The sequence below is a fragment of the Peromyscus eremicus genome, chromosome 14, assembly GCF_949786415.1.
Source record: "Peromyscus eremicus chromosome 14, PerEre_H2_v1, whole genome shotgun sequence".
NCBI classification, from domain to species: Eukaryota; Metazoa; Chordata; class Mammalia; order Rodentia; family Cricetidae; genus Peromyscus; species Peromyscus eremicus.
This window is the reverse complement of record NC_081430.1, coordinates 21372863-21444951: the sequence shown is the minus strand read 5'-3', so window position 1 is coordinate 21444951 and position 72089 is coordinate 21372863. Positions and strand designations below refer to the sequence as shown.

Here is a 72089-nt window from a genome sequence, read left to right as displayed (position 1 = left end):
GTAGGCCAACCACAGGTGTGGCTGTGGGACTGGGTGGTAGTTGAGCTGGTCAGTCTGGGCCATTGGGGTAGCCCTCCTCAGGTGAGGGGTGGAGTCAGCTCCCCTCCCTGCCCATGCCCTCAGGCTTGGTTCTCCCTCACCTGTGGTGAGCAGTGGGGCCGTCTCTCCCATGAGGGCTGGGGCCAGCTCTCCTGCTGCAGTGTCCAGTGAGGGGCAGGGCCGGGGAAGGGTGGGGCAGTCCCAGCATGGCCCTTTGATTTCATCATGCATGCTTTTTGTAAAACACAGAGGCCTTGGCAGGTGGAGCCGAGGGGCACGGTGGGTGAGGGAGACAGAGGCACCCCACGCACGAGGGCAGTGGTTCAGTGGAAAGTTACAGCATGCAGACACATATCCATATGGAGAGTTTTGTTATTAAGAGGAATGGGAGGAGAAAGAGAGAGAGAGAGAGAGAGAGAGAGAGAGAGAGAGAGAGAGAGAGAGAGAAAGCGGAGGTGTGCACTACCTCATGGCAAGTGAGAGGAAGGAAGAAGGGGGAGGGTTTTTCTTAAATGGGCCTTTACATAAGATGATGTTAGGACACTGGGCAGGTCCCCAAGGGGCGGGCCTGAATGCCAACAATGATTCCTTTGGACCCCTGAGGTGACACGGGCCACAGACATCAACACAGACCCCAGCTGGTGCAGGACCACAGACACAGACATGTCTCTTGGCGGCGCTTGGGCCTGGATGACACCATGGCTCCAGGTGGAAGCCCAGGCCACTCAGATCAGGATGGCCCTGGTAGCAGTGTGGCCCTCGGACCCCGGGCTTCTGTGGCCTTTGGTGGTAACATGGGCCATGGATGTCCACACAGAGCCTGGTTGTAGTAGGACCACGGACCCAGACGTGGACCCCAGCTGTAGCCCTGGCCTGGATGTCACTATGGCCCTGGGTGATAAGCAGACCTCCGGACACCAGCCTGCTCCTCACCCGCTTCATGTCTTCCATTCCACCTCTTTCCACAGCACAAGGACCACTCTGCTTCTTTCTGTCCTCTTTCTCCACCTCATACTTGCTCATCATAATGGGACCCACCTACCCAAGGCTGTGGATGTCTTTCCACCAGCTCTGGCCTTGAGGGCCCAGGCTGGCCTGTGGGTGGCTAGCACCCACCTGAGTCCAATTGCATCAATTTGTTCCATTCTTAGAAGACCCGTTCTTGTTCTGAGGATCTTGGTGCTACCATGCAGGCGTCAATCCATCATCTGAAACAATCTACCTGAATATTTTGTTCAATTCTATATATTTATTTGTACCCAAAACACTATTCAGACACCAGTTCCTCAGTCATGATTGGACAGGAAAGTCTTACAGATTTATACCTTTTCTGTTTCTTGACTTCACGTTTTAAATCTGACTCCATTTCCCCAGATTTGCTTTGAGCATTCCAAATCATACTGAAGCATGTGCTCAATGCATGAGGATCAGGATACTTTGTTTATTTGATTGTTTTGAGATGATGTCTTTCTATGGTGCCCCAGCCGGCCTCAAACTTGCCATCTTCCGGCTTCAGCTTCCTGTGTGCTGGGACCACAAGTGTGTACCACCACACATAGTGATGTTAGTGCTTTTAAATGGTCAGTGCAACGTTTAGTGTCTGTTCATATAACATGAATATATAATAATTAGTGATGGAATTACATTTCTAGATCTTATAAACTAAAATATAAATCACAAAAGCAACATATTTAATATATCTCACATAAAAGGCCTATCAGGTAAATTATGGATTTATAAAATGTAAACAATAAACATAATACAAATTGTTATCAGATACTAATAAAATCGATTATTCTCAAAATAATTTAAGTGTATTAAAATTTTAAATGAAATGACTGACAAATTTAAAATAAAATATTTGATTTTGAAGTCTACTTTGTGAATCTGTTAACTTAAAATTTAGGCTGGGCAGGTTGATACACATCTCTCATCCCAGCACTTGGGAGGCTGAGGCAGGAGGATTACAAGTTCAAAGCCAGTTTGGACTTCATAGTGAAATGACATCTCAAAAAAAAAAAAAATGAATAAAAAGAAAGTAGAGCTGTGATTTCATTCTTTGTGAGGTCTTCTAATTTACTCATTGGGGAGTGCTGGGAAAAGAGGCTTCATGAGGTGTTGCCACATCTGGTAGATTTCCATGCATGTATTATGATATGAACTACCGCTGTTCATCAACTTATTCCACCACCCCCACATTTCCTCAGAATGCTCTTGAGTGAGAGCAGCATGAAATATTAGATAGAAGGATTTAGAGTGTGGAGATAAACAGAAAATACAGGATAGCCTCGAGAGAGCCTGGAATCTATTCCAACGGGCCCCGACTGTCTCTGCCCCAGGGTTTTTATAGAGACATCAAGGGGTGGAGCAAAAGACCTCCTCCCAGCACAGCCAAGTGCAGACCATCTCAGACACCTGCACTCAGGCCCGTGATCCAATCATCCTCTTTATGTGGACCTGCTGGGTAAAGCCACTAGGAAACCTGAAAATGGTCTCCCACAAGACACCCACCGACTGTCCCTTACCGTTGATAGCCAAAGAGGCACCTGCCTTAGATGGCTGTTGGTAGAAACCAACTTCTTGCAGTCTTCTCAAGGATCAGGTAGCCATTTCTTTTTGAAATTACAAGCTGCCAGTTTCAAGGAAAGGGGGTCTTTTCTTTATCTTTTGTTTTTCACAGTAAATGCAGATGCGTAAGGGTCACGGAGCACACACCAAAGAGCAAGTTCAGGAGGTACTGTTGCAACAGAAAGAATACAATCATTTTAATTAAAATAGTTTTATGGTTCTGGGGAGCCGGGTGCTGGGGCCGGCTAAAGTTTGCCTGTTTGGTCCCGAGGCTAGCCTTAGACAGCTGCACCATCTCTCCACCCAACGCCGGGAGTTTGAAGCCGCTCTGGGCAAAACGGTGCCGCTGTGTCGAGGAAAAAGGCCTCTGGGAATAGAAGAATCGTGTCAGTATTTCAACGGAACATTGTGCCCCGTCGCTTCTTTGAACCACTGTCTTCTGATCGATTTTAGTAGCAATGGCTACAGTTTTAAGCGAAACTGTGTGGGTAGAGCTTACGCCCAGGGTTCATGTATTTTGATTCATCTTACAACTTCTTGGATTAGGAAATGTTCTATCAAATAAAGAGTTTGGGAGGCTGGAGCGATGGCTTAGCAGTTGAGAGCACGTGCTGCTATTGTAGAGGACTGAGGTTTGGTTCTTAGCACCTACACGGCGGCTCACAACCACCTATAACTCTAGTTCTGGAGGATGTGATGTCCTCTTCTGACCTCTGACGGCACCAGGCACACATGTGGGGCACACACATACATGCAGAAAACATCATTTATACACTCAAAATCACTAGTAATCCTAATTTTTTTTTTTTTTCGGTTTTTCGAGACAGGGTTTCTTTGTGTAGCTTTGCGCCTTTCCTGGAACTCACTTGGTAGCCCAGGCTGGCCTCGAACTCACGATCCTAATTTTAAAAAGGTTGTTGTTTGCTTGAGATGGCCTCCCTCTGTAGCTTATAGACTGGTGTCAGACTCCCTGTGTACCTAAGGATGACCTTGCACTCCTGATCTTCCTACTCCAAGGCCCAAGTACTAGGATTACAGCATGCACCACTATATCCAGTTTATGGTGTGCTGGGATTTGAACCCAGGGATTTGTGCACACTAGGTAAGCACCTTCCCAACTGAGCTACAATCCCAACCCTGATTAACTACAAATATTTGAACATGTGCTAGCAGAGTGGCTCAGAGTGGCTCAGGATTGTAATCCAAGTGCATGAGACCCTGCCTTAGGGGAAAAAATACTAGAGAATCAGAAAAGTCACTAGATGGGTGAGTTTCAATTTAGAATGTGGCATAATCCTGCAGCTGGGAGAGACATTTCCTTTGGTCTGAGTGATGGAGTGGCATGCTATGTGCCTCCTGAATCTATGACTCACTTATTGTTTTTACTTTCTCAAGATGATACAGTGGTCCTTATCATGATGTGCCCTTTGCCCTCTTGGGATGGATGCCAAGGTCTACACAGTGTGTGCTCTCATTCTACTTGGCTACCTGCCTCTCTCTGGCCCCCTCCCTCAGCAATACCATTTCTTAGGCACTACAGCTGGTTCCATTTGGTCCTTTGGTCCCTCTCTCAGGAGCACTTTGACCCTGAGTTTCATACGCCTTGCTTTCATCCATTTTAGGACTTTACTCTCTTATCTTTTCAGTAAAACCTTACCTGACAGTCCTATGCAAAAACTTGACCTTCCGTTTACGTTTGTGGGAATGATATTGAGATTATTGTGATACAAACAACACAGACAGATTCCATGGACCTTCCACCGATTCCCTATGGGAACGTTTTACAAAACCATAGCAAAACATCACGGGGCGGGGGGTGGGGTGGGTGGTGGGGTGGGGGATGTTGGCGTAACCCTCCCATCTTGTTAAGATTTTCCAATTTAGTCTTTTTTGTTTGTTTGTTTTGGTTTTTTTTTTTTAATTGGTTTTTCGAGACAGAGTTTCTCTTTATAGCTTTGGAGCCTGTCCTGGAACTCACATTATAGACCAGGCTGGCCTTGAACTCACAGAGATCTGTCTGCCTCTGCCTCCCGAGTACTAGGATTAAAGGCGTGCACCACCACCGCCCTGCTTCCAATTTAGTCTTTAGGTTACAATTTTTTCTTACAGTCCTCTATGTGCATATTTGGGGTATGGCATGCACCTGGGATGCAGGCTTCCGGAGGACAGCACTTGGTTTTGCTCACAGCCTTGTTTTGCCCTTGAGTTGGCACCGCAAGTAACACTTGATCCTCAATGTTTACCAGCTGAGGAGCGAGCACCCGCCTCACACTGGATTGAGTGAGGGATGGATGCAATGCTACAGAAATCTGGCCTGCCCATCATTCTGTGCAGTGACGTTGGTCATTTAAAAAGAAAGAAGTGAGACTTTGGACATGGAATACTGGTTTGGTTTGTAGGTTCTGTTGGCATTGAGTGTCACCTCTAACGCACTGTGGAATCTCAGCTCTGGCAGGAAGAGCCCAGCAAGCCTTTGCTTCTCTGCCTCTTTCTGGGCCTTAGGCAATTAGAGAATGGATAAGCTGATAAACAAAAGAAACCTTGAAAAAGAATCTTCATTTTCACTTTTATAACATGCGAGCATTATATCTGAGAGGAACAAATCAGAACAAGCGAACTTGTCATCAGAAAAATGAACTGGTGGTCCCAGGAAGCCAGGGCAGCTCTCACTTAAAGCCCCAGGACTTCCTGTCCTCGCTTGCACAGCTAAACCCTGGAAGTCGGTTCTAAGGGGATGTTGGTGACAGAGCCTCTGATGGAAACACGCGTTTTGAACAACTTGTGAGAGTCAACGAGGAGCTGTTCCTTGACACACTCGCAGGATGCAGAGCAAGCGAACACCAGAGCTGATGCTCTATCAAACTGTGATTGCCAGATAAAATTTGCTGACCCTGGACAGCATGAGGAGATTGCAGAAGACACATTCCATGAGCATGTGTCGCCTCTGGGGGACAGTGTGACACGTTCAATTGACACATGCATGCTCTAAGCAGCAGCTAACTTTCCAGGGACTTTACAGACACTCTTGCATGTTTCCTGACAAAGACGCCGACCTCCAGTTTCCTCCCTTGACAGCTCCAGATACAACACTGGAGCATCCAGACAGAAGGGTTTGCTAGTATCTTTTCTCTTGTTTCTTGTTTTCTTGTTTCATTGGTTCTATAGAATTCTGAAACCTGCTGGGAGCTTTGTCTACACAGCTCTAATGCATTTTGTGCACACAATGGCTAGAATCACAATTAATCAAAAGGATACTTCCCAATGACACATGTGTTTCTAAGGGCATCTATTGTGGTTTATCTATTATAGCAAAACTAAAGTGAGTTTCTAAAGCTTCCAAAATATATGGTAGTGGAAAAAAGAGAACACAAATTATTTATGCATCTGGAGGTACATATGCCATTAAATATAATATATATGGAGAGCTAAGGATAGCAATTACAGCATGTTTATAATAACGTAAGGACAAAATAATCCTTTAAAGATTTATTTCATTTTACATTATGTGCATGTGTGTGTAGTGGTATGTGCACATGTATGTAGGTGCCTGTGGAGGCCAGAGAAGTGTGTTAGATCCCCAGGATCTGGATCTGGAGTTACATGCATCGTGAAGCACTCAGTGTGAGTGCTGAGAACCAAATAGGGCCTTCTGCAAGAGTGGTATGTGCTCTTAACCTCTGAGCCCTCTCTCTAGCCCAAAACATAAAAATCTTACATGAATGTGTATATGGAACTAGGAAGAAAAGCTAGGCCTTCTCAACATCATGGGAAATTATATAGCTATGAACTAAAATTACAGCACTGTTTGTGTTGATGTGAACCAATCTTTAAGGTGCATGGATAAGCAACTTATAGTGTAGTGTATCTGATGTGTTCCAACTCAGATTAAAATCTGATACACATGTCCATAAATAGAGCTCTACTTGAAAATGCATGGAGTACTTCCAAAGATACATTTAAACATACAATAACATATGCCTCTGGGAGTGGAGAGGAATTAATCTTAAAATTTTTAGAATCGAAACATTAAGGTTAGATATAATCATGGGGTGCCACGTGGCATCTCAACCCATGCACACATTTTGCATGATGTTGAAATCAGGTTAGACACACCTGTTTTGCAGGCATTTCGTCACTTCTTTGTTGTGAAAACTCCTTCCTCCCCGTGTTGTGAATTATACAGTAGATTGTCGCTACCTAGATCATTGCACACCAGACAGTCTTCCTCCTGACTGTAACCTGGCACCCACTCATGGGCCTCTCTCCAATCTCTCCCCACCCAGTGCTCGCCCCAGCCTCTGACAGCCACCATTCTATTCTCACCTTCTATGAGGTCAACTCTTGTAGAGTCTATGTGTAGTGAGATCACGCAACAGTCGAGTTTCTAGGTCTGGGTTATTTCATTTGTCGTAGTGATCTGCAAAGTGCAGAATCTCATTCTTTTTATAGCTAACTCGTATTGTGAGACATAGATACACCACATTTTCTTTAGCCAATCAGTACTTGATGGGCATTTAGATTGATTCTCTATCTTGGCGATTGTGGAGAGAGCTACAATAAACGTGGAGGAGAGGGGTCTTGTTGATGTACTATCTTTATTTCTTTTGGGTCTGCACCCTGAAGTGGGAATGCTGGGTCATGTTGTATACTTCTATTGTTTTGTTGTTTGTTTGTTTTAAAGAAAATATGTGCTGTTCTCCACTGTGCTGTTCTAGTTTCTACTCCCTCTGTAGTCTCCGAGGATCCTGTTAGTTCCAGATCCTCACCAATGCTTGCTGCTTATTTATTTAATTATTTTGGTTTTTTAAGATAGTGCTTCACTGTGTTGTCCTGGATGTCCTGGAACTCACTCTGTAGCCCAGGCTGGCCTCAAACTCACAGATCCACCTGCCTCTGCTTCCATGTGCTGGGATTAAAGGTGTGTGCCACCACCACCTGGTCTGTTATTTTTTTTAACAGCCATTTTTATTGGGGTGAAGTGATATTTCATCATGGTTTTGACTTGGGTTTCCCTAATGACTAGAGACACTGAGAACTTTGCATGAACTGCTTGACTATCTTATGTCTTTTGAGGAATGTTTGTTTAGGTCTATTGCTCACTTATTAATAGGTTATTATTATTATTTTGCTATTGAGGTTTTGGAATTTCATGTTTTCTGGATATGAACCCCTTGGGGGCAGTGTCATTTGAAATGAATTTCCTGCAACTGTAGGTGGTCTCTTCCCTTTCTTGATTGTTTCCTTTGCTGTTCAGAACCTTTTCAGTGTAATGTAATTCCAGTTGTCTGTTTTTCCTTGTTTCCTGTGCTTTGGGTATCTTCTTAAAACAAAACCGAACAAAAACGTTCTGCACATTCTTATGTCCTGAAAACTTCCTCCTGTGTTCTTCTGGTGGTTTCATAGTTTCAGGTCTTACATTTAAGTATTTAATCCATTTTGAGATAAGTTTTTATGATTGGCAAAAGATGAGGCTAGTGCCTGAAAAACTGTTATTTTTGTGCTCTTGTTTATCAGGTGTGTCTGTTCTTCTTAAATCTAAAAGGAAACTTACAATTTGACTTCGACTACATATAACCAAAGAGAAAGAGAGCTGGAATCATTTCATGTAGATAAAGAAATAGAAGTTTGGGAAAGTTCGTATGGAGGATGGGGGTGGTTATATAACGTGAAACTTTAAAGGTAGTGTAGTTCAAGCAAGACAAGACTCTACACATTGTAATTTTACTTTTAGCCACAACTATCTGGTTGAAAAAGGAGTATCTTTTCTGGAGAGCTGCTTGATTTAAAAGATGTGAATAAAAGATGACAGGAAACTCATTTGTTAAGAGTGAATGCTAGAGTCCGGAGAGGTGGCTCAGAAGTTAGGAGCATTTGCTGCTCTTGCAGAGGACCCAGGTTCTTAGTACTTAAATCAGACAGCTCACAACTGCCTGTAACTTCAGTTCTAGGGAGTCTGATCCCTCTTCTAGTCTCTGTGGGCACTGCACACACATGACGCACCCACAGACAAGCAGACACACACACATACACATGAATAAAACCTAAAAAATTATCAGTTTATTAACTTAAAAAAGAATAAATGTTATAGCCACAAAACTACATAAAGGGTGTTAGAAAGAGTCACATCACCTAGAAGTCATGTGTGAAAGTGTATGGGTGAGAAACAGTGGGCAATGACTGGGTACATACCCTAGGCCAAGCTCTGTGGGTTGTCTCCTTAGACCTTTAGGACACTACATGAAATACTGTCATCTGTCGCCAGTGAGAGAACGGAGTCCAGAGAGCCCAAGTAACTTGTCTGAGGTATTGGAACCAAAAAGAAGATGTGTCCCATAGCATCATTCTTCTTGTCAATATGTCAATGTACAGAACCAGTGCCCAAGAATAGTAAAAAAATTTTTAAAAAGTCTTAAAGCTTGTAGATTGCTTCTTTTTAAATTATAAAATGTAAAATATGGGGGTTTTAATATTAGACACTAGCTCAGTGAGAGTAGCACATAACCCTTGAGGTTAGGGGCTGCTTTCAGTTACATAGACTGTGAAGTATAGACAGTGATTCTGATAGAGCAACTAGTTAGATCACACCCAGAGCATTCTTTAAAAAAGCTGCAAAACAAAAGATTAAAAAAAAATTATTAGAAGCATTTTAAAAAATTGAGTATTCCTGTACTTTAATTACTCCTTAAAACTTTACATGTTATTTCAAGTAACATTCTACAAGTATTTGTATTTTTCTGTAAGCATAATATATTCATTATTTTGTGTTTCATTTTTCCATGTGCCATACATAGTCACCTTAATGGTCTCCTTAGGGCTGAATAATCTTCTGTCATGTTAATGCACTATAATTTACTAACTAAATTGTTGGGTATTTGCCTGTTTGCATTTTCCATCATATAAAAATGTCATTTTGATTGATTTGGATCCTAATATTTTAAGTGTAAGATTTATTGTGATTGTCCCCAAATAGCTCATGGTTAGTTTTAAATTTTTTCATTAATGGAAAATTAAATGAATGGAAAGAAAAAAGAATAAAACATTTCTATATATTTTTTCTTCACTAGTCATAATTTTGGGGCAGGGCTATTGTTCGAATCTAGATGGTCTTTTAATTAAAAAAAAAAAAGGAATCAGATATCAGGGTGAAAGCTGAAAGATCAGAGAAGTAGAACAGCCAGCCACTAACTAGTTCTTACCTCTACGAAATCTTCAGTCTAAAGAGAATGAGTTCCTGTTTCCTCACATCTTATATACCTTTCTCTGCCCTGCCATATTACTTGCTGGAATTAAAGGCATGTGTGCTTCCCAAGCAAAGGCATGAGATCTCAAGTTCTGGGATTAAAGGTGTGTGCCACCACTGCCTGATCTCTATGTCTAATCTAGTGGCTGGCTTTGTCTTCTAATCCTCAGGCAAGTTTATTAGGGTACAAAATACATCACCACATTTCCCCTTTTTTGTTTAAAATAGTAAAAGAAGTTTATAACTAATATAAGAAAAACTATATACAATAAGTACAATAAGTATATACAATATATGCAGTCAAGAATTACATTAATAATGTCCAATTCACTAACATTTGACAGATTCAGAGAAAATACTCCATTATTTATGCTATTTTGGTGAGTCCAAACTGTTGTACCTAATTCACTTTCTATCCTAACTTGCGTTACCAACTGAATACTGTCTTTTGATGTCTTTCAAACTTAAACACTTTACACCTCTTTAGTGAGTTTCTTTTCTGAATTTGTTAACTAGAAAATCTATAACTATTTAATCTTCAACTCCCTCAGAGATCTGAGAAGAAAATAATATTACCTAAGTAAGCAGGTAGTGCAAACAAGTGACTTCCAAAAAATGTGAGAAATGACAGAAACAGCTGACTGGACAGTCACCCAAGATTTCTCTGCAATGTTGGGGCATCCATCTTCGGCCTACAGGCCTAGCATATCCAATAGACTCATCTGTGAAGCAGGATTTTCTAAAGGGCCTTCCTTTGCCTTGTCTTGGCAAGGTTTGGCAGTCCTTTGTGTCCTACTTGTCCATTTTGGACAGCATACTGTCAGCAGTTAAGGCAAGGGCATTTTCTTGCCCAGTGGCTGACTTTTGCTACAAGGAAAGTAAACTCCATAAGGAGTTTTTTCAATGCCCAACATCTTCTCTGAAGTAGATTGGTGCTGCCAGGAGCAGATATGTTTCATTGTCATTAAAAAAAAGAACCTTATGTTATTAAAACATCTTAAATGCCATATTCTGTAGATCTATGAAGTGTTTGAAGATGACCTGTCTATCTAAAATATATCTGTTTGACCGTGAAAACATATCTAATCTGACTATATGTTTGGTTGTAATAAGTAACTACTAACTTTCATTTCTTTACATACTAATTAGTTGGTAATAATAACTTTCAAGGACTAGCAATTTGCATGACATTGTTAAATGAACTGTATAGGTACAATACCTTGAACAAGATTAGAATCATATGTACAGTGTTTTCTAACAAAATTATCTCAAATTTGTATCAATATATAAAATTTGTATACAATATACAAAAATCCAGTTCAATGTAAAATATTTAAAACTAGTAGCTGCTTTTTAAAAGTAGATTCAATAATCTACCACTTTATCTTATCATATGCATACCCACTTTATTTTCAGAGTAGATTCAATAATCTACCCTTTTATCTTATTATTTCTATATCTCCTTTTTTTCCAGAGTAGATTCAATAATTTACCCCTTTATCCTACCATTTGTGTATCTCTTTTTTCTTTCTTTTTTTAAACAAGAACCTCGAATTTAATTTCATTTGTTTAGCTTTTTTCCTGACCATTAATAATTAACAACTTGTATCCAACCATCCTAAATAAAGATAATTATCCATAACCCATTGAATGACCAAAAGCCACCCATTCCACCTCTTGGGAATGTGGATGTTGTGTTCTTCAAATTACTTTCTGCTGTCTGGGGGCAAAGGCATCTTTAGGAAATCCCGAAAAGAAAACTTTTGGGTTAATTTGTCAAGTCCTGGGAGAGTTAGCTGTATCATTTGTCCAGTCTCTGTATAATGGGCAAGTATAGGGCTTGTCTCAAGTCCTGGCTAGAGTAGTCTGTGAGGCTGGATCATCTCAGCTGGCCATCTCAATACTGTCATGAGCAATTTGTAGTACAAAACCGATCTTTGGATGGTGTTTGTCAGCTTAATGGCATTTTCATAGTCCATGTGGAATCATCACTGTGGGATCCCATCATCTTTTTGGAGACTTCAGAGATCACATTAGGTCAGATTATTCCTTTTCTTGGTAATTTTTTCCAGGTAGTTCTCCAATCTTCTTTGGATGCTTATTTGTTCAACGATCTTTAAATTCATCAAGATGGTTGTTTTCATTATCCTGAAATGACAAAAACAAAACCCTTCCTCAACCCTAACTTTGATGAGTTTCCAAATCTAATCTTTATCAATTTTGATTTATGGTTTTTCTTGAATTTTTTTGTTCTCTTTAGCTGTTCTATCACCCCAGCAGTATGTTTGTTTTTACAGAAGGTATTAGTTTCTTTAATTGCTCTGAGAAGAGGTCACTTCTGTGATGGCCAGAAAGGACTAAATGGAATTTGACATGGGGGACCTGCAAGAGGCCCCTTGGGGAGTTTCCCGATGGCAAAGGCAAGGGATTACCTTGTCTGTCCCTTGTTGATCTACATTCATTAGTCCAATGTCTGCCTTTGCCACACCTTCTGCATAATCCAGAAGGGAGGGGCATTTTGTTACCATTGTTCCTTGAAAAAATGTTGTAGGAATGCCCTGTTTATGGTGCCCCTTTTAGGTGACCTCGTTACCGCAATTGAAACTTCTGACATTACCATTTTTCTTCAAACCTCTGGAAATCACCTCTCCTCTCCAAGTATCATCATGGTCATGAGATTCAATATTCATTGTATCTTGGATCCATTCTTCCAAGGGTGCTGATCTTGCATTTAATGGCTTAATTACCCTTTTGCATTGTGCATTAGCATTTTCAAAGCTGGAGATTCAATTATTATCTGTCTAGCTTCTGAATTTGATATCATTCTATTTACTGCTGAAGACAGTCTTTGTAAGAAATCTGTGGATGTTTCTTTTGGGCCCTGTATAACTTTTGTAAATGACTCAATTTTCTTTCCTATTTCTTCAATTCTGTCCCAAGCATTCAAGGCTGCCATGTGCCACAAAGCCAGGGTGTGGTCATCATAGAGAGATTGCCTTTGTACATTAGCATAATCTTCCTCTCCAAGTAGTTGATCTTGGGAGATATCCATACCTCTAGCCCTACTTTGTTGTTCAATGGTCTTAGCCTCATCCTTCCACTGGGTCCTCCATTGTAATTGGGGACCAGCTTCTAAGACAGCTGTAACCAAATCTTGTCAGTCTTGAGGGATAATTCTATTACAAGTTGACCACAAGTTTAATAGCTGCTTCTCAAATGGGGAATACATACTGTATGACACTATAACTTCTTTGAATATCCTCAAATCTAACATTTGCATGGGAGTCCAGTCAGCTCTTACACAGCCTTGAGAATTTGGCAGTTCCTGTAAGGTTACTGGATAGATTAAGGTTGGCTGTTTGGAAGCCTTAGGTTGTTTCTCTGTAACCGTATAGTGCAGTGCTGAGATTGGTTTACCTTTAAATTCCTCTGTCTTGAACTGAATTTCTCTATGATCTGTTTTAACAAGCTTTTCTAAAATTTTTATTTTGGCACTCACATTAACCAACTTTTTTTAATGATTAAACATAAATGATCAAACAAATAATATTTATAATTGACATTACATAAATCCCATCTACATTAATATCCTCTCATTTAATTGTTCCATTTTCAGACCGTCAATTGTGTTATCAAACAGAGACCAAATTTCCTCCATTGTAAAAATGTTTCCCGTTTTTTGATGTGGGAAAAAATTCTTTTTAAACTAATTTCTCTCTTTTTAAACTAATCTCTTCCTTTAAGAAATCTCAATTGTCTCACCAAATCTGCTGACAATGATGATTCAGATGTAAGACTGACTGCTTCTGTGTAGACCAGTAGAAGCTGTGAGTTTCAAGGCAGCTACCTAGCGTGGTAGCAGCCCAAAATGGGGATCCAGGGAAAGCCCACAACCCACCAGGAGAGAAGAAGCCAAAGAGCCAGCTGTCTGCATGACAGAGCTTGAGAAAGCGGCTACCTCCTCTGGTTTTGGAGCCCCCAAAAACCTATGGAGTTTGCTGCAGAGAGGCTGCAACAAAAACTAAGCCAGCGGATTAGGGACTCCAGTCCATGTAGGGTGGAGACTCAAGCCGAATGTAGCTTGGGCCTGAGCCAGGGCCTGCAAGGGCACAGATAAGTGGCTTTTTTGTGTGTGTGAATTTGTGCCCCACAAGTTGGATGCCAGATGTTGTTTGAATCTTAGGTGGTCTTTAATTAAAAAAAAAAAAAACAACCCCCAAACCCAGAGCCAGATATTAGGATGAAAGCTGAAAGATCAGAGAAGCAGAACAGCCAACCACTAGTTCTTACCTCTATGAAATCCTCAGCCTAAAGAGAGTGAGTTCCTGTTTCCTCATGCTTTACATACCTTTCTCTGCCATATTACTTCCTGGGATTAAAGGCATGTGTGCTTCCCAAGCAAAGGCATGAGGTCTTAAATTCTGGGATTAAAGGTGTGTGCCAGCACCGCCTGATCTCTATGTCTAGTCTAGTGGCTGGCTCTGTCCTATGATTCTCAGATGAACTTTATTAGGGCATACAACATATCACCACACAGGGCAATGATTCAGTGACTTAAGCGAAGGAGCCAGAGGTCAATGCAAAGATCCCCAAGATTGACAAAGCCGAAGAAGAGTGTTTTCTTTGGTGGAAAATACAAATGTAAGTTCTTTGATAGAAATACTTCATCATTAATGCAGGATGTAAGCATTTTGGGGGCTAGGGCATTGCCTTGCCTGTCATCCCAGATCCATCTACTGTTTTTTCTTGCATCTAGTGTTCTTGTGTATTTAATGACTGTTGAATACGTTACAGAGTGAACAATATGAGCTGATTTATCTGTGATACTTTCCTCAACCATGTAAATGTCAAGAAAAGTCTCCAAGGGAAGCTGAGAGAGATCACTCAGCCTACATAATCTATGGCAGGGGTCTCCAGGTAGGAGTGTACTGGGAGTGGACATGGATAAGCCATCCTAAGATGTCTGCTGGCCACCTTCTTGTAAAGATGCAGAACAGCATCCAGAATTACAGGACACCCCTCTTACAGCACATTATTTTATATGCATGAGACTTTCTCCATCTTTAAAGTGGTGAATCATTTCCCAGAGACTCTCTACCTTTGTTAAGCAGGAAAACATGTTTATTCATCACACCCCTCACAGAGCCAAACTATTTGAAGTAGTTTATCTTTAGAAGTAATAAGAGACGTAAGGGAGAGGATGCAGGGTCTGTGTATTGATCGAAGGAAGTCCCAGGCACCCAGAGAAATTCCTGGACTTACTGCTAGCTTTAAACAAAACAAAACAAAACAAAACAAAACAAAACAAAACAAAACAAAACAAACCTCTCCCCATTCACATTCCATTTAAATGTCTAAATCTGTCATCTTGTCCAGACATCTATTCTGACACCAAAAAACAGACTTGCCTTGTTTCTGCCATTCCAGGTTTTATTTCAATCTTAGTCACTCCCCTTTCCTTACCGACTTCACATTTAAATGTCGCCTCTGCTGGTGTGCAAACAAACTCTGGGTTCCTGTTGCTTTAGTTCTCAACTTCTCTGATCTTAAACAAAATCCACTGATTGACTGTAATGGTCAGCATAACTCTTGGCAAGGCCAAGCTACTAACTGGTGTCTGAGGAGCAGAAGCTTAGGTGCTTCCCGGGGAAACCATTCTTAGCATAATACCTTATTCACTAGAATCAAGACTTAGAAGGCTAAGGAGCAACCAATGATATGAAGGAATTAATACTTTCAAGGGACAAACTTAAATCACATACCTCTACATGTTGCTAATACAATGCACAGGAGTGCCCAGAGTCACCAAAGAAGTCCAAAGTGTCTGTCAATTATCACCTAAACCCGGATGGATTTTAAAATAAAATAATAATAATAATCATTATCATTATTATAATACTCTACATACGTGGATGTTTTGCCTGCATGTATGTCTGTGCACCACATGTGTGCCTGGTGTTTGTGGAGGTCAGAATAGGATCAGGTCTCCGTCTCCTGGAAGTGGAGTTACAGACTGTTGTGAGTCACCATGTGGGCATTGGCAATTGACCTGATTCCTCTGAAAGAGCAGCCGGTGCTCTTAACCCCTGGGCCATCTCTGGATTTGAGTGAGCCCCCTTGCTCTCAGACAGAAATGAGAACAGTCTCCAATTAACCACAGCGAATATGCTCCAACACTCCCCAGTGGGTACCAATAAAAACATAGATAGTATTGGACCCTGTATAAACTCTGGTGTTTTCCTATATACAAGACTATGCCAGAGTTTAGTTTATGAATTATGTAGATTAAGATATTAATACCAATAACTAATAACAGAACAGTTAAAACAATATCCTGCACTAAAATTCCAAGCATCATTGCTCTTGTGCTTTCCTCCATTATTAAAGTGATATTGTGGTTATTCATGCCCAAGCCCTGTGATACCGGGACATTGAATCTGATAACTGAGAAAGCTATAAAGTGACAAATGGGTGTGAGATTTACAGTCAAAGAGGAGACAGAACTTTGGGCTGTGAAAGCAATCCCAGAGAAGCTTCATTGAGGTCGGAAGACCCACTTTGAATGCGGATGACACCATCCCATGGGCTGCCGTCTCCAACTGAAGTTAACAGGCAGCTAGGGAGCTGAGCTTGCTGACTACGGGGTGATTTGGGGTGTCAAATTGACGCAAGCTAGAGTCATCAGAGAGGAAGAAGCCTCAGCTCTTGAGGAAATGCCTCCATGAGATCCAGCTATAGGCATTTATTCCATCAGTGATCAACAGAGGAAGCGCCCAGCTCATGGTGGGGGGTGCCATCGCTGGGCTGGTAGTCCTGGCTTCTGTAAGAAGGTGGGTTTACCAAGCCCCCTGGGAAGCAAGCTAGTAAGCAGCACCCCTTCTATGGCCTCTGCATCAGATCCTGCCCTGTTTGAGTTCCTGTCCTGACTTCCTTCAGTGATGAACAGCAATGGTGCAGTGTAAGCCTGACAAACCCATGCCTCCCCAACTTGCTCTTTGGTCATGGTGTTTCGCTGTAGCAAGAGAAACCCTGAGACATTGACCAGGGGTTTGATGGGGCCAGCTGCCACAAGCTCCTGCCACTGAGACTCCCCCACCGTGCAGGACTGCATGAGGAACTGTGAGCTGAAACGAAGCCTTCCTTCTGTAAGTCGCTTTGGTGTTTTGTCACGGTAATAGGAAAAGTAGCTGACACAGGCGGTGGCACACACAGAGCAAAGGGACAGCGGGTATCCTGCGTGGGTTGGAGCCGATGGCACAGATCTTATCACGCTACTCGGAGTGGCATGCCAGCTAAAATTTATGACGTGTTCGTGAGATTTTCCACTTAGTGCTTTTGGGCTATGTGTGATTGTGTGTAAACTGAAACCAAGGGAAGAGGAAGTGCAGGAGGCGCGCGGGTGTGTGCGTGTGTACATGCATGTGTGCGTGCGCGTGTGCGTGTGTGGTGTGTGTGTGACTGTTTTTTCTAAAGGACGACTGTTCATGGTTTCAACCCTCGTCAAAAGTGTAGTGTTGAAGGGACAGTGTTGCTTAGAGCACATGTGGAAAGCTGCGTGATTCTGTAAATGTGTCATGTTAGATGAATTAGTCAGGCTGCAGTGAAGAAGTGTCTGTCCATATCCTTACAAGTTGCGTTAAGAATTTTAACTTCTCCTGTGTGGTAGCTTGAGAAACAAGTTAGATAACAAGAAGGTTAGTGACTCCAAATCATCAAGCAACTCTGTGAAAATTACCCTTCTATTAATGGATCAATTTTGATGTGAGGAGAGTTCTTTAATGCCAGATTACAGCATAATGTCCAAACTGACATTAAAGAAAAATGTAGCCTAGATGTGGCTCATTATTTTTGTGTCCAGCATGTCTGCATGCTGGTGACGACTTTCAATAAAGAAACCATTCACATACCAGTCAACATTTCATTGTGGACAGTGGAGGGGAAGACGAGTCTCCACCCCTCTCTGAGCATCGACGGCAGTTCAGTTCATAGCCAGGGGGCAGTACGGTATAGCCACTGAGAAGTTGCCCTCGGTCCAGTAGATAGCTTCCCAGTGGGTCACACACGAAAGAAGGTGTGAGAGTCGGAGTGGGCATGTTGGAAAGAGGAAGGTATTCAGCGGGAAGGGTGGGGGATGAGGGAGGGAATGGGAGGATGGAAAAGACTAAAATTCATTATATACATGTATGAAACTTCTGCACAGCAAACAACTCCATCAGTACACTGAAGGTGTGGGACCCAAGCAGCAGCTTGGCTACACTGTTGCCACGACAGGCTTCATAGAGACCAGCCACATGATCCCGAAGCTGCTAGGGCACTCCCAGCTATCTTTTATGCTGGCCCATTGTTGCTGTTATGTTCAGATCACAGGGACCCCAAAAAGACCACCATGGAGACCGAATCCCCTATGTAAAAGCAAAGAGCCTTTATTTTCAAGCTTTGAGCTTGGTCTCTCCATCTGTCCAACACAGCAGTGAGAGGAGAGAGCCCTGAGCTCATGCAGGGCGGGTTTCTTTTCAGTGCACAGAGGATAAATTGTTAGAATTCCTACTCACTCCCCCAGCTACATGACTGCACATGTCCTGTCCAGTAGCCAGGCAAGATGCTTAGTCACCTCAGGGCCTTACGTCCTACATAATCTGTGCACTGTGTGATCACATAATTTGCACGCAGTGTGATCATGTAATCTATGCACATGCATGGCATGGCTACATAAGCCTGTACACACATGTGCGGGGGTGGGGTGGGGGGGTGGGGGGTGGGGTGGTGGGGTGGAGGGGACCTATAAAAGTGGGTTCCACCTATTCCTCCCCCCTCTTCCTGCACAGTCATTCCATAGGCCTGTGTGCTGGGATTCTGCTGCGCTCCAGCTGCAAGACCCGCAAATGCGCAGCTCAGGAGCTAAGCAAAGGGTCTTGTATCTTACGTCTTCAGTGTGTACTAGTGACGACGTCATAGCAGCTGTGTGGTCAAGCTGTTTTGGGGCCTCCCACAGTTGTGTCTTTGGAATGGTTCACTGTGGTTCTCAATTGAGTCTTCCCTTCTCACAGGAAATGGCTCATGTTTGTAACTGAGCAGTTTTTTTTGTTTTTTTTTTTGTCGTGCTTCCTCATGGACGTTTATCTCCTGTGGTGTGAACAGATCCAGGACGCGTGCAGTCTTCTGAGACCTACTCTTCAGCTGTTCTACCAGCAGGACATGTGAGCTCTCTATGCCCCGAGCCCCCACGACTGATCATCATCCAGGCTTAAAACTGCTGCAAACTATAAGCACAAAATAGATTTGGTTGTGTTTTAATTTGCCCTTCTTTGATTACCACAAATAATAATGAATTTGAGCACCATCTTTTTGTGTTGCCGGATCATTCGTATTTCTTGTTCTGTGGAAGCCTACGCGTGTTTTTGTTTTTGTTCTTGGGTGTGATGGTCCAACAGATCTGTAGTTCTTTGTATTTTTACTAGAGTCCTCTGTTGCTTTTTATGTGTTGAAAATACCCATGTCTGGTTTTTGACTTGTCTCTCACTTTATTTTGTTGTTTGAACAGGCATTCCTAATTTTAATATATTCAGATTTATTAGTTCCTCCCTTTGGGGGTTTTCTTTTGTTTCTCATTTAATCTCCCTGTCATAAAGATATTCTTCATTTTCTTTAAAAAAAGTTAAATAGCTTTGATTTTTATATTAAAGTCATTAATCCATAAGTGTAGAATACTTAATGATCAATTTCCCTCATTTAATACGGACATCCTATTTTACTAGTGTCGCTTATTACGGACCCTTTTAATGCTATTTGCACAGTCTGCTGCCCCTCATGCCGGGGTTTCACGTATCCATGTTCTCTTATAAGTTGTGTTCTGTTAGGTATGTGTGGCCGGTACTGCACTTTTCTCCATGATCAATGTTGTACTGTGCTAATTACTATATTTTTTTAAAAATAAATCCTCGTATCTGCTGTTGAGTTCCACGGCTTGGTTCTTCATCACTTTCCTGGGTCATGATCTTTTTTTTCTCCTTCCTTTTTGTCTAGGCGTTGAACAGGTCCTCTCAATACCAGTGCTAAACCATGGAGCAAAGGCCCCCACCCCCTGGGTATTCTTGATCCTTGGTGCCTTCCTGTAAATTTTAGGTTGTCGGGTTCAATAAAAACCACAGAACTCAAACAATATCCTTATTCATATTTGCGTTTGGAATTATTACCTCTTCACTGTCATCAGCGTCATGTTCTCATTTCCTTCCTGACCCAACTTAGATGTCATGTGTAATAACTTCCTTCCAAACATACCGAACTCCCCGCCCCTCTGGCTCTCCTTTGTACCGCCAGAACACATGCTAACTCTGTGTCTGTCCCCAATCAGCTAAAATTGCTGAAGAAGCTGGGCTTGGGTGTAGCTCAGTGGTACAGGGCTTTCTCAGCACAAATGAACTCCCAAACTTGATCATAAATAAGTGTCATTTTAAAAAAAAAAGTTGTTGGAAAACAACAAAATTAGCCATACTGCGTGGTACCATGTGAAACTCAGCACCACAAGTTGATCGCGGCTCAAGACTGTGTAGCCATTCTGTAACACAGCTGTTACAAAGATGCCACTATAGTAGTGCCTTTCCTCCGAAATCTCCTCCTTCCCGCATCTGTTCCTGCTTTCTTAGTGATCCCACAAGGCTCTTCTCTGAGGGGAGCCCAGCAAGGGTTATTATTATTATCCTGTCTGTCTGAGTGTCCACAGCAGCCGTGCTCCTGTCCTGTATCCTGGTGAGTGATTTACCATAGGTCTCTAAGACCAGCCCTTGCCATGTCTTGCTTCCCATCATCACCACCCATATTTTCCCAAGATGCCTCCTTTCATTTCCCGCTCTTCTGCATCATCACTGCTCCACTCTCTGCTTTCCCGTCAGCACAAAAAGCAGCTGTGTTTTTGCAACCAACCACCAAACTTCTTAGGAACTCTTCTGAACTGTCAGCAGATGCAGGAGGCTGCAGTGGTTAAGAGCATAAACTTAGGTGCAGCCTCCTTGCCTTCAATTTTTCTGGACAGCATGGAGGAGAACTCTCCCACTAACCCCATGTGGCTATTAACATTTAAGTTAATATTGATTAAAATAAACTGAAATTACACGTTTCTTCATTTGGAGAAGTCAGTGTGGCCAGCTACCGCCACTGAGGACGGCCCAGATGCGAAACTGATCCTTCATTCCGAGAGTTCTCCTGGACTCCAGTTGCAGGGAATGCTTTGTTTATACTAAACCTCCATCTTAACAGCATAACAGATCATCCTCTGGTGTATTTTGTGTTTGCCAGTTCGCTTGGCTATTGCCTATCTCTTTTATTTGAGCACACACTCTGAGAGCAAACTCTGCCTTATTTGCCAGTTGATCCCCGAATTCTAGAATCGTGTCTGAAGCTGCTGAGCTCAACAACGTTAATTCAGTAGGGGTTGATTGAGCATTAAAGAGCTTTGAGCTGAGCTGAGAGATGATTACCTAGCTATGTGCACTGATGTTTCATTTCTCTATTGTTATAAACATTACCTGTGATATACTGGTAGACAGTGTGGGATGCTGTGGTTAGTAGTTTGAGACTGGTAATGTTCAGAAAAAGGTCACTATCCTGGCACTTTTTTTGTTTGTCTGGCTGGTTAGTTTTGTTGTTGTTATTGTTGATTTTGAGATAGGCTCTTGCTGTGAAGCTCAGAGTGTTTTAAACTCACAATCCCCCTGCCTCAGTCTTCAGTGTGCTAGGATCCTCTTCTTCATCTGCTGTATCAGCTGTGAAATATTTTAAATCAGCTTGAGACGTGATTAGACTATTTGAAAATTAAAAAACTAGAGAACACATAGAAAGCCTTGTTTAGAAACCACAGACTACATGTGGGTTTATTTACTGAAGCAGGCCGCCTTCCATCCTTGAGAATGCTCCTTGCTATACTGCTCATGATAGCAGACAGATGGAAGCAGCTTTTATGTTTGTCTGCCTGGGGATAAATACATGAAGGCTGACTTGTGCAATAGAGCACTGTGCATCAGCAAGGAGGCAAAACCATACCACCATGCCACTGATGTGAAATGGATCTTAAAAACCTAATGGCCAGTTGAAAAATAGCATATGAATAAACATGACATAAACATTTATATGCAAAATCTTTTTTTTGTTGTTCTTGTTTTTTTTTGAAACAGGATCTCATGCAGTACAGGTTGGCCTTGAAATCTTTTCTTTTTCTCTCATACATTACATCCTGAATGCAGCTTCTCCTCCCTCTATTCATCTCAGTCCTGCCCCCAACCTCCTCTCTCCCCCCTACCCACTCTCTTCTTCTGTTTCCCTTAAAAAAAAAAAAGAAGAAGAGCAGGCCTTCCAGGGATATCAACTGAACACAGGATAACAAGTTACAAAGAAATTAGGCACAAACCCTTATATCAAGTCTGGAGAAAGCAACCCAGTAGCAGGAAAAGGGTCCCAAGGGCAGGCAGAAGAGTCAGAGACACCCCATTCTTACTGTCATGAGTCCTACAAAAACACCAACCCATACAACCATAAGGTACATGCAGAGGACCTAGCTCAGACCCACGCAGGCTCCATGGTTGTCGCTTCAATCTCTATGAACCTCTATCAGCCCTGCTTAGTTGATTCTGTAGGCCACGTTCTTGTTGTATCCTCGACCCCTCTGGCTCCTACTATCCTTCCTCTCCATCTTCTTTGGAGTTCCCCTGGCTTCGCCTAGTGTTTAGCTGTGGGTGTCTGCATCTGCTCTCGTCAGTAGCTGGGTGACACCCTTCTGATGCTAATTGGATTACATACTGATCTATGAGTATAGTAGAATACCATTAGGAATCATTTCATTGGCTTTATTTATTCATTTATTTACTTATTTATTTTGCCAGTTATGTTTGGTTCTATCCTGGATCTCTGGGCTGTCCTGCCTGTGGTTCCTGGTCATCCAGGCAGTGTCAAGTGTAGGCTCCCTTTTTTGGAGTGGGCCTCAAGTTGGACCAGTTATTCCTTGGCCTCACCCAGAAGTTCTGTGCCACCGTTACCCCAGCTCATCTTGCAGGCAGGACAGATTGTAGGATGAAGGTTTTGTGGCTGGGTTGGTGTCCCAGTCCCACTGCCAGGAACCTTGCCTGGTTACAGAAGATGGTTGGTTCGGGCTCTGTATCCCCATTACTAGGAGACTTCACTAGGGTCACTCTCCAGGGAGTACTAGGTTTCTATGTCATCCCCCAAGTGTCCCCAATTCTAGTCATCTCTCCTGGTACTCTCTGTCCCTCCCATCCCCTGCCTGATCCCTCCTGTTCCCACCCTCAGTCCACCTGCAAATCTTTTCTATTTACCCTTCCCAGGGAGATCCATGTGTCTTCCCCTGAGCCCTCCTTGTTATCTAGCCTCTTGGGTTCTGTGGACTGTAGCATGATTATACTTTATTTAACAGTTACTGTCCACTTATAAGTGAGTACATACCATGTTTGTCTTTCTGAGTCTGGGTTACTTCACTTAGGATGATTTTTTTCTAGTTCCACCCATTTGCTTGCAAATTTCATGTCATTGTTTTTAATACTCCATTTAATACTCCATTGTGTAAATGTAACACATTTTCTTTATCCATTCTTAGGTTGGGGGACATCTAGGTTGTTTCCAGTTTCTGACTATTGTGAATAAAGCTGCAATGAAAATGGTTGAGCAAGTGTCCTTGTGGTAGGATGAAGCATCCTTTGGGTATATGCCCAAGAATGGTATAGCTGGGTCTTGAGGTAGATTGATTCCCAATTTTCAGAGGAACCACCATATTGATTTCAATAGTGGATGTACAAGTTTTTACTTCCACCAACAATAGAGGAGTGTTCCCCTTGCTCCACATCCTTGTCAGCATGAACTGTCACTTGTGTTTTTGATCTTAGTCATCTGACAGGTGTTAAGATGGAATCTCATTTTGATTTGTATTTCTCTGATGGTTAAGGATGTTGAACATTTCTTTAAGTGTTTCTCAGTCATTTGAGATTCCTCTGTTGAGAATTCTGTTTAGATCTGTACCCCATTTTTTAATTGGATTATTTGGTTTGTTGATATCTAGTTTCTTGAGTTCTTTTTCTGTTTTGGATATTAGCCCTCTATCAGGTGTAGAGTTGGTGAGATTTTTTTTTCACTCTGTAGGTTACCATTTTCTCCTCTTGATGGTGTCCTTAGCCTTACAGAAGATTTTCAGTTTCATGAGGTCCCATTTATTGATTTTTGTTCTTAGTATCTGTGCTAGCAGTGTTTGGTTCAAGAAGTTGTTTCTCATGCTAATGCATTCAAGGCTATTCCCTGCTTTCTTTCTATCAGGTTCAATGTATTTGGATTTATGTTGAGATCTTTGATCTACTTGGACTTGAGTTTTGGCAGGGTGGTAAATATGGCTCAATTTGCATTCTTCTACATGCTGACATCCAGTTAGAACAGCACCATTTGTTGAAAATACTGCCTTTTTTTCCCCAGGGTCTATTTCTGGCTTCTTTATAAAAAAATCATATGTACAGAGGTGTGACCTAACAACAAAAGATAAATAATGTGTCTATAGTAAGTGGTGATACCTCACATGCATTCAATAATATTTCTTGAGAACTAATGTTTATGTTGTTATGCTGAATGCTAAGGGTTTCAGTGATGGTGGCACTCAGGAGCCTTGCTCCCTAGGAATTGGGCTGCTTTCTTAGTTGACATAATAACTCAACTATACCTGAAGCTGTTAAGTCATGAAAGAAAACACAGAATAGTCACATCAAAATGAGGTATATCATGAAGTCCTAGAGCTCAGAGATCCTGGAGTCCATGGAGACCAATTGGCGGAGGGTTAACCTGCAGATAGAGTCACTAGACGGAGGAAGTGAAGTGTGCTCCAGACTAGGGGAAGAACCTTTGAACAGGTATGAAAGGGATTAGTAAAACCATCCTGTGGAGAGCAGGGGACAGAAAATTGAATAGAATGGGATGTGGACATAGAGATTCATTCCTTTCTTTTCCTTTCTTTCTTTCTTTCTTTCTTTCTTTCTTTCTTTCTTTCTTTCTTTCTTTCCTCTTTTCTTCTTCTTCTTCTTCATCTTCTTCTTCATCTTTTTCTTCTTCTTCTTTGTTTTTGTTTTTTGAGCCAGGGTTTCTCTGTGTAACAGTCCTGACTGTCCTGGAACTAGCTTTGTGGAGATTCCTTCCTAGAATATTTATTTATTTATTTATTTATTCATTCATTCATTTATTTATTTATTTATTGCGCGCATATGTGTGTGTGTGTGTGTGTGTGTGTGTGTGTGTGTGTGTGTGCCATAGCATGCAGATTGAGGTCAGAGGACAACTTTGTGGAGGCAGCAGCTCTCTTACCACCTTTTTTTCATTTGTAAATAGGATTTATTATACAAATTCTGTTTTTTTTCATTTGTAAATAGGATTTATTATACAATTTCTCTGGTTTTCCATTTTCCTTCATTGAAAATGTGTTTACAATCTGAAAAGCAGACAAATTTTTCCTGATGCAATATTTCAATTATCTTATTTGAGCATCACTGAGACAGCTCTATTGGAAATGTCTGTGTTGTGCAAGGCTATAACCTCGTCTTGATCATCATATGAAGATGGACAAAAGTAGACTCCACAAAATTGTCTTCTGGTCTCTACCTATCTGTCATGGCCTAAAAACCTATGGTCATATTACACACATACTACAGAAATTTTTCAAAATAGCTCTCACTGCCAATACATTATCTGGCACCTCCATAATTCCCTTAGAAGGCAATACTTCAAGATGGTGTGCCAAATGGATAACTGAAAAGGACATGAAGATGCATGAATCTTCAAATAATATATACATATCCATAGGACATCAAGTTATATGGTAAAATATTCAGTTGATTGCTGATTGTCCTATGTTATTACATCTCTCCCAGAGAGTCTCCTACCACCTTTATGTGTGTTATTGGGCTTACATGGTAAACACTTTTTTATTTTATTTTATTTTATTTTTTTGGTTTTTTGAGACAGGGTTTCTCTGTGTAGCTTTGCGCCTTTCCTGGAGCTCACTTGGTAGCCCAGGCTGGCCTCGAACTCACAGAGATCCGCCTGCCTCTGCCTCCCGAGTGCTGGGATTAAAGACGTACGCCACCACCGCCCGGCTGGCAAACACTTTTATCCAGTCTCTGAGCCAACTTGCCAGTCCGGACTTAATGATTCTTAGTGCCAAATCTACGAATATATACATCAAGCAATTGGTATGTAGGGAGCATTTGACTACTGTGGGTGTAGCACAATGGTATGGTTGGCTGTATTTCTTTGAACGTTTGACTGTTTGTGATATAGTAAACTGGAATTAGAAGTCAGGGACTCCAGCAGTTGGAAGATGGGATTGAAGTGAGCTGTTGGTGGTAGAAATGGGAAAGGGAAGAGCTAATATTTCCTGTGGGGTAGGCATTATTTCCAGACTTCACGGAGCACAGAGAGCAAAATATTGTCTGAAGATCTCATAGCTATTAAGTGCCAGCCCTTAGAACCCAATTGGGGTTTCTCAGACTTTGAAAATGTAGCTGAGTGCCCACTTCTTATTCCAGTCTGCCGTGCACATCACAATCAGACCCGTATTCAAAATCAAGCTAACCACATCCCCGTGATGCCCCTGCTGCCCTCAATGGCTCCCCATGTACCTGCTGTGGAAAGTCTCATCTGTCTTGAGAAACGGATGAGAGTGCTTGAGGGGCATTTGGGTCCAGAAGATGAAAGAGAAAAAAGCTGAAAGAACAATGAGGTTTTGATTGCCAGGAAAGTGCTGGATGGAAACTAGGAATCTGCGAGGGTCAGCTGGTTTGGTGGAGGAGAAAATGAGTTCAGTGTGGAGGCTGGAAAGTTTGAGCTGATGGTGGGTCATTCTGGTACAGATGGCTGAGAGACTGTTGGGAGGGCAGTGGTGTAAGCTTTCAGACCTCATGTGTTGAAAGTCATCAGCACCGATTCATCATTATGTTCTGAAGACAGAAGTTTCCAGGAAGGATGAGTGGAAATGAAAAAAAAGAAGAGCTGAGTGTCAGGATAAGAGGCCCACACTTAGGGTTGTTCATTCTGGGAAATGAAAGTGCCAAGGAAAGAAACAGGAGCAACCAAAGGAGAAACACAGGCCACGTGTGCTTATTTAGTAATAATAGTAATAATAATAATAATAATAATAATAATAATAATAACAATAAATTGCCCCCACTGCCTGTTTGTTAAAGAGAGTTGTAGGGTCTGTGAGTTACTTTCACACTGCCTTGACGAAAAAACCTGACAGAAACAACTCCAGTGAGAGATTTATTTGGTCTTACCATTTCAGAGAGATCAGCTTTAGTTTCTTAGCCCTACATGCTTGGTAGACTATCACGGCAGAGGGCGTGTATAGTGGATTCGAACTGTCTGCCACAGGAACCAGAGGGTAGTTCCTTCAATGGCCCACCACAGCAACCACTTCTGCCAGCTAGACACTACCCCCTGAAGTTTTCACAGCATCTAAGACAGCAGCACAAGTTGGGGGACGAACGTTTAAACACAATGGGGGGGGGGATTTCAGATTCAAAGCGAAACATACAGAGAGGGGAGTGGCTATATACGTCAGAGGCAAAGCACTGGCTAAAGAGGGTGGCAGTCCATGCTGGTTGGTTGCAATAGCCTATGATTCCACCCAAAAGCCTGAACCCAGAATAAGAAGAGATCTAGAGTTCTCACTTCAGTGGCACAGGTACCCAAACAGCAACGGTGTAGAGATTAGTGTGGCCTCTGAGCGAGGATGTCACAGAGAGTCCAGAAGTATTCCCATTATTGTTGGTCCATATTTATCTGCATAACACGTGTTGAAGGAAGCCCAACCCTTCCTTAAACTGCCAAACTTGAAGAGGAGGCACAGACACCCAGAGGGCCTGGATAGCCGTTGCCAGACACACCTGGTGTGCCCATTGTTGTCCTGGGGTAGGTTACAGTTGGATTTCTGACTTGAAATTGTGGGAAACTGCTTTCCCGGAGCAGTAGAAGTTTCTCTGGGACAGAAACAGCGATGATCTTTGCTGTCGGAGCCTCTAACACAGTTCTAGGTACGGTGTGTCCCTGTTCACTGGTTCTGGCCCCTCCAGCTGCGTGATGGTGGACAGCGTGGGAGGTGCTCACAATGTCTTACTTAGGAAAGGTGGTGAGCTCCTGGGCATGGCTCACAGGGTAGGGAGAGTGGATCTGTCAGGACTGGAACCATCACCATCAAAAGCAGGGCAGAGTAGTTTAGAACAAGCCCTAAACCTGAGATTAACGGGTCAATGCCAAAATGATTGATCTTCTAAAATTTGACAAAGAACGGGAAAAATCCCCTAAGTGGATGATTAAGACTGAAGATGGAAAAGAAAATAAAAATAAAACAAAACAAACAAAAGTGATCTGGAAAGCATGGTTCCTAGCCTTTTACATTTCATAAGATAGTAATAGTTCAAAAATATTGAATATAAGAACTAAGTAAGACCATAAGAAACATCACAATTTCTTAGCAATCTCCTTTTCACAGAAGACAGAAGAAACCTCTTTCACATCCACTTAGGAGGTCACAGAATGGTTCAGCCTCAAGGAAACATTTTGTCTGGTGGACTGGAACCAACAGACACACACACACACACACACACACACACACACACACACACACGCACACAATTGAAATAACAAAAATAAACTAAGCAGGTAGTAGATGGCTGCTTGGGGATCGTCTTCTTGGTGAGAGCAGCAGCTGCGTTGGGGAAATGCGGGGGCTCGTAGAAGTTCCTAGTCTGCATCAGGAAGCTACTGTTGCTCTGTCACACGTGGGCAGGAGGAAAACCATCGGCTGCTGATTTTTGACATCTCAAGGGATATTCAATCCCTCCTCAGAATCCAGGAGTCCTACCATTCTCCAGGCCCAGAGAGCCTGGTTGTGGTGGACTCAGCCCTTGCTCTGTGAGGGAATGTCTGATCCTAGCATTGCTGTCTTTTTCCATTTGTGTGTGTGTAGTGGGTGGTGGTTTGTGCCATGCCATGAAGCACCACCCCTAGTGAGGTGGCAGGTAGCTGTTAGGTACCTGCCCCCCCCCCCCCGCCCCCGGGGGGGGGCGTGGCTGCCAGGGACCCTTAAGACCTGGGATGCACTTGTGCGTTCTCTCTACCTCGTGGATTTGGGATGGTGAGACAGACCAGGGCAGAGCTTGCCAGAGAACAGCTTGGACCTTGCCTCACCCTTCCAGGATCCTGTTACAATCCCTTGTTTCTGTCTTGTGAGTTAACTCCCAAATACATTCCTTTGATCATTAAGCTGATCCCGTGGATTGATAGGGATTTAATCGAATTAGTGTCTGTCTGTCCCAGCTAAAGTGAAGAACAAGAGGATGGCATGATGCTGTCACCAAGCTACATGTACTGGGCAAACGTAGACATAGGCAGCTCCCAAGAGTCTGGGCTGACTTGGAACTAGATCAGATTTAGGGATGATATGAAGAGATAGTTATCACATGGTGACCCACTATAGTGCAGGCTTAGATGGGATGTTTAGATGTGGAGCTGGATGGTTTACTAAACAAATTTGTTTGAGATATGGTCTTAACTATCCCAGGCTGGCCTTGAACTTGCTATGCAGCCAAAAGTGACCTTGAATTTCTGATCCTCCTTAATTCCACATCCCAAGTGGCTGGAATTATAGGTGTGTGTCACCATGACTGCTCAGTGTTGAGCTGGGGATTGAACCCAGGGCCTTCTGCCTGAAAGCACTCTACTGAGTTTTATTGTCAGTGGAAGGTTGGTGTGTGTGTAAAATGGCTTGGGAAAGAATAGATACATTAAGCATGATCTAACGACAGCAACAATGTATTTCAGAATTTGTTTTGATGTTCTAAAATGAGCGACTCTGAGGAAGACACCAAAGTGAACAGATCTGAGTGTCAAAGCAGTCAAAAAATTTCACCCACACACTGCAAAATATTATCTTTTATCCATAGCATATGGTGTTGCTTCTGCAATTATATTGAGTAGTTTTTTTCCCCTCCCACCAACTGTTCATTTAATTTTAAAAATGCAGGCTTTAGTCAAATTTCTTTATTTGTGTGATCTGCAAGGAGTGGATAGCCCTCAGTTCTGGGGAGAAGCTTCTGCAGATCAGATAACACTAGGAAAATGCTAACAAAATCTCCAGGATGAAAATATTTCCTCAGAAAGTGCTCTGTTACCAAACACTCGCCGAGGACACACTGGACAGCGTGACTTCTGAAGCATGTTTTTCTCCTGTTTCTGCACGATGTAAGTCTATGCAGAAATGTGCACACAACCTGCACACGGCTTAAGGAATAAGGGGAGAGTCAGGTGGCCACCACTCAGATTAAGGAACATCACCCTACCATTACCAAAGACGCTCCTGTCTCCATTCCTGACCACAACGAGGCACATGATCAGTTGCTTTATGCATTTGGACCAGATGTATCTTTTTGTAGTGGTTTAAATCTACTGCAAAGAGAATCCTCTTTGATAACAGATACTCTCATCTGTGGGTATGAGAAGTATTTACAGTGCAGTTAGGAACCAAGCAGGTTTAGTAAAGTGTTGGTATTGTGGAATATTACTTTACGTAAAGATGTGTTCCATTTGTTTATGTTGCATTTGTTTAATTGTGTAAAGATGTGTTACATTTGTTTTACCTTGCCTGCCTCAGGTATGTGATTGGTCTAATAAAAAGCTGAACAGCCAATAGCTAGGCAGTAGAGGGACAGGCAGGGCTGGCGGGCAGAGAGAATAAGTAGAAAAGAGAAGGGACAGAAGAGAGAAAGAGAGGAAGATGCCAGGGACCAGCAGCCAGCCAGACACGGAGGAAACAGGAAAGTAAGATACACAAAAAGAAAGAAAGGTAAAAATCCCTGTGGCAAAGACATAGATAAAGAGAAACAGATTAAAACAAGAGCTAAGCTAAGGCCGAGCATTCATAACTAATAACAAGTCTCCACGTCATGATTTGGGAGCTGGAGGGTGGCTCAAAGCCTGCTACAGTGTTGGTTGTAGGTTCTCCTCTAAGACCCACAGCCTCACTGTCTCCAGGAAGTCGTCTAGGTGTCCGTTACCAGGCAGGATTTCCCTGCTGTGGAGCGGGTGACAAATCCAATTAAACAGCTGTGGGTCACCATCAGGATAAAGTGCCACTGCTGTACATCTAGGACTAGCTTGCCACACTGCTCGTTGTGGTGGCTCCCAGGCCTCACAGCTAGGTAGGAGTACGGTTCCTTTCCGCCCTTTGCAGCTTGCACAGCCCCTTCAGGTTCTACGGAAGCCGGACTGCAGGGAGGACGCTGTCAGGTCAGGTCCAGCTCAAGTCCTCCGAGTCCTGGCCCAACCTACATGGCTTCTTTAGCAATAGGGATCTACCTTCACATCTGGGAGGCACCCAGGGGATCTACCTTCAACATCTGGGAGGCACCCAGTGGATCTACCTACCTTCAACATCTGGGAGGCACCCAGGGCAATAACAACACCTGCATTGTTTGGGGACTCTGGACTCCTTGACAAACAACACGTAAGGAGATTTCTCGTGGTTGACGCTGAGGTTTCCGCCACTCTGGACTTCTTATTTTTTGAAAGTCCTGTCTGACCTTCTCCCCAGATCCTCCGTCTTGTCTTCTCCCTCCCTAACGTATTAATTGCAGTGACCTTAATGTTTTTAATTCATGCTGTTTATTGTCCATGTGCACTTGTGGCATGGCGCGAGTGTGGAGGTCAGAGGACGACTCTCTGGAGTTGGTTCTCTCCCTTCACCATGTGGGTTCCAGAGATCAAAGTCGGGTGATGGGGTCAGGTGTGGCAGTACGTGCCTTTACCTGCCAAGTCATCTCACCGGCCCACTTGTAGACTAAAGGCCCATGTTGATACCCTCAGTAACGGTGCTGGAGCGTGTGTTTCTATTTGATGCTTGTTTTTCCTCTAGGATTTTGGTCAGTAATCTTTTCCATTATATGCATGTTTGGAAATGCTGTAACAAAACCCATTATTTTGTACATTAACATGATCTAATGGTCCCTTTTGATGTTTTTTTGCAGCGTTCTTACCCTGCGAGGAAAAGTCATGAAACACGACAGAATCCACTAACAAGTTTTATTAAGACAAGGAGAAAGGGATAGATGTGATCAGGCCTGCGGACGGACACGTGTGTGAAGCGAGGGTGGGGGAACATGGAGCTTGTCTTTTAAGGGCCAGCTCGCACCTGTGTACACAGGCCCACGTGGCTATTCCACACGTGTGCATAGATCACATGGTCACACCCGCGCGATTACATGACCACGAAGCCATGGGACATGGGTTATGTAGGACGTATGATCTGGAAATGACTAAGTGTCCCACAGGCATGGGGGCGTGGTTGGAATTCCTGTCACCTTTTCCATTTGCCAATTAGTTTGATTAGGTGTTGCAGGAATCTTAAAAGTTCTTATTAATAAAATCAAACCTGAGGCCAGTTGTTGGGGTGAATGCTGGAAGATCAGAGAAGCAGAACAAGCCACATCTACCTCACCTTGCCAGTTCCTCAGCTGATCCTGTCTCCTCAGACTGGAAACCTCTGAGTCTTCATCCAGAATGAATCTCAGCTGAACTGCTGCTCGAAAGCCTGAAAGCTTAACCAGCCAAATGCTTCTAGTTTCTGGTCTTCACGCCTTATATATCTTTCTGTTTTTGCCATCACTCTCTGGGATTAAAAGGCTCACTTCTTGGGATTAAAGGCATATGTCACCATGCCTGGCTGTTTCCAATGTGGCCTTGAACTCACAGAGATCCAGAGGGATTTCTGCCTCTGGAATGCTGGGATTAAAGGTGTGTGCTACCACTGCCTACCCTCTATGTTTAATATTGTGGCTGTCCTGTTCTCTGACCCCAGATAAGTTTATTAGGGTGCACAATATTCTGGGGAACACAATACCACCACATTAGGTTCTAGGTATCATATATAGAAATTGTAGGGGTAATTTCAGGCTTTGACTGATTTTATTGTCTAGGGAGAATATACGGCCTGCCCCCCTGCCAGCCACTTCAACTGGGACTGGTCAATTTGATTTGCTTAAATATTGAAAAGGCATCCAGTCTTATCTGCCCTTATTTCTGACTCGAAACTTCTGGGATTTTACCCAGCAGCCTGTGGACTTGCTCCAGCCTCCTCTCTGTGGGCTCTGACCTTCAGGCGTGTCCGATGGTCCCTGCCCAGTGCCAGCATCCTAGGCTGCCATTTTCTGCTTGCTGTCATTGAGCCTCAACTGCCTTTTCTAAGTTAGCAGATGCCCAGAAGCCGAAAGCACTTCACTTTGGACTCGCTTCTCTGGATTCCCTCTTCCAATTCCTAGCCAAGTCCTTGCTGTTTTGGGAGAGTTCCAAAAGTCTTTCAACACTTCAAAACTTATTTTGGACGTTTCTGGTTATCCTCACTGGTAGACTACCCAGCTCACCTGCAGCAGAAGTCTAACTGTGAGTGATTATTTATAATTCAGTTTGTATAATTTGGGAGGTGAATGTGATGCAAGGATGTTATATGCGTATATGAAGATGTCAAAGTGAAATTCATTGTTTTGTGAATTAGTAAATACTATAGAAAAGAAGCATCTTTAAAAATGATATAATTACTCATAAATCATATGTATTTTTATATCTCTTGATTGCTCTGTGTTTATATATAACTACAGTTCTATCCCTTCGTTTTCATTTCAATATAATATTCCACTATATCATGTTCACTTATCATCCAAGTATATAGGGCATATCTCTAGCTGCAATTTTTGTGTTATTGAGTTATTCCACTGTATTAATTTCTATTTACTCTAGCCATGGGTAAGAATTTATACTTCTCCACATCATCACTAACAAGTGAGCTTCACCAGTTTGTGCCAGTCTAGCCACGTATACCCACGTATACCTGTGCTTTAGAAGTTTTCACATTTCTGACCTATGATGAGCATTGTCATATACTTAAGTAAGTCCTTCTTTCTTCTTTTCAAGACAGGATTTCTCTGTGTATCCCTGGCTATTCTGGAACTCGCTCTGTAGACCAGGCTGGTCTCAAACTCAGAGATCTGCCTGCTTCTTGTGTCCAGGAATTAAAGAATGCATCATTATACCCAGCCTGAATTTCTTTGGAGGAACCCATATACTAATTTCTATAGTTTACATTGATTTATGTTCCCACCAACAACATGCAGTTACCCCCTCCACCCCAAGTCTTTGCTAGCATTTGTTGGATTTTTAATTGTTTTCTTGGGGGCAGCCATTCTGAATCTCACTGTAGGTATTTTTCTTTTTAAAAGTTGTTTTATTTGTTATTATTGTATGCATAAGGTGTGTGTGTGTGTGTGTGTGTGTGTGTGTGTGCATGTGGAGGTCAGAAGACAACTTCCATGAGTCTATTCTTTCTCTCCACGGTGGATCTGGAGATCAAGTTCAGGTGGTCCGGCTAGTGTGGCAATTGCTTTTTATCTTGTAACCATCTTGCTGGACCTTGATGTACTTTGATCTGCATTTCCCTGGTGGTCGAAGATACTGAACATTTTTTTCATATGGTTATTGTCCATTTTTATCTCTTCTTATCTATAAAAGGAACCTAGGTCAGGATATAACAGAAAACATACACCCACGTTTATTCTAGCATCATTCACTATAGCAAAATTCATCACAGAAAAATCAGACTGGTGTCTGCCCATCAACAGATGAATGGAGAGAGGAAACACAGCACAGATACACAATGGAGTGTTGTTAAACCACAAAGAAGAAAAAGCGCATGCGCAGGAAAATGAATGGAACCAGACAACACCATATTAAATCAAATTGCACACACACACACACACACACACACACACACACACACACACACACACACACCCCTCATGCTTTCTCTCCTATGTGGAACCCAAAGCACATGACAACATGAAAGCTTAGAAAGCACTGTCAGGTGCTGTTTTATGGAAGGGGATGGTGTCAGGGAGGGGAAGAGACTAGGGTGTGGGTTCTGTGAGGAAGTATAGCTATTCAGTTGTTTCTGCATCATTTATAAATAAATCCTCTCTGACTGACAGTGTCATCTCCCATTGTTTCCCCAGGGCCTTGTGCTGTGTGTGTGTGTGTGTGTGTGTGTGTGTGTGTGTGTCTGTATCAGTCATCGTTCTCATTTTGTGACAGAATATCTGACAAAGCGACCTAAGGAAAGAGGGGTGTGTTTGTTTGGCAGAGTTTGAGGGTGCAGTCCACCAGGAGGGGACGGTGACGGCAGGTATGGGGGACGGAGACGGCAGGTATGGGGACAGCTGATTACATTGTCTCCATAGGCAAAAACAGACAATGCTGGTGCTGAGCTCATTTCCTCCATTTCATTTAGTCCCACACCCTCACCACGCATAGAACCACATTCAGGGGGGATTATCCTCTCTCTCAACGCCCTCTCAGACACCTCAGAGCTTTGTTTCTTAGGTGATTCTGAATTCAGGCAAGTTGCCAGTGAAGGTTAACCATCCCACTGTTCTGAGAACCACATCACATTGTGCTCTCCCTGAGACACCTGCTGAGGCCGGCTCACCTATCCTCAGAGCCAGTGCGGGCTCTCCACTCTCTGGACATCCACATACCTTTCGGTCCTGGTTTTCTCACTTCCACTAAAATGATCAAAGAGAAATGGAAACCCAAATCAAGAGATTTGGTTTATTGGCTTTGTATTGAGCTGCACTTAACAATATTGAGGTTCTTTTGTGAATCCTTTTAACATTGATTGTGTGTGTGTGTGTTCACGTGTGTGTGCTATGGAGAGCATTTGGAGGTTGGAGGACACTTCACAGGTGTCCACCTGGGGATCAAATCCAGGTCATCAGGTTTGGCAGCAAGCACCTTTACCTACTAAGTCATTTCATTGACCCTATAATATTGATTTTAAATACTTGAATATTTCTCTACTAGATGGATTTTCTTTGCTGTGTTTTCCCTGTAGAATCTTGCACATCTCTGGTTAATTTACTCTGGAGTTTTCCTGTTGTATCATTGTACTGCTTCCACCTCTCTTGACGTTTTATTTGACTCTAATGGACGACATCCATCAGTTTCCTAAAGCCAAACCAATCTTGGATTCCTAACTCAATCGCTGAACTTGGATCTCCCTGTTTCTGCTAGCCTGACTGGCCAGCAAGCCCCTGGGACCTGCCTGTCTCCTGCCCTCCGGCATTAGGATCATAGGTGGGTGTGCTTTACGTGGGTATATGGGCATCCAAACTCGGGTCCGAGTGCTTACATACTAAGTACTTTACCTACTGACACAAAGGCCATTTCCCCAGTCCCTTCTTTTTATTATTTCTTAGAAATTCACTGGGTCTAAATTTTCTAGCCAGTGAGTGCATTATTCATAATAAATTTGAACTTTTCTTTTACTTGGCATTTATTTTATACCAAATTTTTAATTAAAAATTCCATTTATTTTACAATTATTTCCCTTATTTTGCGTGTACATGTGTGTGCATCATGAACATGTATGGAGGTCAGAGGACAATTTGCGGGAATCAGTTCTTTCCTGGGATGGAACTCAGGATGTCAGCCTTGCCAGCCAGTGTCTTCACCCACTGAGCCATCACCGAGGCTCCCAAATTTATTCTCGTGCCTTAAGTTTTTGTTTCTTCTGGGATAGTTTTTGTCCATGAAACCTCTTCTTCCAGCTTGGAACAGTTTGCTTCTCTTCAGAGAAAATTGGACCCGCATGGCAAGAGGAACTAATGACCAGGTTAATCCTACCTTGAGCTCCAAAAGTGTCCTGAATGTTCACCTGGGTCTGTTCAATGACTGGAGAACCTACATCTTCATTTAAATCACACATTTCACATTACATGTGCTGCAGCAAAAATTCAACACTCTTTTTTTTTTTTTTTTTTTTTTTTGTGGTGGGGCACCAGCCCTGTGTGCTGCCCCACCGTTTGATCTGGGCATTCCTGTTGATTCCATCACAGACGCAGAATTTCACACACTGCTTATGGGAAGTGACATCGTTCAGATGCTGGGTGACTTTGCAAACGTGCATACCCTTGATGGCCTAGGCAGCTTGTTGGATGTTCTTAAAGTGAGCATGGAAATTGGAATCTCTTGATCTGTTGGTTTTGTGGGGATTTCTGTGTCAAGAGAGATGCAAACCGTTCTCACACGTTATCTAAGGAAGAGGAAGAGGAAGAGAGCATGTCTTCATCCTTTTCATACACAGCATCTATATTGATCTTCTCTTTATGTTAGTCATGTGTGCTGCTGTGTGTCTTTTCTTCCTTTACCTCACTAGATGTTTATCAATTTTACTATGTTTTTGTTTAAAGCATGCACAGACACATATTTTCTAACTTTCTCTCATGTGCTTCTTGTCCAGTAGCTTTCCATGAACAGTAATAACAAGTGAGCAAATGTGACAGGCACAGAGTTCTCCCTTGAGAAGCTCTCTTCCTCTCTGTGTGAACAGGGCTCGCATGCTGACAGGCTCTCAAGGAGAAACTATCTGGGACCAGAGAGGACATCATAGATCTTCCAACACAAGCAATCACATCTTCTCGGATAGTAGGGTTTAGTTGTTTTTGTAAAAATTGTTGCAGAGGGAGACACCCCATAATGATTCCAACTTGATTTGGGATTATAGATTCCCCACAAATGCCATCATTCATAACAAAAAAATCAACAAGAAAAAGGCCAATAGAAAGTCAATGCAGGTCTCTGGCACTGTAGATCTCGGAAGTGTTTGTATTTTTTTTTAAATTATGCATATGAGTGCTTGCCCAAATGTGTGTATGCATATCACATGCATGCTTGGTTCCCTCAGAGGCCAGAAGAGGGAGTTGGATCCCCTGAAACTGGAGTTATAGATAATTATAAACCACCACGTGTGTAGTGGGAACTAAACTCAGGTCCTCTGAAAGAGCAACAAATTCTCTTAACCATTGAGCCATCTCTCCAACAACTCAACTGTATTCTTTCAGTTGAAGTATTTGCAACGTTCAAGTGGGGTAGCTTGCAACAGAGTTTAGTGCAGAGTTCCGAGGTTATGTCTTCAGTACTGAAGCTCATGGTGTCTAGTGTAGCCTCTGTATTACTTCCAAAGTAGACTAGTACCAACGGGAACAGCCATGGCTGCTAGATATGCTGAAGGGTCCAGGAATACAGAAATATAAAATTGTAAACCTAGGAAAAATAATAATAAAAGCTGACAGTCATCAGCTCTAAATGTTAACTTCTAACTATGGATCTCTGCTTACAGCCAGCTTCTCTGTCAGCAGCCAGGGATTGACTTTCAACCCCCTTGCCCCTTATAGCCAACAACTGCCTGGACCAAAGTTAACTTTTAATAGATGTTTCTACTTGACTTTCAGCATGCATCCCATGCCTGATGTTTCTATGCAGCTTCTAGCATGTATCCCATGCCTGATATTTCTATGTGACTCCTAGCATGTACCTCATGCCTGATGCTTTCCCCTTTTACTATAAAAAGGAAGCCAGAACCTGCCTCCTTTGCCACAGCCTCAGAATCCCGAACATTAGCTGTGGTCTTAGCTAGCTGATAAACTTTTGTGCTCCATGGTGATTTTTTCCTTTTTTTTTTTTTTTTGGTTGTTTTGTTTTTGTTTTGTTTTTTTCTGGAATGAAGTTTGCTTCTGGTTTAATAGACTTTGGTGGTCTGCCCCCATTATTGCATGACCCTGGACCCAACAATGCCACTATGCAAATGACACACTACCCAATTAACAGTACTCCCTTTGACTCTGGTAATTGTTAGAGGATAAGCAGACAAGGATAGTATGATGTATACTTGGATTTTAGTTCCTAATATTAGGAGTGACCGGAAGCAGGTGGGTGAAGCTGGGTGGGATCAATATTAGATAAACTTTGAAAAAAGTCAAGGAGAAGAGAATAACTGGAAAGTTGAGATACTGTTAGTATCCACAGATTTTAGAGAGTACTAAAGCTGTGGAAAGTTATTGTGGTGGTTTGAATAGGTATGGCCCCCATAGACACTTGTGTTTGAATGCTTGGCCAAGGGAATGGCACTATTAGGAGGTGTGGCCTTGTTGGAGTAGGTGTGGCTTTGTTGGAGAAAGTGTGTCATTGTGGAGGTGGGCTTTGAGGTCTCATATATGTTCAAGCCATGCCCATCGGGGCATACTCCTTCTCTTGCCTGTGGATCAAGATGTAGAACTCTTAGCTCCTTCTCCAGCACCATGTCTGCCTGCATGCCACCACGTCCAACTGTGATAATAATGGACTAAATGGCTGAAACTATAAGCCACCCTCAATTAAATGCTTCCCTTTATAAGAGTTGCCATGGCCATGATAGCTCTTCACAGCAATAGAAACCCTAACTAAGACCGTTATTATGATCAAGTATAAAGAAGAGGGCATAAGAAAGGTAGCAAAAGGAAAATAAATAGGAAAGAGAAGGAACGTATATGAGGTGGGCATTGAAAAAAACTAGTAAGAGTTGTCTAATCAGATCCTGTGTGGAGAAAGATACAGAGCAATCCTAAAACTGAGCAAGATTCAAACCAAAGAAAAACCATTATGAAGTAGATATGTAAGAGTGGAACTAAAAAAATTGGAAACAGACTTCCACCATGAGTTGGGCTGCAGCCATGGCAGCTGAGCTGGTTTGGTGGGAGAACAGCAGTAGCTGCAGGATGAGTTCAGTTGATGAAAAGCTGCAGACAGTGGAGGAGGTGACAGATAATAGCCCTGGGGTGGAGCTTGGGTCACCTGGACCCCAGGGAATGAGCAAGTGGCAGAGGATGAAATTGTGATTTGCCCTCTGATTTCAGACAACTCATGCCTAAATCATCTTTAGCAAAGCACTTGGAGTTGTATAGAACTGGGCTATACACAAGAAGAGGATGAAATGTGCCATACTGGTTTTCTCTACCAGAATGCAAAGACTCCTTTGATTGGATAAGGAGTCACAATCCCAGATAAATAAGTAAGCTAGAACTCTAATCAGAAAACATGGTGATTCTTTTTGTTGTTTTTTTTTTTTTGAAACAGGGTTTCTCTGTGCAGCTTTGGCGCCTTTCCTGGGATTCACTCTGTAGCCCAGGCTGGCCTCAAACTCACAGAGATCCGCCTGCCTCTGCCTCCCAAGTGCTGGGATTAAAAGTGTGCACCACCAGCCCCCATGGGACTGGACTAGGCCCTATGGACACCCAGGCAGGGAGATCGGCATCTGTCCCTGGTGCAGGGGCAGGCTTCTGGGAATCTCGTGCCTGTGGTGTGACGCCTTACACATCCCTGGTGCAGTGGGAAGGGGCTTGGACCCGCCTAGGCTCAGTGTGCTGGGCTCTGCTGACTCCCCATGGGAGACCTTGATTTGGGGGATGTAGGGATGCAGGGTGGCTTGGGAGAGAGGGCTGGGAGTGGGAAGAGGGAGGAGGTGGGGATCTGTGGGTGGTATGTGAAGTGAGTAGAAAATTTCTTAATAAAGAAAAATGAAAAAAAAAAAGAAAACTGAAAAAAAGAAACTGACAACACTTTGAATAGAAATGTAGGGCAGATTAAAAAAAGTGACTGTCCTTCATTAAATAAGAATCTATTTCACAGATTAAAAAAAAAAGTGTGTGCCACCACTGCCTGGCTATATGGTGATTCTTATAATCAAATAATTGAGTAATGTATTCCTCAGTGCCTCTTGAAGTTCCTCTGAATCATGAATGGTCTGTTTGTGACCTCACCCAAGCAGATCATCATGCCATTGGTGATTTTGTTGCTGAAGGGATAAAGAAAAAGTGGTCTGGTTCTCAAGTCATTGAAAATGACAGTGATCTTTGTAGACTTGACTGATAAAGTCAGTCAAGGCAATCTGAAAACATCCAAAATCTCGCGAGGAAATCCTGGCAGAAGTGAGAGATTATAAAAGAAGACACCAGGCCTAAAGTACAAAGAGTGTTCACATAGCCAAGAAATCACAGACTGACGTAATCTGGGATGTGGTGAAAGTACACAGGGAAGAACTCAGTAGGCCTGGGCAAGAAGGAGCAGGAAAAAGCAGACGATGGTACTGAAAAGTATCAAGGAAGGCAATCGGCCTCAGTAGATTCATGACAGCCCCACGCAAAGTATTTGGATGTTGAAAATTCATGGCATTGAGGAGTTTGGAGTAGAAGCTCATATAAATGAAAATGATGTAAGGATAAAAACCCAGTCAAGATGAAGGAAAGAGAAGACTGGGAAAAGACACCATACTCATAAAAGAAGAAAGCAAAAATATAAATGAAATGTTTGTGGATGCATTCATTGTGAATGCTTGTGGCAGTGTAATGATATGATGGTATTAATTATAATCTTTACATAGGAGAATGTGGCTATTATGATCATGTAATGCTCATTGTTTTTAATAAATACTTACAGCCCAAACCATGAGTTACAATTATATCCTACAATTTGTTTTTCTTATATTTTAGTAGTTGCTACTTATTACTTAAAAAAAGTTAAATGTAAAATTAAAAAATTACTAACAAATTAGCTGTAATAAAAAAGGGCAAAGCTGGGCTGGGGGTATGGTTCATTGGTAGAGTGTGTATGTGTGAGGATCTGAATTTGGTCTAGCACTCAGCTAAGAGCACACACACACACACACACACACACACACACACACACACACACAGCAGCACACACACCTCCAGTCCCAGCACTCTGGAGGCAAAGGGAATCCTTGGGACTTGCTGGTCAGTCCATCTAGTCAAATTGCTGAGCTCTGGGTTCATTGAGAGACCTTGTCTCAAAAAAAGGTGATTAAATTGATACCTGATCAACTTCTGACTGATATGTCCACAGGTGTACCACCCCCATCTCTCTCTCACACGTACACACAGGCAGTATATAATAAAAGCACATTAGATTAAAAAAAATATATCCCAGCTGGGCATGGTGGCACACACTTTTTTTTTTTTTTTTTTTTTTTTTTGGTTTTTCGAGACAGGGTTTCTCTGTGTAGCTTTGCGCCTTTCCTGGGACTCACTTGGTAGCCCAGGCTGGCCTCGAACTCACAGAAATCCGCCTGCCTCTGCCTCCCGAGTGCTGGGATTAAAGGCGTGCGCCACCACCGCCCGGCGGCACACATTTTTAATTCCAGCATTTGGGAGGTAGAGGCAGGTGGATCTCCTGAGTTTGAGCCAGCCTGGCCTGTAGAGCAAGCTCTAAGACAGCCAGACTACACAGAGAAACCCTGTCTTGAAAAACAAAAAAAAAAAAAAAAGAAAAGAAAAGAAAAGAAAACAAAACAAAATCCCCACAGGCCACTCCTGGCAGGGAACCAGGTAGGCTGACTGCAGATCTTTACCTCTCCTTCTGTTCCTTCAGACCTGGTCCCCAGTCTCACCCCCAGTTCTGCAACAGAACACCCACTTTAATCTTTGCTGCCCTCTGTCCCCATCTCTCATGGATCCCACAGATCTTCCCCTCCTAACTTCCCTCCTCACAACTCAATGCTTTATACTGACCCATAAACCTAGCAGGCACCCCCTACCCCCTGCTAACCCAAAGGCCACTCCTGTCAGGGGAGCAGGTAGGCTGGCCATAGATCTTCCCCTCTCCTGTTCCTCTAATTACAATCCCCAGTCTCACCCCTAGCTCTATACAGACCTTCTGGGGTAACCTCTGTTCACTGTTTCCCCCCATCCCAAGGTCACTAAATAAGCAGATCCTGGCTGAACAGGATTTTGCTTTCCTACCTTCTGTGGATCCCTTCAGACCCCTAGCCTATCCCCAATACTAAGTGTCAGTTCCCAATACCCAGAAACACATTTTACTGGAACCCCCAGTGGTCACACTTATCAGGTTCACAAGACAATTCCCTACCAGGCAACACACAGCTACCACACTCTTCTAAAATCCAGACAGGAAACAGATTGATAAGTGTGATGTCATTTAATTTTACATTTCTGTAACATGATTGATTGCATATTTTGCTATCTTTTTTTGTGAATTTAGTTGTATTGCCTAATTTTCTAGAGCTGTTTGTCTGCTTTTTTGAGTTGTAGATGCTTTGTATTTAGATATTCGTCTTTCCTTAAGTTCTCTCTAAACAGTTGTATTTTTATGGCCATAACAGATTTTTAATGAGTACAATTTACTAATTTCAAAGCAATCCCAGTTAGCCTTTCTTTTCCTTTGGGGTTAATACTTTTACGTGTCTTTATTGTTGCCTGCAATGGAGACATTTCTTGTAATGATTGATCTAGAGATTTAGAGACAGCCAATTGATGACTGGAACTGTTAGAAAGGCAAAGCCATAGTTCTCTTCTGATGCACAGAACTCCCACATCTGTTATTGTTCCTACTGTATATCCACTATTTACACAGCGTTGACATTGTGTTAGGGTGATAGGCACCCAGAGATGCTAGAGTTTGTGAGATGCTACATACAGGTACTATGCTTTTTATCTAGGGGTTTCGAGTATCTGAGAACTTGGGTATCTTGGTTCCAATCCTTCCACTGCTACTCAGGGATGACTGTCTTACAAAGTAATAGTGAAGCCGTCTTTATGTTTTGTTTTCCAATTGAGTCACTGGCAAGCATTCTGCCCATCACTCTGCGGTGCCATCTGTCTTGAAAATCAAGTATAGATGCTCCTAGAGGGGAGTATGATGGTGCTGTCTCAATAGGCCCATTGTAAATTGAAAATACATTCAGTATGACCTACCAAACAAATGCAAGCCAGCAGCACAGTACATAGTAGAGTGTTTCCCTCATGTGGCCCAGGAGCTGTGGTTGCTTGTTGTTCAGAAAAAGCCTTGTTCTTCAAATCCCTAGGCCAGGAAAACATCAAAATTCAAAGCTAACATTCTTTTGAATGTTGTAAGAGTTGATCTTGATTGTCAAATTGATGGGATTTAGAATCACCATGGAAACAGATCTCTGGGAGTGTATGTGGGGTACCTAGATTGGGTTAGTTGAGGTGGGAAGAGCTGCTCTAAATGTGGGTAGTAGTGTTCTATGGACTGGGGCCTTGGTCTGAAAGAAAGGAGCCAAACACTGTATCACCACTTTCTGCTTTTTGACTGTGGATATAATGTGACTCCTGGCTCCCTGACTTCTTTGCCACAGTAGCCTGTACCCTCAAACTGTGAGCCATGATAAAAATCCCTCTCCCTTGGGATGTTTTTGTCACAGCAATGAGACAAGTAACTAACATGAGTGAGCAATGTCTTCCTATTGCCAGAAAGCCCCCAGCCCCAAGCTGAGCAATTATAATCTTGGAGAACATCTGTATGCACAGGTGCATTGTCTGTTACAAGCTTACTATTCTTCTGCTTTGATCTTGTCAATATGTGGGGCAACAAATATTCCACAACACTTCATATCAATAGAGCATTGACTAAGACACTTATCATAGTCTTCCTCCTCAAATTTGTCTCAGATTTGTTTGGCCCTTTGTATTTCCATATGGTTTTGAAATTGATGTGTCCTGTAAGTTTTCTCACACACACACACACACACATACACACACACACACACACACACTTCATACATACATACATACACATGTGTATCATATTTGTATTTATCAGAAAATACCACCCTAATTATATATTGAGTTTTGCTACCCAGCATAGCAATCTTGCTGTGGTGGTTTGAATAGGAATGGCCCCCATAGCCTAAGATATTTGAATGCTTGGTCATAAGTGAGTGGCGCTACTTGACATGGATTAGGAGGTGCGGCCTTCTTGGAGGAAGTGTGTCACTGGGGGTGGGTTTTGGGCTTTCTAATGTTCAGGTGAGGCCCAGTGTCTCTCTCTCTTCCTCCTGCCTGCTGATCTGGATATACAACTCTCAGCTACCTCTCTAGCACCATGTCTGCCTGTGTGCTGCCATGCTTCCTGCCATGACGATAATGGACTAAACCTCTGAACTATAAGCCAGCCCCAATTAAATGTTTTCCTTTATAAGAGTTGACATGGTCATGGTGTCTCTTCACTGTAGCTACAATTTTCTTTGGGCTGCCAACCAGCTCCCAAAGACACGGAGACTTATTATTAATTGTGAATGCTCAGCCTTAGCTTAGGCTTGTCCCACTAGCTCTTTTAACTTAATTTAACCTGTTTCTATTCACATACGTTTTGCCTCGGGGCCTTTTGCCTTTCATTCTGTATGTCCTACTTTCTTGCTTCCTCTGTGTCTGTCTGCTGGCCCTTGGCATCCCTCTGGTGTCTCTTTTTCTTTCTTCCCCCAAGCCTAAATTCCTCCTCCTACTTATTTTCCCTGCCCGAAAGTCCTGTCTATACCTCCTTTCTTGCTATTGGCTATTCGTCTTTTTGTTAGACCAATCAGGTGCCTTAGGCAGGCAAGGTAAAACAGCAACACATCTTTACATAGTTAAACAAATATTCCACAACACTTCATAGCAATAGAGCATTGACTAAGACACTTACCATACATAGTCTTCCTCCTCAAATTTGTCTTGGATTTGTTTGGCCCTTTGTATTTCCATATGGTTTTGAAGTTGGTGTGTCCTGTAAGTTTTCACACACACACACACACACACACACACTCACACACACACACACACACACTTCATACATACATTTTTTTTTCAGACAAGGTTTCACTATGTAGCCTTGACTAGCTTGGAACTTGCTGTGTAGACCAGGATGGCCTCAGGCTCACAGAGATCTATTTGTCTCTGTTTCCCAAATGCTGGGATTAAAAAGGTGTGTACCACCATTCCTGTCTCATCATACACATATTTTGACTGAGACATTATTGAATGTCCAGATAATCTGGATATATTGGAGATATTATGCTATTTAGCATATTACACATTTATACTACATAGTACATTTAGACTTGAGAATTCTGATCCACAAACATGGCAGATATCATTATTAAGGTTTTAATTTCTCTAATTGTTGGTGGTAGAAATGTAGTTGACTTTTGCATATTAGCCTTGAATCCATCAATTCTGAGCAATTTACAAATGTACAATTCTGCTAGTTCACAGATAATTTTGGGCTGTTCGAATTTATACAACCTATAGATAGATACTCTTGGATTTAGCATGAACACATTCATGGTATCTGAATAATGGCATTTATTTCTTCACATGTGTGTTTTTTCATTTTGCTTTACAACTTAGAATTTCCTTGTACAGTGGTGTGTGGGGGAAGGGTAGCAAGCACTTCTGGTTTGTTTCCTATGTTCCAACACTTCACTATTCAATATAATATTTAATGTCAGAACTGCCAAGATTTGCTTTCATCTAATTTAGAAAATTCTCTTCTATTCCTGTTTTTCTTTGATACAAGGTCTCACTTTGTAGCTCTTGTTGACTTGGAACTTACTATATGGGGCAGGCTGGCCTTGAACTCTCAATGATCCTCTTGGCTCTGCTTCCCAAGTGCTGGGATTCCATGTGTGAGCATCCACACCCAGCTCCGTTCTTCTTGAGCTCAGAGCTTTTGTTTGTTTGTTTGCAGGGTAGAATCTTGAGTGTTGAAGGTGATTATCCTGTGCTTTCTGTGTCTTGTGAGATCATTTCTTATTCCCCCTTTATTCTACAAATGTGTTGAATTCCTCACAGGACTTAGTTATTTCTTAGTTTTTCCTTACTGTAAAAAGACCATGTTTTTATGTGATTTTTATGGAGCTAATCTTTTGTACATTTATTTGTTCAATATGTATGTGTATGTGTGCATATGCATGTACCCTAGTGAACACGGAGATCAGAGGACAACTTCTGGGAGTCAGTTTCCTGGGCGCCAAGGATTGAATTCTGGTTTTGGCAGCAGGGGTCCTAATCTACAGCACCATCTCACCAGCCCAGCATTTTCTTAATAATTTGTCACAATATGGTAGTTTGAAAGAAAATCCCCCCCCCCCCGCCCCCCGGGAGTGGCAGTATTAGGAGGTGTGGCTTTGTTAGAGTAGGTATGACCTTGTTGGAGGAAGTGTGTCACTGTGGGGGTGGGCTTTGAGGTCTCCCATGTTCAAGCTATGCCCAGTGACACAGTTCACTTCCTCTTGCCTTTGGATCAAGATATAGCACTCTCAGCAGGGCGGTGGTAGCGCATGCCTTTAATCCCAGCACTCGGGAGGCAGAGGCAGGTGGATCTCTGTGAGTTCCAGGCCAGCCTGGGCTACAGAGTGAGTTTCAGGAAAGGTGCAAAGCTACACAGAGAAACCTGTCTCAAAAAAGCAAACAAACAACAACAATAACAACAACAACAAAAGATATAGCACTGTCAGCTCTTTCTCTAACACCATGTCTGTCTGCAGGCTGCCATGTCTTGCCATGATGATAGTGGACTGAACCTCTGCACTGTAAGCCAGCCCCAATTAAATGTTTTCCTTTGTAAGAGTTGCCATGGTCATGGTGTCTCTCAACAGCAGCTGAAACCCTAAGACACATAGGGTTCAAGTACTCATTCTGAGGACTTTTCACAAGCCTATGCATTTGGCATCAGCATTTAAGAATTAAAAATCTAATTTAATTAAGACATTTTTCATACCAGTATGTACTGTACATTGGCGTGTCCTCCTCTCCCTCTCCCCAGCCTTTCTCATTTGCCCCTGTGCTGGGCAGTTTCACCTCCACTTATACTTCATGTGTGTGTACACACAGGATTGTGGAACTGCACAAAACCTAGGAATCACAAATAAGAGAGGCACACCCTTGGGCTGGAGAGATGACTCAAAGGTTAAGAACACTGGCTGTTCTTCCAGAGGTCCTGAGTTCAATTCCCAGCAACCACATGGTGGCTCACAGCCATCTGTAATGAGATCTGGTGCCCTCTTCTGACCTGCAGGCATACATGTAGGCAGAACACTGTATACATAATAAAATAAATCTTTAAAAAAAAAAAAAGAGAGGCACACCCAAGATTTTCTGAGACTGGTTTACTTAACTAAATATGATTATTCCCAGCTGCATCCATCTTTCTGAAAATGAATCACTTCATTCTTCTTTTTATTCCTTATTTATTTATTGTGTGTGTGCATGCACCGAATGTAAGTGTGCAGGACAGAGGACAATTTACAGGAGTTGGTTCTCTCCTTCTATCATATTGGGACCAGGGGATCAAATCCAGGTCGTAAGGCTTGGTGGCAAATGTTTTATTTGTTGAGACATCTTGCCAACCCCAGATTCATTCTTCTTTATGGATGAAAAAAATTCCACTGGGAATGTATCACACATTTTCTTTATCCGTTTTTTTTTTTTTTTTTTTTTTGGACACACAGGTTGGTTCAATAACTTAGTGATTGTGAGTGGTGCTACAGTAACATTGGTGGCTAAGACTCTCTGGGGGAGTTGACCCAGAGTCCTTTGTGCGAATACCCAGGAGAGTTACAGCTAGATCACATGGTAAATCTACTTCGAGTTTTTGAATTCATGTTGGTTTCTGGACTGGCCGGACTGCATTCCCTCCAGCAGTGTCTAGGAGTTCATTTGGTCCACAACTCTTTGTCAATAAAAGCCAGCATTTGCTGTTACTTGATTTCTTTGTGACTGACATTCGAATTGGGGTAAGACAGGATCGCGAAGTAGATTTGATTTGCATTTGCATGGTGGCTAGCGAAACTGTGCATTTAAAAATATGCTTATTGGCCATTTGTAGTGTGCCTTTTGACAACTGTCTGTTCAGCCTGGCCTGGCTTGTGTCTTGAAGAGATGCCCTTACATTTTCCTTAAGGTCTCCTATTGAAGTCTGATACATTCGGAATGAGTTTTCAGTCATGGTGAGAGACAGGCATGCTCTGGCTTCGTGTTCCTACATGTGAGTATCCGAGTTTGCCAGCACTATCTGTAGAAGATGGTGTCTTTTCTCTCTCGTGTATTTTGGGGACCTTTGTGAAAAACATCAAGTGCCCGTTGCTCTGGTTTTCTATCTGGATCTCCTATCTGCTCCATTGGTCTGTATCCCTCATATCCTATCCAAGGTTAGGGAAAAGAAAAAAGGCAAGAAGGGAGTCCGATATCTCAGGAAAAGACCACAAGGAATTTACAACTTGATTTTGAACAATTGGTAATCCTGTATTATCATAGACACATTGAATCTGTGACAAAACAAAACAAAAAAAAAGCCCCTTTTCATGATCACTGGCAAATAAGGGAAAGTCCTGAATTTGTGAGAATTGGATTGACACGCATTTCTGTAGAAGGCTAGGTGCTGAATACCTTTAGCTTTCTGAGTCAGTCCTTTAACAACATCCCCCTGTAGCTGTTGTGCCAAGACAGCCTGGACAATGCGTAAACAGATGGGTGTGGTTGTGTGCCAATAAAACTTTATTTACAAAACCAGGTGTTGAATTGGATTTGGCTCACAGGCTCTGGTTTGCTGATGTCTGGTGTAGGAGACAGAAGAGATTCTTGGGAAGATTCGTTTCTGTAGTAACTTGAAAACAGACAAGCAGGGATGCTTTTTATTTTCCCACACGAGTGTTTTACAAGTGAGCTTGGCTTCTCGCTGCCTTGGGTGGGTCAGTTGATTGATTTTGCAGAGGTTATTTGTCTCTTCTGTAAGTTTTTATTTTTTTATCTCAAGGATGGCATCTTTGAGGCATTTAGACTGTATGGAGGAGAGTCTCAGGGTCGTCTCTAGGAATAACTTATTCTTTTATGGACTGCTTTAAAAAGGTCATAGGCAAATTTGTTGAAGTCATTCCATTAACTGCACCAGTTGTTTTCAGTATACAAACTCTTTCCCATGCTGCACATTTCTGATAATAAGGTAACCCATCAGATGCTACTAACTATTGGTGTAACTTAGTAATAGGTCGGATATTTTAAGATCTGATTTCTAGGTTTAGATGAACACAGCTGAGATCTGAAAAGGTATCCTTTTTTTGTTTTTTGTCAAGACAGGGTTTCTCTGTGTAGTTTGGTGCTTGTCCTGGATCTCACTCTCTAGACCAGGTTGGCCTCGAACTCACAGAGATCTGCCTGGCTCTGCCTCCCGAGTGCTGGGATTAAAGGCATGTGCCACCACCACCTGGCTTCTGGAAAGGTATTCTTGAAGCATATTTTTAGAAAGTAAATATGTATGTTTTTTGGTGAGGTGCAATCTCGATGTTTTACCTAGAAATGTCCGCTGGGCTCAAGCAATCTTCTTGCCTCACTCTCCTGGGAAACCGGAACTACAAGTGTGCACCAGTGCCTAGGTCTAAGGAAACAGACTAAAATTTAGAGTAGAAGAGAAACATAGAAAAGGAACATGCTTTTAGAATGAGAGCCAGGAACGAGCATGGGCAGAGGAGGCCTTGACTTGCCTCCGAGACCTACCACCCCTTCCGAGCCGTGAACCCTCCTACGCTCTCTTTTGGGTCAAGCTAGTCAGGACGTGTATGTGCCATCCGCAGCGGACTTTGCACTGGGGTTGGGATTCGAAGGGTAGTGGCTGTGAACTAGGAAGCCTCATGTCAGGGTGGGCCTGGGAGCTGGCAAAGGGAAGGAAGGGCCTGAGGTACAGACAGATTTGTCCTGGGAATATGAGGACTTCGTTATTGTTGGAAACTGAAGTGGGTAGGAATAAAGGTAGAAGAGGCTGTTCTCATGGGCCAAGTCCAATGCCTCACACGCCCTTCCGGTGCTTGGAGTCCATCCCGTAGACTGTAGGGAACCATTGCAGAATCCTAACCAAGGAAGTAAGACAAGCGGATTGGTGGGCTAGAGAGTGGTTCTACAGGAGGCAGGGAGCGCCGGAATGGGGCAGGAACTTCAATGATAGGTTGGTGGCTGTTGCTGTGATGAAAAATGATGACATCCCGAGACAGGACACTGATGGGAGAATGGAATAAAGAATAAAACAGAGAAGGAGGGAGAGTTACCTGGGATAATAGTGATTGACAGTAAGAGAAGAGGGAGGATCTGGGATGACCCAGGTTTCTGGGCTGGACAGATGTGTGGACAAAGATGGTAATTATAAAGACATAAAACTATTATTATTATTATTATTATTATTATTATTATTTGTTTTTCGAGACAGGGTTTCTCTGTGTAGCTTTGGCGAGTTTCCCGGAACTCTCTCTGTAGACCAGGCTGGCCTCAAACTCACAGAGCTCTGCCTACCTCTGCCTCCCACGGGCTGGGATTAAAGGAGTGCATCAAGAGAGTTATATAGTAGGTAAGGGGATGTGGGTGGAGAGACCTTGTTTGGAGGAGGGGCAAGGGGAAGGAGCTTGAGTTGGACCAGGCTGAGATTCAGGTGTGTGGGGTTATATGTAGTTGGATCGAACAGGAGACAGTTGGGTGAGTAGATGTCGAAAACACTTAGCAAGAGTTTGCATGGGCCTGACCATGGGGACAAAGACATTTAGGATTGTGTTTTGAAGGTGCATAAAAAGAGGAAAGAGGAAAAAAAGTAGAAATATGCTTGGCTAGTGAAAAGGTGAAATAATTCTGTGGAGTGGGTGGGTCACCAGCACAGGGAAGTGTTTAAGGGCTGTAAGGAAAACTCCCACTAAAATGGGTAATTACTGGTCACAACCGGTTTCGGGTGGCTATGTGAAGAACCCCTATACTGCAGAGGGGCAGAGGAGGACCTCACACCTTTAGGCGGCACTTCATTTGCACTTTCAGGGATGAGAAAAGGTAGGCTGGAGCACACAGGGCCCCCAGGGAGAGGGTCCCTGAAAGCTGGGAGTCCCCTAAGAAAGAAGTGGAAGAAAAGAAAGGCCGGGGAAGAATACGGATGACACAAAGAACAGAAAGGATGGAGCAATGGCCGGAGAATCCAGAAAGCAGGCAAGTGGATATGTGTGCAATGAAGTAACCACCGTGGTTGTGACTGTGCATCAGTACCCTGCAGAGTGTGGGCATGCTAGGTGAATGCCAAGTGCGGTACTGACAGTTACTGTGACATGTTATCTGGAGAGCAGTGTGAACCGGGTGCAGATCCCACTCGGCCATTGGCGGTGGGAAACCAAGGCGGAGAGTCTGGACAGGAGCTGCAGGCATGTGGCTTTGTCACACTCACCGACGCCTGCCTCTTCTTGACCCATGGTCAGCCATAGTTGTGGTGTCCTTTCTGTGTTCATTCCTGAACTCAGGATTCCTTCCAGGGCTGTAGGCAGCCTTGCACAGTTTACAAGAGTTGGCATTCAGTCTGGACATTGTTTGTGATCCTTGGACTGTGGCAAAAATGATGGCACCATAAGAGCTTGATGAAAGTTAATTGTTTCTGTAAGTTGTATAGTCTTTAAAGACGAGGGTGGTGTGGTTTTTTAGCACAGTCCACAGTATCACAAGCAAAGGCTCCATGAGGGCTTGTGGAATTTCACAATTTTAATTTATCCTGCAGGTCAGTTTTGTGTATGTGAGCACGGTTGTTGTTATAGCCGTTCTGTGAGTGTTGAGAAAAGGCATAGTCTTTTTTTTTTCAAGGAGCTTGTGTTCCACATGACAACTTTTCCAACCCCACGACTTAAACTTGTTTGCTTTGTTCTTATGGAAGATGGGAAGCAGCTGGTCATCATCCTTGGTTAATGCTTCTTAAATGCCTTCTTAAAAATAATACCCGCACTTGGGGACATTATGCTAAGGGACATAAGCCCGTGGCCAAGGCTTAAATCCCGTGTGATTCCACTTCCTGTGGTATCCTGAGCTGTCAGCTTTGTGGAGATGGAAAGCGGGTGGCTGCCAGAGGCTAGGGGGAGTCGGAATGGTGGCTGCAGCTTTCCAAGCCGAAGAGGGTGTGATGGATAGAGGTGATAGTGATGGTTATCAACAATGTAATGAGTGTTCTTGTGCATTGAACTTAATGCTTCCAAACAGTTGGGATGTTTTCCAAAATCCTTTGCACATGGAGAGAGGCATGTACTCTCGGAGTATCGCAGAAACCGTCACCTAGCCGCCACATCTTCGGCAGAACTGTTTTCCCACTCCATTTGTTTTTCATCTTCCTTTGTGGCCCTTCTTCCATTTTTTCCAGACACTTTTGTTGCTCTTCTCTGGCCCATCTTCAAGTCTTCCGCAAACCAGATGTAGTTTAGGCAGGATGGCCAAGCCAGTGTAGTGGGAAGGTCGGCTCGGATGACCAAGGATGTGCCTCACAGGTTACTCTGTTAACAGCAGCAGTGTGTGGGCTGTGGCTCATCCCGATCTATAGATGTGACTCTCTGTTCTTGCCACTAGCCAGCTGGGGTGGCTGAACCAAATGAATGCCGGTGAGCTAGAAGCTCACGATGGTCTTTGGTCTTTTTTATCATATGTTAACATTGCTATCATTTTTGGGCTTATTTAATAACACAGCATCCATGGGCTTCTCAAAATTATGAATCCATGATTCTCCTCGTCAGCATGTTTTCTAAATAAAACCTTTGCTTTTTGGTTAGAGCCTGTGATTCTTTAGTAGACCACCTGAATATACCGGAGTGCTGATGTCTTTGTTACTGTGTTCTCTCCGCCCAGAAGTACCGCATTGGAAGTCTTTAATGTCCCATCTTATGACCTGTACATAATGAGATGATGTGGGTTGCGGCTTCATTGGCAGCACCTTCCTTGGCGGTAAAGCAGCTCAAACAGCTTAGTTTTCAATAATTGTCCTTTGTTTTTACCTGGCAGTGAAGTCTTTGGGAAACTTGAATAGAAGTCCTTACTATGTTTGTTTGTTTTATTTTATTTTGTTTTTTGTTTGTGATAGGGTCTTCCTATGTAGTCCTGGCTGATCTGTACTGGAGCTCACTACATAGACCAGGCTGGCCTCAAACTCACAGAGCTCCACCTGCCTCCGCCTCTCAAGTGCTGGGATTGATGGTATGTACCGCCATGCCTGTAAATCCTTATCATGTGATGGTCGGTGTTGGACTACAGTCCATTTACCTCAACGGAAAGAGCCAAATGGCGTAGCTGAGTTCTTTAGCCTTTTCCCCATGATCACTGGTTCAGTTTGATGTCTGCCTTTTTCTTTCAGCTGTCTGAGTGAGGGGTAGAGGACAAGGGTGGGAGAAATATTTAGATAGAACAGTGGTATTTAAGATTCACCTACTACTTAAAAATATACCATGAATTCCAACCTAAACTTTGGAGTTCCCTTTCTAAGTTAGACTGATACTGTGTTAGCTGGCAACCACACGTGTGTGTTCCATGTCTGTACCTACCACTCAGAAGATTCCTTTAGGCCCTCTCCATGCCAGCAATACGCAGAGGTTTCTGCTGGTGTGATCTGTGTAGTGTGTGGCTGTGCATCCTGTCTGTGGCCTTACATTAAGTTATGGCTCTGGTTTTGGTAGACCAGTAGCATCTTAGGCCTTAGGTGGTGTTGAATCTGTACCAGAATTGAACATTTCAGGAGTCCTGAAAAGTAGCACTAGAGGAAGTGAGAAGGAGGTCAGAGGCGACATCTGTGGTAGGTCCAAGTTCCGCCCTGCAGGACGGGAGGTTAGATGCCACTGATTTATCGAAATTGATGTTGGTCTGGGGCCCCGTGCCCGGCTGGCGCCATGCTGTCTGCTGGTCTTCTTCATTGGCTTCATATTTCTTGGATGACCCATGTGTTTTGGACAGTACACTGCCTGTGTGGCAGTGTTCAGTGGTGCTGTTTAGCTCCGAGTTACCAAAAAGCATCGCTGACCAAGCCCTGACATGAGCTGGGTGGCCGTAGCCGGCCTTAGGTGTCAGTCCTTGTTATCAGGATGTTGCCCCAAATGGGCCTGGACTGCTTGTTTATCTTCTACTCCATGTACAGTCAACTCAACCGGCAACCACTGAGTACCCGGACAGTCTTCCTAGCCTAAGGAGAAAGTTGTCCCTGGTGTGTGGGAATGTGCAGTCAAACTTATACCACCTTGGGAGGTGCAGTCATAGTTCTTAAAGTCATTTACAGCACAGTGTCCTTGAACAGATGGAATCAGACAATGCTGAGGAGGATTTCTCTGCCGGCAAAGGCATCACAGAAACCTGTCATGGCCTCTCATTCAATGTAGGGCGGTGAATATGATCTCGAAGTACATAGCAGTAGATGTGTGAACTGGTGGGGCACGTTTAATTAGTAGTTTAATCAGTGTCAGATTGTGTTGAAAAGTGTCATAAAAGCTTGCTGCTGTTGCTAGCCAGTTCCTTCTTTCCGTCGTGAATCAAGGATCCTCTCACCCAGCTATCTTATAGTCTGAAGTTACAGGGTTTGCGGGTACTAAGACATGCACCCAGGAAACATTTCCCCTGGAATTCCTAAGAGGAAAGGACTGTGACTTCCAGTCCCTGACAAGCACTTTATGGAGACAGACAGAAGGCTCCACAGCCCGCTCCTGTAGAAAATAGCAAAGCAGCTCCGTGAAGTCCAGAGAAGGGAATTCACAGTGACTGACTCATGGGAGCCGTCGGCTCTGGACACAGTTCTGTGTGGAAACTTCTGCTACATTCAGCCGGGTCGGCTTACCCGAGGGATACAAGAAGCTGCTCGCTTCGGGTTGATGTAGGTTTGAAGCTTCTGGGGGTAGGGGTGAGGGTAGAGGAGCCACGGCGTAGACACTCTAAAGACATCAGACAAGCTGCCATTCAGTACAGTGTCGGGGGAAGCCAGTCTGTCAGCTGCCATGTGGGATGAAATCAGGAAATAAGATGTGGGGTGAAATAAGAAATAAGGAGCAAAACAATGTTACACTCCACCTCTTCTTAGATTTGTCCAATGAGGCACATGGAAGGGACAGAGGAGAAAATCATCTTGGACTCGGAAGAGGAAAGGGGGAGATGAGTGACTTCAGGGCGGCATAAAGCAGCCTTAAGGTACATGCAGATGTACGTCCCCTGGGAGGCACATCTGCCTCAGACTGCTGGATGTGTGCTTTGCTTTCCCTGTCTGTATCTCCCTCCCTCCCTCCCTCCCTCCCCCCCCTCCCTCCTTTCCTTGCTTCCTTCCCCTGTTTCGTCAATGTAGTCACAAAGAGTTAACATAGGTTTGACGGAAGTGAGAAGAAGTAGCAAAGTTCTTTTATTTTCAGTTATTTCCTCCATCAGGATAAAAAAAAAAAACTCTCCCTTAAGCTTACGAAGGAGGCTTTTCGGAAACATCAGAGGGAGCAGCAGGCAGAGCAGGTACAGGGCAACAGTCAGGTATTGTATCCACAAAGCCTTTGGCCCAGCGGGCTATAGTGGGTTTCGTGACTCTGTTGTGGCTCCCTCTGGCCCACTTCCCTGTTTGAAGTGGCTGGGCCCACTGCCTCCACCTGGAAACTGATAAGACGCGCTGTGCAGGCTCTCATCCTTAGCCAATACAAACAGAGAAGAATGCTGTCGTGTTGTGGGACAGGAGCTGCTGGCTGGCAGGGTCTCCCGAAAAATCAACATGGCCTCATTTCTGCCTCCTCTTGTGTTCCCAGGATGACTCTCAGCTCAAAACTAATAAAATTGATGTGTTCTTGTAAATTAACAAGTATAGACCCTCCGCTCATTCTTAAAACCTGATGTGCCAATTTCAAAACAGTCCCCTCTGCTCAGAAAGAAACTCTGCAGGCAGTTTGCAGGAAGGGCGCAGTCTAGAAAGTGGTTGTGACATTGTGGGCTCTGTTCATCTTGAGAATGATTGCCCAGCGCCACTGTGAGTCAGGGATCGGGGCGGTGAAGTGGTGTCTACTCCAGAGACAGTTCCACACAAAAGGGAAGGGCTCAGGTGAGTGTTGAGGGTGTTGCAAAGATGAGCTGAACACTGACAGCGTGGAGTTAGAAATGTTTGGCATTTCTGTAATTTCTCAAAGATTTTCTTTTTATCCTTATGCTAGGGAAAGGACATTTAATAGAAAAATTACTATTCTGAGTGGTTGTAATTAAAGAAAGGCAAAGTCAGCTCACACAGCCTTGTGATTTAGAAGATTTTCTTCTTCAGATATCTGCCGCACAAAGACCATCTGTGGGATGTGTTCTTATTTGAGGAAAGTTTGGTTTTGGTCATCTCTCCTGAGTTCCTTGTTTTGTATGTTTGGACTCAGGAGGGCATGTCTGTGGAAGATTCTATACTTGTGTTTCAAGCAGACTTACATCAAAGCAGAAGCCTCATGCGAAGTGTGAGTTCCCTTTCCCACCAGGTTGTGTCCTATTATTTTGCATAATGTAGCCTCACTTCAGAACAGCATGGATCCAGTAACCGTTTCCTCCTGGTTAGTCAGAACATCTGGAAATATCTCCTTGGAGTCTGAAGATCGAGGAGGGAACGTTAGACGTGGAACTAATCAGTTTTCCGACGTCTGTGCATGTCTGAGACAACTGTCCTCTTCGTTTCTTTTTGGGGCACATCCTTTTACTGGCAGAACAGTTTCTAAGCAATGAGCCGTCTTGCAGAGCTTTGCCTGGCAGCTTACTCTCTTTCCTTCTGCCTTCCCGACTCTGGACCCTGGCAGATTTGACATCCCCTTTCTGTGTACCGTTTAGTTGGTCAGCCTGACTGTAAAGACACCCATCTTTGTATCTTCATCAAGGAGGTGGGGGAAGGGGGGAGGCGGGGGTGGGTGCGATTTGAAGAAACAGGGAGCTAACGCGTGAGGAGGTTGCGGTCCTTGAGAACTTCCCATGTGATAGCTCCAACCAATTTATTCAGGTGCAGTGATTTCCAACCCTGGTTCATTTTTATGTCCCCAGCAGACATGAATAATCTTAGGCAAACAAACAGTCCTGCCAAAGGGCATCCAACAGATCCTCAAGACAGAGCAACAGTTCTTGGCTGCTGGATCAGTAAAATTATCTATTTCAAAACAATCCAAAAATAAAAAAAAGTGAGAGGGGGGAAAAGAAACCAACAAAGAAGGTAGTGTTGTTTATGTAACTTTTTTGTAAGGTCATAAAGTTTTTTTTTTTCTCTCTGGGCACAAGCTGGGTATGGTGTGTGCTCCCAAGCCTGGAGAGACTGCTTGGGACAGCGAGGGTCCCTCTGGGGATTTTCCTTTGCTAATGACTTCAGTCTTTCTCCCTTGTGATTTTTTTTTTAAATGTTCTGCTTCAAAGGCTCTTAGGAACCATTGTTGGAAGCTGGCAAATTATACATTTCTGTTGTCCCTGAGCTGTGGTCCGGGCCCTCCAGGAGGACAAGCAGGGTGATCTAGCAAGCTCCACAGATCTGTTGTCACAGATAGGAGAAGGCCTAGGGGCCAGGGTAGCACTTACCCAGCCTGTGGCTCTTGCCTTGGCTTCTGCATGCCTGGCCAGATTTGCTCAGCTCGGAATGAACATCTCACTTTCTCTGATTCCCCATCGCTTGCTAGCACTTGGCCATGGGTGGCCACTTGTTTGTGACCTGCCACTTGAAATCAGTGTTTCCAGAGCTCACCAAAAAAAAAAAAAATAAATAAAAACAAACAAACAAACAAACAAACAAACAAATAAATAAAAAGGGGGTAAGGTATAGTGTGTTTTTGGGGAAGCAAAGGTTTCATCACAAACTTTTAAGAAATCATAAAAACGAAGGTGAAAATGAAGTTCACAAATAAGAAATCAAAATCCTTGGCTTAGGCGATGTAGTTCAGTTCATAGACTGTTTGCTGAGCGAGCACAAAGCCCTGGGATTAATCTCCAGCACTGCATAAACTGTGTAATGGAACATGCCTAGTGATTCTAGCACTTGAGAGGTAGAGGCAGGGGATGAGAAGTTCAAGATTATCCTCAGCTGTACAGCAAGTTTGAGGCCAGCCTGGGTACATGAAACCTTGACTCAAAAAACAAAAATTAAAAAGCTTATATGTTCAGAAGGTTAACCTATAAAAAAAATCAGAGATGAAAGAGAACAAAGGGCATGTAGCCATCTTAAACAAGGAAGCAGGATAATCATGATAAAGGGGTCTTTGTATAGTGTGTTAGTATAGTATACCATAGATTAGTATAGTGTAGTGTAGTATAGTGTAGTGTAGTGTAGTATAGTGTAGTATAGTATAGTGTAGTGTAGTATAGTATAGTGTAGTGTAGTATAGTATAGTGTAGTGTAATGTAGTGTAGTATAGTATAGTATAGTATAGTGTAGTGTAGTGTAGTATAGTGTAGTATAGTATAGTGAGAGAGGACAGAGCAGCTGAGAGATCAGGTTAGGTGGAACTGATGAGTACACTCTCTTTGGTATATGGACTAGTGGCACAAGCTGGCTATGTAAATGTGGGAGACAGTGGGGTCTGCCTGCTGTACCAGGAACTCCTCTTTGAGCCATTCTCAAACACACTTCGCTGGAATTCTCTTCCTTGGAACATCCCCATTTTTATGTCTCAGGTAGTAGCTTGCATCAGTGAATAAGAATGAGTTTCAGGTCTGCTAGATCTGTTTACTATGTTCTCTTCATTTTTTAGCAAGTAATTTTGTTGACCTTGCTAGTTATCAGTGAGAAGCATTCACAGCAAATTTCAGCCACAAGCCAAGGTCCCATCTCAGCTCAGATGTTGACTGGACTCAGCCTTGGGCCCTGTGGTGGTTTGGAAAAAAAACGGCCCCCAAAGGAAGTGGCACTATTAGAAGGTGTGGCTTAATTGGAGTAAATGTGTCATTGTGGAGGTGGTTGAGCATATATGAAATCTCATGCTCAAGATGTAAGACTCTCAGCTCATGCTCCAGCACCATGACTGCCTGCACTCTGCATTGTCCCATCATGATGATAATGGACTGAAATTCTGAACTGTAAGTGAGCTACCCAATTAAATATTTTCCTTTATAACAGTTGACACGGTCATGGTGTCTCTTCATAGCAATAGAAACCCCAACTAAAGACAGAAGTTGGTACCAGGGACTAGGGTATTTCTGTGAGAGGCCTTACCATGTTTTTGTTTGGAGAGATTTGAACTTTGGTACTTTGGGTTAGGAAAGCAGCAAAATGCTTTAAGCACTGCTTGATGGGTTATTCCAGTAGGAGCATGAAAGACAGTGGTGCTAAGAGTGATTTGAACTATGCAGGGCTGGCTCAAGAGGTTTCAGAGGAGAAGAATTTTAGTATGTTGCCTAGAAATCATTCTTGTGATATGTTGGTGAAGAATATGGCTGCTTTTTGCCCTTGTGCCAAAAGTTTACCTGAGATTAAAGTAAAGAGTTTTGGGTTAATTCCCTTGGCAGAGGCAATCTCAAAACAGCCTAGTATAGACTCTGATCTATGGTTATTAGTGTTAACTCTAATGAAGATATATAATGAAAAGGATCACACTGAGCTCCTAAAAAATATTTGAAGAGAAAAGGAGAACCAGGAAATGGAATGGAGCTAAATCCTGTGTTCAAAGAGATAAACAGATTAAGAAATGGATTAAAGGGAGTGGGGACCTTAGGGCAAGATTCCACCGCCTAAATTTCCAACTTGTGAAAAAGAGTTAAAGAAAAGCTTAGAGCTGGGTGTGGTGGTGCATACCTTTAACCCTTGTACTTAGAAGACAGATATTGGCAGATCTCTGAGTTTGAGGCCAGCCTGATCTACAGAGCACGTTTCAGGACAGCCAAGCTTAGGTAGTGAAGTAAAACATTGAAAACAGAAAGCTGGTGAAGACATAATTGAACAAGGGGGCCATGTTCCAGCCCCAGTAAGCAGCAGAACTTGGCTTTAAGAACAGAAGAAAGGGGTTATGGAATATTTCCCCTGAGACTTAGGAAAGCTGCTGAGGCCAGGCATGTGTCAGGGGTGTCTCTGAATGGAGGACTAGAGAGGCCATTGAATGAAGCTGTGAAGGTGAAGCCTGGATTGCCTTGGAGACCCCAAGATGTTGGAGATGTCAGTGTGGGATACCTGCTGAGGAAAGCTTGTAACAGGGAATGGAACCAGCCCAAGAGAGTGAAGTATGTTTCAGTCAACAAAGCTGAAAGGAATTGGAGATCTGAAGAGCATTTTGAAATCAGACATGGAGATGCAGAATTTGGAGTTTTTTCAGCTGGTTTTCAGTTTTGCTTTGGTCTAGTATTTCGTTACTATGCTCTCTTTCCTACATTTTGGAATGGTAATGTTTATCCTGTGCCATTATATGTTGGAAGTATGTGATCTGCTTTTTGATTAACTTCATATCTGTTAACTATATCCCATTGAGGGTAGGAGGTGTCCTTTTAACACTTATATTTTTAATGAATACTTTGAGTTGTATGGACTCCATGATAACTATTTCTATCATCCAAAGCCCCAAAGTGTCCCTTGCGCCCCTCTGAGGTCAGCTCCTTCTCCCTACATCCAGCCCCTGGTATCCTCTGACCTGACATTTTGCCATTGTGGTTCTGTCTTTACCAAACATATTTATTAGGAGATCAAAAGATGTATGTTATACTATCTACAAAGTATTTTAAATCTAATATTATTCTCCAAATATTTTTCAAAATCTGTGCCCTTTCTATTTTCTTAAGTTTTTTAAAATCAATGATGCCAACTAGAGTCTATCAGGTGGCCTATTGGCAAATCTGTAGAGCACTTTCTTGAATTAATGATAGATGTAGGAGGGCCCTGCTCACCCCTCGGCAGGTAAATGGGGGTTGGGAGTTGGGGAACCTGGCTGAGCAAGGCAGTGAGCAGTTTTCCTCCATGGCCTCTGTTTCCACTCCTGCCTGTGAGTTTTTGGCCTGACCTCACTTCATGATAGACGATAGCCTGTAAGCTGGAATAAGCCCTTTCCTCCTCGAGTTGCTTTTGGTTATGGTGTTTATCACAGCAACAGAAAGCAATCAGACAATCACCAAAGAACCACAATTTCAAAGAGACAATTTATAAACTTCTGATGGTTCATGATTCTTATGTCCTGTTTAGGAGATCTGTGTGATCTGAAGTCTCAAAGACTTTCCTCTAGAAATACTGTAGCTCTGATTCTTACATTTAGGACTATGATCCACTTTGGGTTCATTGTTTTGTGTATATATGGAGATTAAAATGTTTCCAATGGTAAACTAATGGTTTGTTTGGGTGGGTTTTCCTAGCATCATTATAGAAAGCACAATTCTCTCACCATTGAGCAATGTGGATGTCCATCAACTACACAGACGAAGCTCTAAATCTGGACTGTTTACTCTGTATTGCTGTTAGTCTCATGCCAGTGTTGTCTCAAAGACAAGTAATTTGAGTTTCCTTTGTTTAATTACCTTCTCATTTTTTATTAACTAATTTATTAATGCATATGGATGTTTTGTCTGCATATATGTCTGTGTACTGTGTGTTGTGCCTGGTGCCCACTGATCCCTTGAGACTGGAGTTACACATGCTTGTGTGTCACCATATTGTGTTAGAAATTGAACCTGGGTCTTCTGGAAGAGCAACCAGTGTTCCCAACTGTTGAGCCATCTCTCCAGCCCCTCAGTTAGCTTTTGAATTCCATTGGTAAAGCTTACTGGGATTTCCACTGGATTATGTTCGTTCAGTAGATCAACTGAGAGATGGGTGTGTTATAATAATAATATTAAATTGCTTGACCCCATGTCTGATTTAGCATTTCATTTCTTAATATCTTTCATTTCTTTTAATAATGGCTAATATTCAATGCACATATCTTGCATGTATTTTGCTAGGTTTATTCTCAAGTGGCTCATGTGTTATAATATGTTGACATGGTATTGTTTTTCAGTTTTCAGATGTTCATGGGTAGTCAATACCATTACTTTGAAAGTAAATGACCTTATTTGTCATATTTGTTGGCCTAAGATTTTTACTAATTATCCTTATTATTTAACCATCTTCAAAATCTGTAGTAGCCTTCACTTCTGATATCAACAACTGGTATTTTCCCCTCCCTCCCCACTAGTGTTGGGGCTCAAATTCAGGACTTTGTACCTGCTGGGCCAGCACGGAAGTACTGAGCTGCATTCTGAGCTGTTCCTTCCTTTTCTTGATAAATTTGACTGGATGTTTCTAAACGTCATTGAAATTTTCACAGAACTAGCTTTGGGTTTCATGGATTTTTCCATGTTTCATTTCATGGCATTCTGTTCTTCATCATTTCTTTCTTTCTGCTCATTTTTATGGCATCTACTTCCTCCTCCCCAGGTTCTAATGCTGGGCCTCACTCACCGATTACAGTCTTTTTCTCCTCTGTGAACACATGCACTTAATGCTATTCCCCCCAAAAAATGCTGCATTCCGCAGATTATGATATGTGTTGTTTTCGTTTTCACTACATTCAAAATATTTACTAATTTCTCTCATAAGCTCTTATTTGGCTCAAAGTCTATTTAGAAATGGCATGCACACTTTCCAAATCTTTGTACATTTTCCAAATGTTTTTCCATTTTTGTCTTATAATTTAATTCATAGTGTTCAAACAATATAATATGTATGATTTCAATTATTTGAAAAATTGGTTTGTTTTATGGCCTAATATATGGTTCTTCTTGGTGACTGTTCTGTGTGCACTAGAGACAATGTTTAGCCTGATACTTTCTGCGTGGAGTGTTCTGGTACTATCAGTGAGGTGCTGGTGTGCTGGACATCTGTGTCAATGCACCAAATGTCATGTTCTCCATCCAGAATTGTAGATTTATTGATTTTGATTTTGGTTTCTGTCAGTTGTTCGACATGTATTTTAAAGAATTTGTTATGAGCAAATGCAAAAATAGTACTCTTATATCCCCCCCCCCCCCCGTTTTCTTTGAGAGGAGATCTTGTTGTATTGCTCAGGCTGGCTTCCAAATCACAATACACCTTCCTCTACCTCCCAAGTGCTGAGATTGCAAATGTATGCTGACATGTCTGACCAGATAGTATATCTTATAAGTGTATAATTTGGTTTCCGCTCATATCTTTTGTGCACATATTTTTGTGTGTACATGTATGTGTGAGTGTGTATGTGTATACATTTGTGAGCGTGTATATGTATGGTATAGATGTGTGTTGGAAGGTGATATGTGTACCCATTCTGTATAAAAGCCAGATAGGATATCACTACTGAAACTGGAGCTAGGCTAGTGACCAGCCAACCCCAGCAATCCTCCTGCCTCCGTGCTGCACCAAACTCCCCAGTGATGGGGTCACAGTTCCTGTTCCACTATGCCCACCTTCTTTGTGTGTTCTGGGGATTCGAACTCATGCTGGGGCAGCAAGCACTCACCCCCTGAGCCATCCTCTCCCCAGCCCCACTGTGGACAGTGCGTTCATTTTAACTTCTATGTATGTTAATCCCGCAATACATGCTTATGATTTTTGCTCTAAGTAGTCAACCATTTTTTGTTTGTTTTGTTTTGTTTTGTTTTGATATAGGGTTTCTCCATATAACTGTTTTGGCTATCCTGGAACTTGCTTTGTAGACTAGGCTGGCCTCGAACTCACAGAGATCCACTTGGCTCTGCCTCCCAAGTGTTGGGATTAAAGGCGTGCACCACCACTGCCTGGCTATAAGTAGTCAATAATTTAACAAGAATAAAAATTAGAAAAAAATTTAGTATCTATCTCCGTCTTTTAATTTTACATTTTAAATGTGTGGTATGTGTCTTTATATATATGTCTGTGTGCCCATGCATGGGTGTGCAGAGGCCAAAATTAACTCTGGGTTTGGATGCCTTTCTCAGTCACTTCCTGTCTTTCCATTGAGACAGGATGTCTACCGACCCTGGAGCTCACTGATTGGTTAGTGCTGGGATTACAGGCACACACGGCTATGTCCAACTGTTTAATCTGCATTTAAAATATCACCGAAGACTTTTCATTCTTTGAATAAACAAAGTTTCCATTTGCTCTGATAGTCATTCTTCTTAGAAGACCCATTCTAACATTCTTGTCCATCTGAGCTGGTGATGGATTATCTGGAAAAGTTTTTATTCTATCATTACTTTTGAAAGATACAATTCTGTGTAAAATTTTTTTCTTTCTTTGACTAAATGCGACTTGTCTTCTGGCTTTCATAATTTTGACAAAAACTTTTACTATAGTCTCGTTATTATATTATATACTATTTCTGATTTCTTTGTCTGCTGTCCACAATTTCCCTTTATCACTGATTTCTAGTATTTTGCCTCAGTATCAAGGGTGTGCGAGTGTGTGTGTGTGTGTGTGTGTGCGTGTGTGTGTGTGTGTGTGTGTGTGTGTGTGTGTGTGTGTGTGTGGTTTGGGGTCTCTGAGTTCCTTTTTTCTATGGCTCATTACTTTTGGGAAACCATAGCCATTATCTCTTCGTCACTTTCTTCTGCCTTGTTCTCTCTTTTTCTATGATCTTCAGTTAATTTTACATCCCAAATGCTCCCATTTCTACCTCTTGTGTTCTCTTTATGGTTCAGTTTGTATAATTTCTGTTCATCTATCTTCAAGATAACCGACTCTTTTCTCTGTCATGTTTGATCTGCTAATAAAACCATTAAAGAAATGTTTTATTTCTGATACCATATTTTATTGCCAGAATCCTCACTTGAGTTCTCAAAATGAATTTTTGTTGATGTTTTGGGCCTCTCTATTTGTGGATGATGTTCACTATCCCACCAGTTCTTTTAATAAATTAGTTATAGCTGCTTTAGGCCTTCATCCTTATAGAGTCGTTCATGAGTCAGAGTCTGTGAATGGTTTTATACCATTTTTGTTTTTTTCTTTTTTTGGTGAGACAGGGTCTGGAACTCTGGCTGGCCTGGAGCTTACTATGTAGACTATACTGGACTCGCGTTCATAGAGATCTGCCTGCTTCTGTTTCCCAAGTGCTGGGATTAATGGCCTTCACCCCCATGCTCAGCTTGAAAATGTGTTTTGGTTTTCATTTTCCATGACACCTTTGATTTGTCCTTGGATGCTAGACACTGTAGAAGAGGAGAGACTGATGTGAATCCAGGGAGGTAGCTTTTCATTCATCAGGCTCTTCTGATGAGGGGCTGAATCAGTCTTGTCAGCAATTTAGTGGGATTTGTTTATTTGTATCCGCCATAGACGTCACCTCCTCCGGGTTGAATGGCTGTTAGTTTCTGGGCATGCCTAACAATTGGCCTGGGTCACACGCATCCCAAGATGGCTATGAGGACAGCCCGACACAGTTGTGATGACAGCATCATGTCAGACTGTCACATGTTGGGCACTACCAACTCTGCAAGTGGCCCAGGATGACAAGGATTCCTTCGAGTCTGTGATCTGCCCACAGCTTTTCTGGCCCTTGTGATCTGATACACTCAACAGAGGCTGAACTCATAACAGAACTATTAAGTCTCTCCACATTGCAGGGTGGAAACAATCTCCTCTTGTGCTTTTCTGCATCTTAAGTGGAAGCAGAACTGCAGTATTTTTTTTAATCACCCTGTTTTTCTGTTTAAGTCATTTCTGCACATGTGAGAATCTTGCCTGACGGAGGGAGAATGTATGGTAGTAGTTAAGACAGAAGCGGTCTTCGGTACAAGTGGCTGTGAAACCCAGCTCTGCCGCTTACCTTGCTGCTGACTTTATGAGGAGCGAATTGTTTAACTGTCATTCAGTTTTCTCACGAGGAAGACAGGGTAGAATGAAATAACGCGTGTAAATACTCAACTGTAGAGCACTCAGTGGGGAGCCATTATCAGATTTCAGTTCTATGCCAAATAAGCCCGGTGACATATTAAAAGATACTCTGAGCCGGGCGGTGGTGGCGCACGCCTTTAATCCCAGCACTCAGGAGGCAGAGCCAGGTGGATCTCTGTGAGTTCGAGGCCAGCCTGGGCTACCAAGTGAGTCCCAGGAAAGGCGCAAAGCTACACAGAGAAACCCTGTCTCGAAAAACCAAAAAAAAAAAAAAAGATACTCTGGATGGAAAAGAGACCAGAGCGTGGAAGGCCATTTAGCCACGGATTCAAGTATTCCTGTGAGTCACAGGCCCCGAAATAGGCTGGAGCAAAGGTGGTGGAAGAGATGGGCTTTGAACCAGTCCTGTGCAAGTGCTGGACCCCACTGTGGTGTTCCGCTTGGGTACTAGTTCAGTGCAATTCCCACACAGCCCCATGGCTGCTGCCTTGCCTGTCTTTCTGTCCCTATTTGGCTGCTTTGAGAGCTGGGTGGGATTGGACTATCAGCAGTAGATCCCTTGGCTTTGAGAGCTGGTGGGGTTGGATTATCAGCAGTAGATCCCTTGTGCTCCAGTATAAGGCCGTCTGTTAATTCATGGAATTAACTTAGTGAAAGCTGTTTCATTTTCTTTCTCACTTCCATGCTCACTGTTAAAATGTCCATAGCTGAATATTCAACTTGGGGGTCATTTCCATCCCAGTTACTATGGCAACGTGAGTATTCCCCTCTTGTCTGAATTTGGCCACACTGGTACTGGTATAACCTCGTTATACTTTCCTTCTTTTCTGTTTCTTTCTCTTGGATGCTAACCAGAACCTGAGTATTCTTGTCTGGTCCTTAGCCCTCTTTACTGTTTTCTGAAGCTAAGGTAGAGTCTTTTTGTTGTGTGGCTCTGTGCCAGACTTCCACGCCTAACTCCAAGAGGCATGGTTTTTTTCCTTCCTCTCCATCTTCCTGCTTTGGCTAGTTGCTAACATTCAAAGCTCACCTGCCCTGTGAGTTTTCCTTTAAACTCTCATAAAATCATCTTCAAGCATACTTTCTAGACTGTTCCTAGATTCTTTTATTAATGAGACTAAGAACCTTAAGTGGCAGGGGACAAGGGGTTTCCAGTTTTGCTGGTAACATGTGGCACTCCAGATGGGACTCCTCAAAATTTCTGGTAACAACTGTAATAATATTAAATATGGACATACAAATGCCTTTACTAATGATGACCCTAATAAATGACCTTGACAATGATGCTGGGGACTTACAAAGACCAGAGAGGCAGCCTATAAGATCGGAAGCACAGGATTTTGTCATAAGAATGCCTGCTGGGCATCCCAGCTCACTAGCGCTGAGAAGCATGGCTAGGGACCGTTGCTAACCTGGATATAGAGTGACAGCCATCATCTAACCCTGACGAAGAATGGAGAGATGCCGGGGCTTCCTTTTTCCTTGTCGTTAGCCTCAGTGTCTACTGAGAGCTAGTTTATTCTTTCTTCTGAGTTCACAGTGACAAGGCTCAGTGTTTATTCCAGGTTTTATCTCTTCTGCGTCCTTCTTAAACTTGGACATTTTCAACAGAGCTGAGTCTGGATTGCTAACTCTTCCCAGCACATTCCCATCCTTGAACCTGCACCAAGTCTGCTTTATTCAAACGAATTATAATTTTTAAAATTATTTATTTCTATTTTATGTGCATTGGTGTTTTGCCTGCATGTGTGCCTGTGTGAGGGTGTCAGATCTTGGCATTCCAGACAGATGTGAGCTGCCATGTGGGTGCTGGGAATTGAACATGGGTCCTCTGGAAGAGCAGTCAGTGTTCTTAACCACGGAGCCATCTCTCCAGCCTCCCAAATTATAATTTTTTAGTGTAATGGTTAACATATCAGCTCCACTTTCCCCTCTTCTCCCCAGAATGTGAACTTCTTAAGGGTGGGTTCCAATCTTTCCACTTTCTGTGGTAAAATACTCTGACAGACAAGCTGAGGGAGAAGGGGTTGTTCTAGCTCAAGGTTCAAAGTCCAGCATGGAGGGGAAGTTAAGACAGCCGGAGCTTCAAACGGCTGGTCACATCTCAATGCCAGCCAGAAGGCAGAGAGGGATGGATGCACACTGCTCCTCTCTCTCTCTCTCTCTCTCTCTCTCTCTCTCTCTCTCTCTCTCTGTTTCTCTCTCTCTGTCTCTCTCTTTCTGTCCCTCTCTCTCTCATCCAGGATCTCAGTCAGGTTATAGGACCACCAACAGCAGGTCTTCCTGTCTCAACTAACAAAATCAAGATAACCCTCCAGAAGCGTGCCCAGAGGCCCGTGTCTTCAATGATTCGAGTCTCTGGCACGTTGGCAGTTAAGACTAGCTGTCACAGCGTGATCCACTTACCTTCAGTTAGCATCCTTTTTAGGGTATTGGTTTCCTGACAAGCTGAAAGACTAGCTTGCCTGCGTGGCGACAATAGCTATCAGGATAGTAAAGGTCTCACTGTTCACCTCACCAACCTCATTCCTAATAGGTATCTAATTGAAAGGCATCTGACCTCTATGGAAATCTGCTCCCTAAAAATGAGCTTTTATTATGCATGTTAGTGTTGACTTTGAACTTCAGCGGGAAGGGTTGAAAGTGCAATCTCCTATTTTTCAATCACATTGGAAACACTAGATAATGATGTGGCCAGGTCTGGAAATAGAACTTGTTTGGCTAGTAAAAACCATTTGAAAAAAGAAAACTTTTGGCTGCATAAATTAACATTTAGATTTCAGCTTGAGAGTCGTTCATGTCTGTTCTACAATGCCTCTCAGCAGGAGCGTGTGAGGAGACAGCCATTAAGACCACACAGCTCAGTGAAATCTCCAAACACACCCTGAAAACCATGAAGAGAATAACTTCATTGTCGTAGGTAAACACAGGTCAGCGCTGTTCTTGTTTGTAGCTGGTGACTTCGATGCTTTAGATGTAGTCCTCCTGCATCATAGAATCTAGGTCTTCAATGAATAAATTTATCCGAGAGGAGACTGTGGTCAGGAAGAGCCAGAAACAAGGCAGGCAGTTAATGGCCCACCGCATTTTGACCTGGTGATGGGTGCATTTTGGAGATATTGTTTTAGTGTCCGGTCCTATGGTTTGTGCATCTGTTAGGCCCCTCTGCTCTTTTGTCCCTGTCATTTCATCATTTTAAGTTTTTTTTTTCTTGTTGTATGAGAGTTTGACTCCATTCTGGGAGAGCCTGCCCTTTAATCCACACCGTATGGCTTATTGAGTAGATAAGTTGATACGTGACCACTTGGTCGTTTACATTCTGTGACACATTGTCTGTTGAGACTTGGTGTGATAGAGACTTCAGGATGACACGTGAATGGTCTCTTACCCGAAGAAACATTTCTTCTGAATGAAGTTTTAAACACTTTCCTAATACTGTAGTGAGTCAGAGTTGGAGCACAGGGACCACTGAGATTTTCCTAGCCTCCTAGTTTTCTGGAGTCCCAGGCATGGCTAGGGGTGCAGCTCAGCGGTAGAAGACTTGCCTAGACTATCCAGCACTTTGGATTCCATTCCCTCCCCCTACCAAAAGGGAAGAAAGTCCCAGACCTGAAAAAAAAAAAAAAAACAAGTGTAATAGTCAAAACTAGCAGCTGTAACTTGGACTGGTCTTTTGATGTTAGAGGCCAGGAATGTCCCTGATGGCAAATCTTGACTAGCCTGGAGTGTGCTGCAGTGCCTGAAGAAGAGGCCAGGTCACCGTTGATTTGAACACAAATTGGTCCAGAGATGTAGTCTAGAACCGACAAAGATGTCACAGTAACTTAAAGAAAGAGATGACGGAATGATATTAGTTTCTAGAAGTTTCTGTAGTTTCTGATGCTTGTTGGTACCCAGCCTTATTCTATGAAGGTCAGATATAATGCAAGACATGATTTCAATTTTGTATATTGTTGAGACTTTCTTTGTGTTACTAATATGTGGTCAATTTTAGAGAAACGTCCATGGGCTGCTAAAAGGAATGTGTATACTTTAGTGTTTGGGTGGAATGTTCTGTAGATATGTTAAATCGGTTTGGTTTATGATGTCCTTTAACTCTAGCATTACTCTTTTTTTTTTTTTTTTTTTTTTTTGAGACAGGGTTTCTCTGTGTGGCTTTGGTGCCTGTCCTGGATCTCACTCTGTAGCCCAGGCTGGCCTTGAACTCACAGAGATCCGCCTGCCTCTGCCTCCCAAGTGCTGGGATTAAAGGTGTGCGCCACCACCGCCCAGCCTAGCATTACTCTTTAGTTTTGTTTTTGTTATTGTTGTTGTTTTGTTTGTTTGTTTGTTTTTGGTCTGTTTGTTTTTTAGTGGACGACTGTAGGCCTGTAAAAGCTCAAGGCAGACAAGATCCCAGTACGGAGAGAGGAGGTGGGCATGAAGTCCTACTTCTAGCTAAGGAGCTATTGGCAACTGATAGCTGCTTGGGAAGGAAGAGTAAGTTCTCTTTAAGGGCGCTGCCCTGGTGGCTTGGCCATTGAAGGCCACACATCCCAGAGCACTTGGGCAGCACCAATGGTACTTGATGTAGAGGACACAAAGATGGGTGGGAAGTGGTAGGTCTGGAAGGGGTGGTGAATATGTTCAAAGTCCATTGTACAAAATTCTCAAAGAACTAATAAAAATGAGGGGGGGGGGAGAGGTCCAGCTATTTATTCTTTTTTTTTTTTTTTAACCTGCCCATTTTCTGTCGTGTGTCCATGGATGTTAGGATCTCACTATCAGACACAAACATGTCATGGGTGTGGGTAAGCTGATGACGGATCTGTGCTAACATGCTGGAAAAGAAGCAGGAACACTACCAGAGCAGACCTAACATGGAAACCCACACCAGAGGGACTCACCACAAGCCACGCTGCCTGCAGCTGGCATTTGGTTTTCACTTCGGTGTCGCTTTGTCTCAAGATCGCATTGGAAGAAGTGACCATTCCCGAAGCATTTCATCCCAACAGGAATTGGCCTGAATGGATCTTTGCTTTATATATAATCTCCTTGTGGCTGTATGGTTGTTAGCTGAGTGATCAGAGCCTCATCCAGACAGCATTAAGAACTGGATGCTTCTCTGTGAGGATTCGCATAGATCCGGACTGCAGGGGTATTGAAGGCCCGGGACAGTTTTGTCACCAGGGCTCAGGAGTCTGGAAAACAGGTCAGTCCTGGGAGGTCAATGACGATGTTTGGATTTGAGCAGTACAAACTCTTCTTCTCTTGAGTTCAGGGCTTCACTAAATCAAATGAATTCTCTACCATAAGTGGACTCAGGCATACCGGGCTTTTGTCCTGATGGCCTTTGTGTAGCACACTGCTTTGCCTAGTACAATATACATTTTCCTTTCTGTGTGTATTGTCTTCACACTCCTTAAAAGAAAGGACATATTGGCTCAGGCATGACCCATCATGGGGTTCCCCCTTGAGGTGAGATTACCTTGCCTCAGTTTATAGATGCCCCTCTGGTCCAGTCACCAATGGCTGGACTGGTAGGTCATGTGTTCCAGAACATTCTTAAGATGGTGGTAGTGTGACTAAGGTTGTCTTCCTCAGAAAAGACCAAGCAATAGGCAGGTTTCAGGGTTCTTACTGGAACAGCTCCCTTGTAACATGAAGCTGATTAGCTAATCTCTCCTGACTAGGGTAGGGTGAAATATGTCATATGCAAAGAATCAAGAATTACCATGATATCAGACTCCATCCTCCTCTTCACAAATAGTCACAGAGGTCACACTAACATACACCCCGTCTTCTACACATCCTTGGGCCTTTGGCCAGGCAGCTCAAACACTGCTCCATGAACAGGCAGCACAGTAAAGGATGAGTTTTGGATTTATAGTCCTGCCTTCTAATCCCAGATCTGCCATGTGTTTGTTTTATATATACTAGTCATATTATTAAACAACTTCCTGTGCCTCAATTCTCATTTGTAAAA

At 42.9% G+C, this 72089-nt stretch overlaps 1 pseudogene; it reads left to right on the top strand.

Moving 5' to 3' along the window:
* The first annotated feature begins 27875 nt into the window (after positions 1–27875).
* On the top strand, positions 27876–41096 carry LOC131924570 (U11/U12 small nuclear ribonucleoprotein 48 kDa protein-like; annotated as a pseudogene).
* The last annotated feature ends 30993 nt before the right edge of the window (positions 41097–72089 follow it).